This window comes from Callospermophilus lateralis, chromosome 14, assembly GCF_048772815.1.
Source record: "Callospermophilus lateralis isolate mCalLat2 chromosome 14, mCalLat2.hap1, whole genome shotgun sequence".
Lineage (NCBI taxonomy): Eukaryota > Metazoa > Chordata > Mammalia > Rodentia > Sciuridae > Callospermophilus > Callospermophilus lateralis.
In genome coordinates this window covers 11,151,829-11,223,917 of record NC_135318.1, presented here as the reverse complement: position 1 = coordinate 11,223,917, position 72,089 = coordinate 11,151,829, and positions in this window count along the sequence as shown.

Here is a 72,089-nt window from a genome sequence, read left to right as displayed (position 1 = left end):
CATTACTAACAAAGTAAGTTATGCAAATAATTAATCCTTTCGAGGATGGAATTTGTGGGTCATTTTCCTGGTTCTATAGAATGCACCCGTTCATTGAGACCTGACCCATGAGAAAGTGACGGATGGACAAAGAGAATAGGGACTTAAGCTGGAGGGCAGGGACTCCACCACACTGGCTTTCGAGTCCCTCCTGCTGCGCCTAACATGCTTCTTTTCACATAGTAGGTGCCTAAGACTTACGTGCCAATAAAGGTGTCTGAAAACGTGATTTACCCAGGGATTCACTGAAGGTCCAGATCACTTCAAAAAAGTTTGCACTGGTATAATAAAGATGGAAAAGTAATGTAAGAGAAAAGCAGGAGTGGAACGGTAAGTTGAAGCCCAGGTGGGTTGGTTCACAGGAGTTCATGTGGGTGCTTCCTGCCCAGTTACTAGGGATGATCTGCAAGGGTAAGGAGTTTCCTGGCCGCCAGGGTAAGTAGAAAAACCCAGGGCAAAAGTGTATTGTCTGGAGAGTAGCAATTTAAATGCACTTAAAACCAAGAATGCACTATTTTCTTATTAAATTAGTTATTCATTCTGATTTGTTATATATAACGGCAGAATGCAATTCATTTCATATTACACATATATGGCACAATTTTTCAAGTCATTGGTTGAACACAAAGTGTTTTCACACCACTCGTGTCTTCATACATGGACTTAGGTTAATGATGTCTAACTCATTCCACCATCATTCCTACCTCCTTGCCCTCCCTCCCCTTTGCCCTATCTAAAGTTCTTCCATTCCTCCATGATTCCCCACCACCACAAATGGCCATTACGAGTCAGCTTCCTCATATCAAAGAAAACAAGAATGCACTATTAACACATTTAACAGTCTGGGACAAACACACGCTATGAGGGTTCTCTTGAGTGAGCCCCTCTTCTGGGCTTCTGGATGCTCAGGCTGGTAAACGACTTTTCCATCTTATGCAGAGTAGTATCAAGTGAGGGTGTCAAGACCTTGCGATGGGCCCGGGTCCAGGATCACCTGGAAAGAGAGGACTTGGTACTGAGTCATCCGGAAGAGTAGGCCGGCTGGAGGCAGCATGGCTGGAGGGGAGGATGGGTGGGCGCTGAGGCTCGGGAAGCACTCTGATCCTAATCATTATAATTAGGGTGACCATATAATTTATCACCCAAAATAGGACACTTTGGGAGTGAAAGGGGAGCTATTAATAATTACACCAGGGCAACAGGCATAAAATAGGACTATCCCAGGGAAGCCAGAATTTATGGTCACCCTGGTGATCATTAACTAGTAGGAGGGAGACCCCCCTGCCTGAATGTGTGAGAGCATGGCCGGTGGGTGTTGTCCTGCTAGCCTGCACTTAGAGCAGGGCCCTCTTCCGAGGATGACCCTGCAGGGGTCTCCAAGGCCATACCCTGGTGTTGAGGAAGGGATATTCCTAACAGGAGAAGATGGGCGTCCTGGAAGAGGTGGTCTTTACCTGGCACACTGACACGGAACTTTGTTTCCTGCTACCTGCCCTTCCTGGCACAGTGGCTCTCCGGGGCTTTCTGTAGGGTCAAGGATACACAGGGCTTCCATGATGGTGGCCACAGCTCCTTGTCACTAGTGGATGCTGAGACCAGGGCCAGGGACTGGATGCACCCTCTGAGGCACCTTGAGAGCAATGATGAAGGAGTATGGCCCTCCGGGTGCAACAGACAGCCCCCAGGTGCACCCTCCTCAGCATCCTGCTGTCTCATCCCAGACCTTATCCACCCTAAAAGCCGGCTCCAGTCCTCCAGACCCTTCAGAGAGGAGCAGCAGGCATCTTTTCCCCTCACTGACCACTTCTCCGCTAGCAGGGCTACGGGGTTCCCTGCTAAACTCCCTCCCATGAAAGGTGGGAGCACACAGTGAAGGGAAGGCACTCTGGGTCCCCTGCATTTTATTAAGACTGGCAGGCTGTGGTCACGTGGGGCTGCTCACAGAAACGCAGGCACGCACAGCTTGGGGCGATGTGGCTGCTTCTGGGCCTGGTGACATTTTTTTGCTTCTCTGGGTCCCTAAATGCCATTCGGGAAGACTGGGTCAAAGCAGACACTAAACTTTGTGACTCGTCTGCTTCAAAAGCATTAGATGTTCCCAAAGCCATAAAGAAAGATGTCGGTGTAGGAAATGGTTGGCAAGAAGATGGAGTGTGCATTAGATAATCACATGGCTGTCCCTGCCCTTGGGGTCCATGTTTTTCTCCAGTGAGCTCCATCTCCAAAGCAAAATCAGCAGCAGCAGAAAAAGCCAGGAAATTGTGAACCCAACAGGACTTGTGCAGCTCAGATGTGCATCTCCTCTGCCCAACCCCAACCACAGGGTGGCAGGTAGCACAGTCCCAGCCTCACAGCCCTCCTTGAACCCCAGGCCCACCCCTCACTAATTGGGTCAGTTTACTGAACCCTTCTGTGCCTTGGTTTCCCCATTTGGAAAATGGACATCTAAACAGCTCTGAATCTGTTGAGTCTCTGGGAGGAGTGAATGAAATGTGCACCCACACACAAGCAGCTCTTGCACACACAACTTGTGCTCCGAAATTGTGGGGCATTAGCTTTGATCACCCCCACGTTATATCTGAGATCTCGGAGCCTCTCAGTCACCAGACCATGAGTGTGGGAGGTCCGATTAGATCCGTCTCAGCCACCTTCAGCCCTGTCCATGGGCAGTCCAGGTACCACCTCTAGAAGGCATTTGTAGAGCCTTCTTCTCTGGGGAATTTAAACCCAATCCTTTCATCTGTGCAACCACGTATTGGCTATGCGGGTTTGGGCAAGTTCATTAACTTCTCTGAGCCCCTAATTCCTCTCGCTTAAAAAAAAAAAAAAAAGAGGTTAGTGCTGCACATGTCTTACTTTGTCTTGAGAATTAGATGCAAAAATACATGCGGAAAACTTAGAAGATAGAAAATCACAGCTGCCTTTCCCTTTTTTATAATTATTTATTACAAGTTATAACATGGAATAATTATTATTACCCAGGATCTACTAAGTGTCAGGTACTGTTCTAAACACTGGTGAACAAGACGTAGAACCCCTAACCTTATGGCCGTTACCTTCCAGCACAGAAAATGTCATCAATTTTGGAAGGAACTGTTTTTAAATATTTTAAAATAAAATCAGCTAAGAGGGGCTCTCTTAGATGGAGGGTCAAAGAAGTTCTAACTGAGGAGGTCAGAGCTGAGATCTGCGGGAAGCCCACCTGGGAGGATCAGGGAGGGAAGAGTCCCACTCACCCCCACGGCAGCCCAGAGCAGAGCCCAGCCAAAGCCCCGAGGTGACAGTTACACAGTCCCCTTTGCAGGCTTCTGTACAAGGTGCTCAGAGTCTCCTCATGGGCCTTCCCACCCCGATCAGGCCTTCCCAGCCGGACTGCTAAACACCAGTGTGGCCTTGCCCCACACCTGGAGGGACTGCGCTGCACCAATTAACCAATAGACAGACGCACTGAGCTTAATGGTTCAAAGAAGGGCAGTCTGCCAGGAGGCCCGCTCGTTAACGATGTCTGCGTCCAGTGAATCCAAATCACTCTCTTAGAGCCCATCCTCCTCCAGGAGGGCGGGAACTTGCAGAGCCCTGACAGCAGGTCTTCGTCATGTGCTGCGCTGCGGTATCACCTGTCCATCGATGCCATCCCCCGAGGCCAGCTGCAAGCACTGCTGGCTGAGGTCAGTGCGTCTGTCTATGGGTGGTGTGCTATGAGCCATCCTCCCACCCCTGGCCCCTCTTCTCCCTCACTGCCCTCTCCATCTTTTCACCCCTCGGGCAAAATCGGATGGTCAGGGTAGGTTGAGAAATTCCCCCATAATTAACAAAAACGTGAAGAAGAAAAATAGGCCGAGTAGGAGCAGCTGGCCAGCGCCTGCCCGTCCTGCAGCACAGAACCATGCCCATGGCAAAACGCCATTGTTTCTGGTGCCCTTACGATGATCCCCAAGATGCTTCTGCAGTCAGCTCCCTCCAGCACTAGGGTGCTTTCTGAATGGGGACAGCAGACCTGGGCTAGCAGGCTCACTGGGAAGTCCTTGGAGGGAGGGTCATTGCTGCTCCTGGGGACAGAGGAGCCCCTGACCTGCCGGTGCAGAGCCTGGGCTCCAACAGACAGTGTGGCCGCCCCCTCCCCAGCACTCTTCTAAGGGCTTGCTAGGTGGGCACCTCTCCACCGTCCTCCTAGGATCTGATCCCTGACCTTCCATTGCATTCACAGCCTTGGTTGATGACCATCATCAAGCCAGCTGCCACTCATCAGAAAGCACAGGATTGGTTGACAGTAATATGTTCGATGTCATCTAAGGCTTTTGTTTAATGAGCATTTCTTAAGGCACTTCTGATCCTTGTTGGGGACAGCAGTGACTCAGACAGGGGAACAGTGGTGCTCAGACAGGAGAACATGTTTGCTCAGACACAGGGGGCAGTGGTGGCTCGTTCTCGCCTCCACTTGAAGTTGTGTGATTCTGTGGAAATGCAAGATGGACCTAGACGTAGCATAGAGATCATGGAAGGCTTCCTGGAGGAGGTGTCCTTTAAAGAGTCCTCTGAAGGAAAAGGAAAATGTGAATATGAGGAAAATTCTTTGCAGTCAGAAGAAAATGCACAAGGATGTTCCAGAAGGCATGAACAGACATAACAGGCTTCCAGGAAATGGTGCCCAGACCCATCAACTAGAAGATAAGCCGTGCCACAAGCTGACAATTGTGCATGCCTCTCTACAGAGTGCATTCCTTGCAGATGTCAGGTGTGATTTTTAAGGCTGGAAAGACAAAACAGAGGCTCTTCAGGCTGGAATGCCACCTTAAGAATTGTACCCTGGTCAACTAGGAGTCAGCACAGGGCTCACTCAACAGGAGGCTGTTAGGGTCAGACTGGAGCTTAGGAGGGACCTTCCAGGGCCAGGTGATGGGTGGGCTAGGGGAAGGTAAGAGAGGTATGGAAGTGGTGACAGAGAGCAGATGAAGTCCTGACCCAAGGCAAAGAGAGGAATCGGAGACACGAGTCTCCACGTGGTGATGCCGTGACCAGAGACGGTGAGGGACCCGCCGGGACAGCATCACCGCACAATCAGATGGACATGAATGCCTCCTCCCGACTCGCTGGCTCTGGGCAGAGACTGAGCTCCAGTTTCCGGTTAATGAGAAGATGCCAGCACCCTTGCTCCCTGTGATGATGTGGACGGCGAGAAATTTTGTTCCTCCGTCAGAATAGTGCCCATCTCTGCTGCCTCTTTCCCTCTGCTGTCCCCGCGGGAACACTAGGAGGGAGGCATCTTTGCCCAGAGGTCACAGCTTAAGTGGCCATCATCAGCCCGATTCCTACCTTTGTGTTCCCAAGTCCCTTGTTATATACACCAAGTGTGACTCTCTTTAGCAAGTCACGAAAAGAAGGAACCAAACGGTGTAGGAATCTCTCAGCCACACTCACTCAAACATCACTCCCATCAGATCTACCTGCAAAATGAACAGTAAAAAAAAAAAAAAAAAAAAAAACCAAAGAAAAAACACCGATACGCTAGAAATGAATACACCTGGGCAGCTGCTGTGTTGGGTCTGAATGGAGACGTACCACTCCGCGAGGGACAAGACTTGGATGAGTTTTTCTCACACTCACTGGCTGATACCCTTCTCTGCTGAGATGCAGGAAGCTCATGAGATAGACCCAGATAGCCACTGTCCCGACACGGAGTCCAGGATGCCTTTGCAGGTCCTCGAGCTGTCAGGAATCGGCCCTCCTTTGATCAGCCAGGCTCACAGAGGGAAGGGTGACCCCCCAACCCAGGAACGGTGACCACAGTGCAGCTAGAAACCGAGGGAAACCAAGGTCACCGGCTTGGATGGTCCAGGGTGACCTTGAGTGTGAAAGACCAGAAATTGGTCTGTGGGGATTCCAGCTCCACAACCTCCTAGCCGTCAGGTTACATGAAAATTATGGTCAGGTTGCATGAAATTATGGAGCTGCAATCTCCCTGTTCATGCACTGGGGATGGTGGCACTGCTCCATAGGGCTGTTTGCAGGACCAGAGCAGAAAGGAGGTGCGAAAGTGCTTTGGGAGTTAGAACGTGTTCTTCCAAAGCCACGTGAGCACCACTTGATGCAATTGGCTCCCGAGAGCCTGCCTTTTCAAGGAGGCCTCCCAGCGAGGCCGCCCTCAGGCCAGGCATGTCCAGGAAGCAGGGTTAGGTAGGATGAGTGGACACCTTGGAGCACTCCTTCAGGTTCTGTTGCCCTCCTTCCCCTCTGCACCCTGTCAATCTGGGCATCCACCTCTCTCCTTGACCTGCCGTCCTGGGTGATCCCTTTCCCTCCCAGCTCACCTCCCCTTGCCTGTCCAAGGGGCACAGTGTGGGCTCTGTCCACCATGCGAGCCTGAGGCAAAGGTCATTCAGAAGACACAAGTGCGCTTTGAAAGAAGAATCTTACAAACCCCATCCCAGGCTAAAATACCCCTGTCCTTCCTTCCCAATGAGCCAGGTGGGCTCAGGCCAGCTATGTGACACTCTGAGCCTCAAGTTCTTTTTCCATAAATGGATGCGAAAAGTACTTAACCCCAGAGCCATATCAAAAACAATCCAAGAAAAAAAAAAGAGCCCAGTGCCATCCCTGGTCCAAGATGAGGTCTCTTTATCTCCCTGTCCACTACTTTGCCCCCAGGTGTTTTTAATCCTTAAATCACTGGCCTACATCTTTGGTAAACTACCAGTCAACCTGATAGATTTCTGCAATGTCCTCTGTCTGGGATTTAATCCTGCCTTGGTTGGGAAAGGCTGTGGGTCACAACTCTGTCCTTCTGCTTCTATAAGTAAGCAAGACAGAACCGTCGAGCAGAGGGAGGTGGCTGGACAAGGACCTTTCTACTGTCTCCACCACAAACGCTGTTTCAGTCATGAGAGACTGTGCGTGTGATGGTGGTCCCAGAAGATCATATTGTCCAGTGACACAACCGTCCTTATGTGTAAGTACAGACTGATATTCGCACAATGGCAAAAGTGCCTGATGAGGGACTGACCAGAACCTGTCCGCACTGCACCTGTCAAGCCATGCAAATCATCTCTGACCCATAAAAGTAAAAGTGCATCTAAAAGTCGTTGCAGGACGATGGAGACCCTCCTCAGGGAGCAGTCCAGCTTTGCTTTAGGAAGCAGGTTCTGTCCTTCCTCCCGTGGATAGTAGCACAGAAGGCTGCAGGACTCGCCCGAGATGACTGTGTGCTGAGTGCCTCTGGGTGACAAGTGTTGTGCTAAGCACTCAGGTTGAAGAGGTGTGGAAAACAGAGATCACTGTCGTCATTAGACCACAAGAAAGCCATTAGACCACAAGAACCGGAAGAGCAGGTGTCCAGGAAAGGAAGGTTCAGAGCACCAGAAAATAAACCCCCTGTAAGGCCCCAACAGGCATTTGCAGTGGCCTGAAGGACAGGGTTGAGTTGGGCAGCGGCCTGCCGGGAGGAGTGGTCCAGGCTCAGCCCAATATGAGGTGCCCCTAGCAAGGAGCCAGGGGTGCACTGGGACCAACCAGGACTCATGTCACATCTTTGTGTTTATGCAAAGGTGCGGTTTTCTGAGAGCAGCATCCGCAGCTTCCTTGATCCAAAGCCCAGCCTCCACCTCCTCCTTGCCCAGATCAGAAACAACTGCACAGGAACAGTCCCCCGTTTCTGCTGGGGACTGGTTCTTCACTAGCCCCCAGCAGGCAGGTAAAGAGAGCCTCCTGTCCCCATTCCCCCAGGGGTCGCATTCCTTCTGCTCTCCAAACTGCCTTTTGACTGTCCTACCCGCAACTCAGAGAAAACCCAGCTCACCACACCCAGCTCAACCAGGGGCTGTGTGCAGGCGGCAGTGCAGCGAGGAGCAGGCATCTCAGGGGGCAACCCAGGGGGCTACACTGGGGTCACTAATTGGAGGAGAACCAGAACCTTCCCTAAGAGCTCATCCATTATTCATGGCCAGTAAGAGGCTGAGCTTCCTTCTGAGGAAGAAACCCGCTCACCCAGAGGGCAGTGCCCAGGCAAAGGAAGGGAGCGCCCAGGGACAGCCCCGGTGCAGCCGCCTGAAGTTCTGGTCCTGGAGGCCCAGGCCTGGGGCGGCCCCCCCGGGGAGCAGGAAAGGACCCCCTGGGCCAACCCGCTTCTCCCCACTCCAGGCCCTGATGTGGCGCCCAGCGTGCAGGCAGATGTGTCCTTCTGATAAATAATTCACACCCTCCAGGAAATGGACCGCAGAGACGCTGAAGCTATTAGAGGCCCCACGACGGGGGAAGCAGACAGAGGGGGAGGAAAACGCGGGGGGTTGGGGTGGGGTGGGTTGGGCAGCCTCCCTGGCCTGCACCAGCCTCAAGGTGGCCAAGCAGGCTCATGCCCACGTTCTCCTCTGAGTTCAGAGTTCATCAGAGGCCTGCAGGGTCCAGATTATCACCCGTATTTCCAGGGTGAGGAGAACAAGGCTGAGAGAGGTGGCACTTCCTACTGCACCGGCTCTGACCAGTTTCTGTCAAACCAGAAGAGACAGGTTTCCTGATCCTGAATGGCGTTTCTTACCAGAAGGGATTTCACTTGAAAATTGTGACTTCATTCTTACTATTTTTTTCTAAACAAGTACTGGGGAGTCGGTTCCTGCAGGAGAGCAGAACTCGCTGCCATCCAGGTGCACCCCCAAACCTCCAGCCTGGATCCCTGGGGAGACCCAGCTCTGAGACGGCACAAATTGTGACCACTGTTTCCATGGGAAGCTGAGGTCCGAGGAGCCTGAGGAGCGGGGATGACTTGTCCATAATCATGTGCAGAGAAAGACTGTGGATCTGACAGCTCCGACCTCAGAGCCTTGTTCCCCTTGCAGCATGCTCTCTCTGTGTCCCACCTGGGCTTCACCTCTTTTTTAAAACACCCTGTTTGGAAGGACAGCTGATACTGGTTCTGGCCAAAGAGGTAATGGCTGGACCTCTGTGCCTCCTCAGAGCCCAGGACCCTGCCCCAGTGCCTCCCTGCCCCCACAGCGGGGACAATCACAGACTCCCACACGTGCAGCTGGATGATCAAAATAAAGCTCTGGCTGAAAAGCAAGCTCTCTATCTCCCACACAGGGGAAATAAAACGCAACTCCAGGGTAGATGCAGAGACGTGCCTGAGGTTTTATCGATCGTTTCTCAGAAACAAGGCCAGAGCCGCTGGAGGCCAGCGCTGGTGCATGTGTTTCTGCGAGCCTGTGTGTGTGTGTTCGTGTGCATGTGCCCTCCACAGGCGAGTGAGGGATGCCAACCGCATGTGTTCGGCTCTAGGTTGTTGGAACGATGTGCCACAGACTGGGTGGTTTAAAACGTCGGGGATTTTTTCTGTCACAGGTCTGAAGGACAGAAGTTCAAAACCAAGGTGCCAGCGGCCATGGTCCCTCCAAAGCCCTCTGGGGAGGATCCTCCCTGGCCTCCTCCATCTTCTGGGAGCCCCCAGAATTCCTGGGCTTATCTCAACATCTCTCCAGTCCCTGCCCCATCTCACCTGGCTTTCTCTCCTTTGTGGCTCCGCATCCAAATTTCCCTCTTCTAATGAAGACACCAGGCATATTGGAGTAGGGACCCAGCATACCCCAGTATCACCTCCACTTAGCTAACAACATCTGCAGGGGCCCTGTTTCCAAATATGGCCATGTTCTGAGGCACAGGTTAGTGAGCACTCTCTGGAGGACACGATTCAGCTCACAGCAACACAGAGATGGAAACATCTGAGTTCTAAGGTTTGGGCGGGATCCATCGATCCAAGACGTTCCCACTTCTAGGGACCAGGGTAGCTTCCTTGTAGCAGCAGTTTCTGGCTAAGGAATCCAGGCCACGCACAAGAGAGAACAGTGGACAGAGAGTCCCCAGCCACAGCTGGACTGCTCTCATCGTTAGCTGCTTTATTGGCAGATCACCTGTTTGCTCAAGGTTTCACAAGGCTTTTGTCCTTAGAGTCCCAATGATGACACTCCTTTGATTCAGTAGTTATTTACTTAGCAACTACTCTATGCCAGACCCTGCAGGAGCACTGGAGATACATGGATTAGTCAATTGCTGCAAATTCCCAGGGAGGGAGAAGCATTTGAGAAATGGATCCGTATCGCAGAGTAGAAAAATGCCGTGATAAAAGGGTGTCCTGAATGTCACCGGGTACAAGTTGTCTCCATCACTCACATAACCAAGTTCTCCATTTGACCAAAAATAGATTCACTGCCTCTGGTAAAAACAAAAATCCTAGTTTCCTTTTGACGATAACAGGCGGCTCACTGTGGCATCGCCTGGTCCTCCAGATAAGTGATGAGTCTCCAAAGCTCACTAGCAGAGCCTTCAGCACCTCACACCGTGGAACTGGAGATGAAGGGCGCAGATTTGGGCCAGGCGGCCAGCAGTCTCCCTGAATACCACCCAAGCAGCACAGCTTGATGGTGCCCACTGTCCTCTTGGTCACAGCAAGTCCAGTAACTCTGGGAAATGGAAGGCCCTCCAAGTGCTTCTACCCCTTACAGCCAACAACCTCCAGAGCGCATATGCCTCAGTGTTGGGGACCCTGGAGGAGACCATAAAACAGAGCCTCGGGTTTGAGATTCCACGTCACCCTCTGTGTGCAGGAGGACTGTGCACAACAAAGCCCTGGCAGTGCCACCCGGTGACAGCTGCAGCGATGGCCATGAGAGGCTCCATTTTATTGGCATTGTTATAGGAGGTGACAGCTTCCCCCTGCACAGCCCACATCCCGGGGGAGCCAGGAGCAGCCGGCCATCCACAGAGAACTTTGATGTCAATACCAATTCTCTAGACCATGAGCAGTCGGTCCTCAGAAAGGAAAACAAACCAAGAGCCGAGAGACATGGGGAAATCCAAATTAAAGCAACAATGATTTATCAACTTGCATTTATTAAAAAAAAAATATATATATATATTTATGGTGATACTCAGTTCAAGAAAGATGCAATCAAATAAGCAGTTATCATTCATTGATGAGAGAGGAAAGCTTGGAACATTCTTGGAAAGGAATAAATGTGGTCATTTTTAAAATCTTTAAAAATGTATAAACTTTGGCCCACCTCTAGCAAACTGTATTAAGAAAATAATCGAAATTTGTTCCATATAGGAAGGTGGCTTTCATAGAGCTACTTGCAATAGTACAAAATACAGAACAACATAAATGGAAAAGATTACATAAATAATGGTATATCCAGAGGTTGAAATGTTATGATGTCATTAAATCAAACATGTTTAGATAACTTAATAAGTGAGAAAATATTTATGCTGAAATAGAAAGTGGAAAGAACAATATAAAAATCTTATCTACCACTTGATGAAAATTATGTAAATATGTATTTTTAAAAACTAGAAAGAAATCTGCCAAAATGGTATTAGTGACTTCTGTAAGTGGGATTATAGATTAGATAAGGAATGTTTCTTCTCTGTAATTTTCAACATTTCTTCAATAACTCTAGACAACTCTAATTGTTAGAAAAATATTTATGTAATTAACTTGCTTTAAATCATTCATATGTGTATCTATGTGTTTAATGATTCAGCTATAGTCCAATATGTATTTATGTAGGTGAAAAAGAATTCAGTAGTAACTTCTCCAAAACACTTACTTAATACATCATTGCTGGTTACCATACAACAATTTTTCTGAATATTTTTTTACATCTGGGCAACTAGAATTTTTGTTTATTTTTTTTTTTTAAAGGCTACCTCAAGTTCCACCTCTTGATAGAAAACTCCATGAAAATTCAGTCCACAGGAATTTCTTCCTTCTTGGAAACCCTTGAATGTTACATACCATATAACTCAATGACCAGTGAACACACACACTCTTCTGTCATTTTTTTCCATTCTCTATGTGTTATCCTTTCTTTGTAAGATTTTGCATTCTAGGGAGCAAATGTATCAGTTAGCTATTGCTGCATAACAAACCATTCTAAAACTTAGCAGCTTAAAATCACAAGTCTATGACTTTTTCTGATGTGAAAGCATGATTTGGAGAGAATAAATGGAAACATGCAGGGCCTTTACAAACCTAGACTCTAAATTGACATGCCACCCCTTCTGCTACATAGTACTTTATCAACCAAAGAAGTCACAGGGCAAGCCCAGTTCAAGAGACAGGGAAGTGGACCCTGTCTCATAATGAGTCCAGCTGAAATCTTATACTGCATGGATTCAAGAAGGGAGATAATTGGGCTTATTTTTGCTAGAGAGGCTCAACTTTTTTTCAGTTCTATATCCTGCCTTGTAATTCCTGTGCTCTGAGTTGCTGGAGGCTAGAAGCCCCAACCCCAGACTCCTGTCAGCCTGATTCAGACTGTGAGGCACCACCAGGAGTCTGGGAGGCCGCAGGAAGAGAGAAGCCACCTTGTTTACAGAAGTGGGAGGCAGGCTCCTGAGGTGCGTCTCAGGCAGCACAGAGCCATTGGTAATCACAGCGCAACGTGGGATGTGCCGGGAAGTCACGACGATGGGCTCTGGCCCTGAGAGTGACAGCAGAACGTCAGCAATCTCCGTAGCATAGCACTTGAGGGTTTGGGTTCTGGAGGAACAGAACAGACAGTTATGGCTTCTGAGAGCATTCATGGCAGCAGGCTCATGGTTTCCTGAAAAGGAAGGTTATTTGCAAAATTGCAAACCTGAGATCAGTTACCTTGGATATCTACTTAAAAAGGTGCACTAGGAGACCATGGCTAGTGACTGTGGAGGACAAAACAGCTTCCCTAGTTAGTACCTATAGCTGCCATGTTGGTGTGCTCTTTGAAACCCAGTTCAGGGAGGTCGATCTCCTGGCTGGGGATGACTGCAGCCATTTGGAAGGCTGGAGAGGATCAGTCTCTGACTCCTCTAGGTAGTTTACATGAAGATAAGGACAAGACGCGACTTTTAAGACAGGTGCATACCAATTGAAAACAACAGAGCTTTTATGTCAGCCTGACAATAGTCTCCACTTTATTTTGTCCTCAGAGTTGATACAGAAGAAAAATCAGACCCCGATTTAATCCTGCAAGTTTCAGGATTGCATTGTGAATTGAACTCACGATCTTGTCGGGTAATAGTTTAGTATGTGATATTGACAGGATAGTGTAGAATTCTGGAAATGAAAACCTTCAAGCATCTCAGAAAAATGCTGGACTCTATACTATTTAGCACTTTGGAGGCTTTGCTTTGTTCTACAAAAGCCCTATAGTGCAGACACTTTCATTGTCAACACATAAAGCCACCACCTGTGGATAGATTTGGAATTTTCACAATAAAGGACACCTAAAGAAACCATAGAAAGAGCATATTGGATCCTAAAAAAAAAAAAAAAAAAAAAAAAAAAATCAGCTCACCCATCATCCTTGGAAGCCAACTGAGTCTGGAAGAACCCTCATCCTGTCCCATTTTGTCACTCCAGTGAAAGAGGAATGGAAGGTTTGCAGGTTCGAGTGGAAGTCACCATTATTAGGCTGACCCAAGGAAGTCTCTTTCCTGGTCATTTCTCAGGGTCAGCCCTACCAAAAATTCCACAGGAATGTGACATTGGCTTGTCAAATGTCACTACTAACTGCTACGTTTATCGACATGTATTCCAGTTTGGCTTTCTAAAGGCTTATTTGAAGGTTATAAATTCTGACTCTGTACCCTTGGAAGGTGGCTGATCACTTTCTGTGGAGAATCACAGTGTTCAACTTGAACAGAGAAAGTCAGCCCCGGCTGATAGGAGCACGTATCCTCACAGCTCTCTCGGGCTGGCCATGCTGGCCAGGGTGCTGAGGTCTCACTTCCCATTAGATTTTCTCAGGCTTCGTACGTGTTCCATGGCAATAGGAGGCAATTTTGGCCACCCCATACCTGACATCCCTAACAGCACTATCACTGCACCAAGTGGCTGCTGGTGTTACATGCCTTCATCCTGAAAGTGCGGAAGTTGGTACCGCACATGCTGTGCTGTACCATCATTTCCAGATAGGCATGATTCAAGGATAAAGAAGTTATCCGGGATATATAGTTCTAGCCCAAGTCCCAGAATACCAAAGTGATTTTGCCTTACCCATCATAAAGTCAGCATTCACTGGAGACTCATTCATACTAGATCATAACTGACTTCCATGAAATTTTGGGACTGGAAAGAAGCTTAAAAGTCAAGTATGGCAACTGCCATAAAATTTACCTTCTCCCCGTAAACAGGGTAAGGTACGACCCCATGGGCTTCTGCGGAATTTTTGCAACATTGGTTATTGCTATAGTTTGTATCTGGATGTACTTACTTCAAAGGCCCACGCTGATGTTTAGTTCTCAGTTGTCACTATTAGAAAGTGATAGAAACTTTAAAAGTCAGGGCCTGGAGAAAGACTTTAGGACATTAGGGATGTGCCTTTGAAGGGGTCTGTGGGACATGGGTCTTTCGATTCCCAAACATGAGGTTAATGGCACTCCACCACTGCCACGTGCTTCTGCCATGATGTATTGTGCTGCCTCAGGCCCAAAGCAACTGTGCCAGTCAGTTGTGAACTGAAACCTGCAAAACTTGAGCTAAACCTTTCCTCCTTTTAGGTTCATTTATCTCAGTATTAGTTATAGTTACAGAAATCTGACTAGCACAGTCATGGAGGGGGCATTTTCTAGAGAAAAAAAAGTATGAGCTTTATAGTCAGGTGATCTATATTCAGACCCAGCTTAAACCATTTACTGATTTTGTGATCATGGCCTAGTTATAAAACCTCAGTTTCCTTAAATGTAAAATGAAAGTCCATTCAACCACCTTGGACCATTGTTGCAAAGATGAAATAGTGTAAGCCAAGGGTTTGCAGGAAGGCTGGCCCACAACAACTCAGAAACTGGCATTGCTGACTTTATTATTATGAAGACATACAATCTATGTCCATGTGTGTCATGGCTGGTCTCCACAAAGCTTCCTGATACCACATTCAGCAATACTCACACCCTTGTGTTTGTGGATCTCCCACATAAATGTGGACGGTCTCTGTAAATCGCTTTAACCAGCAAAATGTGCCAAAGTGACCCCATAAAAGTCTATATTTACAGTCTTAGCCACCATTTGGGAAGTCTAAATAGTCTGCTGAAGAAAATTCCCTGTCGCAAGGTTCTAGAAGATGAGATGCTACATGGGGAAAGAAGTCCACTGACCACTAAACCATGAGAGAAAAAGCCATCTTGGATGTCCCACCCCAGTCGAGGCCCGCCGTGTGTTCTGCAGCCAGAAATCATGTTACTGCGACACCGTGAGATGTCAACCGAAGAACCACCCACTGGATCCAAGGTTAACACAGAATCCCGAGGCAATACAGTAAGCTCTTATTTTAAAATCCTAAATTTGAGGGCAGTTTTTTACACACCACAGATAACTGAGCAATTTCTGGCTCTTCTATTCCATGGTGAACTCCTTGGAAGTAAGGGTTAAATCATTTTTATCTCTAGATTTCAGCCCACAATATAGTAACTGACCAAAGTGGGTATAAAATAAATGTATGTTGAGTAAATTATTGATAGAATGAAATTGACCCAAACCACCCTTTTCTTTTAAAGAGGGCAATAGCTAAGAAAGAAGAAATACCAAGATAGTAATGATAACTGAATGATGCTTAAAGTAGTAGATCTCCATGTATCTCTCTCTCTCTCTCTCTCTCTCTCTGATAAAGTGTGTTTATTCGAGCTAGGGATATAGCTCAGTGCTAGACCACTTGCCTAGTATGCTTGAGGCCCTGAGTTCAATTCCTAGCAATACACACACACACACACACACACACACACACACACACACTACATTTCTTTATTCGCTTTCCAGTGGTTACTGAAGAATGTTAGTTCCCTGGGGGGAGAGTTATTACTCCCTCTGCTTCCATCAGTGTAAGAAACCGAGGATCTTCCGGGTCCCCTTGCTACCCAAGCTGGATTCCTGAGAAGAACGGTCCTCTGTGCAGACTTCAGGCTGCTTCTGCAAGAGGAACCATCCTTACAATCCGAGTCTCCACACGGTGCTTCAGCCTAGATCCACGCTTGGCTGGACTGGGAGAGTGGGAGCAACACAGGACGTGCCTGAAGCCGGTGCTTTAGAAGCCACAATTAGATTGGCAGGTGTCTTGATACCATCCTGAAGAGTATGAACTTGACTTGCTGAGAACCTCACAGGGGCTGAGGATTAGGAGAGGGGTGCCTTTGGAAAATCTCTTCTTGAACAGATTCTCTATAGAATCCCTCCCCCAACCCCTTTCATACTGAGTAGCTGTCTTTCTGTTCCCTGTCCTGGGGTCTTTATTGGATGAAGAGTGAAATCGCCCATTTCAGAATTCCAGCTCAGAAATCTGGGCATTTCTGGACCCCTCGTCCTCCTTCTGCCCCTATATCCAGTTAGTAACCATCACCATCGTCGTATCTACCAGTTCCTAAGTGACTGCTTTGTGAATAAGTGGTGTTCACTTTTATCATTATGACCAATTCCCAGGTCAGAGCCAGGATGCAAAAAGCAGGTGGATTCAAAACATGACCTCATATGGCCTCCCAGTAATGTATTCCTAAAATATTTCTTACTGGTGTCTTCTCCTCTCTACTTCCCTGGGTGGGTTGTTCCAATAATGATATTCTCCACTCAGTCTCCAAACTGAACTTCCTAAAATGCCAACCCAACCAGCTCCTTCTATATATGGCTCTGGACCTTCTACCCCTCCTAACACACCAGCAAACAACCCAAGTTCCAGCTGTGCAGAATGGCTGGGAGTCCCCAGGTCTCCCGCCTCTGTCTTAGCTCCTTGTATCTTCCTTCCACCACTGCCCCCACCACCATAGCTCCTTCACCTGGTGTTCGCCAACTTCTGCTTCACGTCTTGCCCTGTTCATCATCCTGTTCCTCAGCCGATGTTTCTGGACCCTCTGGTCTTTCAGGTTCACCACTTAGGGCTCAGGTCTCTATGCCAAAGCTCACAATATAATGCATTCATTTATTTATATAACTCTCTCCCCCACTAAGTGTGTGAGCTCCCTGGTACTGTCTCTTCTACCACAATCAGGTACTCTTCTATTTCACAGATGAATGGAAGGATGGATGGAAGGATGGATGGAAGGATGGATGGATGGATGGATGGATGGATGGATGGATGGATGGAAAAATGTCTAACAAATTGCTTTTCTTTTTTTGTTTGTTTGTTTGCATTTTTTGTCTGTGGGTGAGTGGCTGGTGCTAGGAATTGAACCCTGGGGTGCTCTACTACAAACTACATCTCTATCCCTTTTTAGATTTGAGACAGGATCTCACTGAATTGCCAATGCCAACCTCCATGATCCTCCTGCCTCAGCCTCCTGAGTGTTTGGGATGATAGGAGCAAGCCCCTTCACCCAGCTCCATATTTTTTTAGTTACAAGAAAATTACCTCTCACTCACCCCAGCCCCCATCAAACTAGATTTCCCCCCTCTCAATCCTGCAAAGTAGAGGATATTATTGCTTCTATCAGTGATGGTTTCAAAAATGTAAAGATTAATACTCACTAGGAGCAGCAACTGCTTCATCCTTAAGGTGCCACAGGAATAACATTTGCTAATTTGTATTTGCATTTGAAATTGAAACACAAATTGGCACAAGAACTATTACACATCCCGGCTAATTAATGTTCTAAAAATGAATTATGCAAATCAGCCTCAACAGGCCTGAGAAGCTCTTTCCATGTATAATAAACGATTTGGAATGTGAACCTTGTTGAAGGGCTGATTCTGAAAGGGTTGCATCCTGGGAAAAGCATGGACTTTGGAATCCGACTCAGCACAACCTGCCTGGGCCACAGTTTCTTCATCTGTGAATCAGAAACAAGAATGCCTGCCTCCCCAAAAAGGACCATTTCAAAATTTCTGGCCTAAAGTAGCTGCTTCTAAGCATCAGTCTCCTTTGTCCTTCGGCTTCACGCCGTCCTTCCTCCTCGCACAAGCTCCTTCTCCACCTCCCTGCTAACCCGGTCTTGTCTCCAACGTCCGACTGTGCCCTTCTTTTCCATAAAGCGGAGGCCACCGCACTGCATGTGTTTTCATTTCAAGTATCAAGAGTCCACAGAACGAGGAAAACATCCCGCTTGGCCCGAGACCACTCCTTAGGCCTTGAGAAGAGAACCAGACCAGCTGGGAGGAGGTCACGGCAACTGATTAGGGAGCAAAGCAGACAGCAGTGAAATTCTGGGCAGCGCCTGTGTGGTCTGCGGCCATGCTCCGATAACCTATCACTGTGACCGTGACCATCAGCCACCTCCTGGCTCAGCCGCGCCTGGGCCAGCACCACGACGCTGTCTGCATAGTACAGAGTAGCAGTGTGGCCTGAGGACTCCTCGCTCAGAAGGCCTTGGGGCCTGAGCCCACACAGGCAGGTCCCGTGATGCCCAGAATGATGGAATCTCAAGGAGCCCAGGAAGGACGGTGCTACTTCTTGACTTAGGCCCCTTCCTTGCTTCCAATACTGCAGCAGAAAGCTATCCACCCATCGCTTCCTGTTGAGAGTAACTGTTACTATGTGGGAATCATCCTTAGCATCAACTGCAGAGGAAAAGGGAGCACAGGAGGGGTGAGTGAGCTTGCCGGGGGCCACTGGTTGCTAAGGGGCAGGTTCAGAATTAGATCCCAGGTCAGTACTCTAATGTCAGTGCTGGTACCACAGACAAACGAGCCATACTGTCCCTTGAGTGTAACTTTGGTCCTGTTTGTTTGCCATCCCTTGCACCCAGCACAGTGCTGGTCAAAAGTGGGTACTGAGCAGGCGTCTGGAGCCCCTGTCTCTGCTGCTTGGGGAGTCTCTGCAGTTCACTTACAACATCTGCACACAACCCCAGCTCCTGCCTAGCAAACCTTGTCCTGGGCCAAGGTCACCGTGGACCTTCTGAGCTCCCACATCTGCAGGCTGAAGGCCACAGGAGAAAATTCCACAACTGTGCAAACTCGGCTTTTGATCCTGTGGTGGCCAACCTGGGGGCTCCCTGAGAACCTGTCAGTCTGCCTTTGGTCAACTCCGTCCCACTCCTCAGACCAGCATAAGCCTTCACCGGAAGCCCCAGCTCATCTTTGACCACTACTCTCTCAGGAATGCTCTTTTCACATATTTAAACCAGGAGAAGTAAGGCTATCCAAAAGTCCTTCTAGAATCCCAGCCTCTGGGACGGAGTCCCCGGTGTTTCTCCTTTGCTAGGAAAGCAATAAACCTCTTTTTTCTTTTTCTCAAAAAAAAAGAAAGAAAAAGAAAAAAAAAAGATCTTTCTTTTTTTTTTTTTTTTTTTCTTTCTTTCCCCCAACTGTCCCTCTCAGGCCTGGAGGACTCTTCCTCTCAGATCTTTCTGGAGCGTGGCAGGCACACACACACACACACACACACACACACACACGCACACATACATACTATATCGTCACCTGCTTCCTCTGCCAACACTTTTCCTTCAGTATCTGGCATGCTCACATTTCTGAAAAAAAGTTCTCCTTGACCCCCCACATCCCTCTGGAACTATCATCTAATTTTCTTGTTTCATCTCTCAGAGTTGAAAAGAACATGATCTAGCAGCCTGGGGTGGTGGTGCACACCTATAATCCCAGCAACTAGGAAGGCTGAGGCAGGAGAATTCAAAACCAGCCTCAGCAACTTAGTGAGGCTGTGTTTCTAAATGAAATATAAAAAGGGGCCAGGGATGTGGCTCAGTGGTTAAGCACCCCTGGATTCAATCCTGGTACAAAAAAAAAAAAAAAAGGAACATTTTGACTTGGAGTCCATATAAGTCATTCTCAGTTGATGACGGCTCTCAGTATCCCAAGGCCTCCAGGGTCTACTTACTTATCAAACACCATGGAAGCATTTCAGCTCTTCTCTCCTGGGACCCTTCCATGGTGTCTGACCCTACTGACCACTCTCTCCAGGTTGAAATTCTTTCCTCAGAGTTCCATGAAGCCATTCCCTCTGTGCTTCCTTCCTTCTCCATGAGCAAGCCCTCTGTCCACTCCTTAAATAGTAATGTTCTGCTTGATGCTGTCCGCCAACCAACGTATTCTTCTCCAAAAGCTCACCCCTGCTTATCCCCTTCACAGCTGAGATCACTGACGCAGACCCTCCATCTCCAGCCGTGATCTGCTCTAATTCCAACCAAGACATCACTGCCCACGAGACAGCTCCATCTGGATGAGCCGCTGGCCCACCAAGGGCTGAATTAATCATGAACTAATCACGGCTCCTGTTGCCCTGTGTTTTTGAGTGAGGCGGAGACTCCACCCAAAAGAAGACCCTGCAAATTTCCTTTGGACACTTTGTACTCCCCACTCCTATATCTAAACCAGAGCTGAATCCCACGCCATTTTCCTTTCTAAGTATTTCTGAGCCTCAACCACCTCTCCCCTCCTTCGAACACCACCCTAAGGCAAGCCCTCCTCACCTCCTCCCTGACTCACTGCAGTACCTCCAGGCTGGACCAGCAATGGTCCACGCAACAGGCCACCCCTCCCCTGCGGAAAGTCTTCCGGAGGCTCTCCTTCACCTCTGAGACAAAATCCAACCTCCCTAGCACTGAACAGAAGGCCCTGTAACCTGTCTCTGCCTGTGGCTTCAGCGTCACCTCCTGGCCTCCTGCTCTAGACACTTCACACTCGAAGCAGCCTCCGGACACCAAGCCTTGGAACACATTGGTGTCTCAGCAGAAAAGCCCCTCCTGTTTCTGTTTTAGTCCGTTTTTGAAATGTCAAGACCAAAATGCCAGATAAGAGCAGCTTACAGGAGGAAACGTTTATTTGGGGCTCACATGTTCAGAGGTCTCAGTCCCTAGAAGGCTGACTCCATTGCTCTGGGCTTGAGCTGGGGCAGCACATCATGGTGTAGGCAGCGGAGAGGAAAGCTGTTTAGTTCATGGTGGGGTCAGGAAGCAGAGAGAGAAGGAAGGAGGGAGGGGGCACACCCTCAGTGACCCACCTCCTCCAACCATGCCCCACCTGCCCACAGTTACCACCCAGTCCACTCAAACTAGGACCAGACCAATTAGGTTACCACTCCCGTAATCTAATCATTTGCCTCTGAATATTCTTGCACTGAAACAGGAGGTGTGAAGGACCCCTCATATCCTGACCCTAACATATAACAGGACTCTTCTGACCACTCTTTCCACTGGGTCTGGAGAATTTCTCCCCGCCTCAAAAATGAATTCATGTCACACACAGACCCCATGACCTTCACGGAGCTTGAACAATTACGATTGTTGACAATAAGAAAACCTGTTTCCTCGCTATGTAACCAGACATCAAGACACAGCTTCACTGGGAACACCACTGTTGCAGATACTCTGGGCTAGAGGAGAGCTGATTTAGAGATCAGTGAATTTTCCTCCACATTTTATAAATTTATAAATAAATAAATAATATGCTGAGGAGAGAAATGACTGTCTCAAAGGCCACCCTTCTGGCAACAGAATGAAATTAGAACCCCTAGGTCCTGGCTTTAGGGGCAGAGGGCTTTTGGTACCAACTCATTAGCTTTTCCAAAAGATCCATGTTTTAAATGGAAGCAGAAATAAAATAAACAAAGCAGCAACCAGTCCATAAACAAAAGCCAAAATAAATAAGTAAATAACTCCAAAGAAAAGTAGCATAAACAAAACAAAATTAGAGAAACCCATGAACTCAAGGTTTTATTCCAAATTCCTACAAGCTGCCAATTAAAAGTTCTTAAGTAAAGACCTACTTTCCATTTAGTTCAGCTTTAAAGTAAAAGAGAATCTGTCGTTGTCTTCCTTTGGTTTGCTGTTCATTTATTTATTCACTCATCAAGCATATGCTAAGCACTTGCTCTGCACTGGAACCCTGTCTGGCACTGAAGACCCAGAGACAAGGGTACAGAGTCACTACCTGGGGAACTGCATAGTCCAAGAGGAACTTGACCCTTGCCAAGAAAATGGGAATTCAGGGAAGAACTTGACAAATGGAGAAGGGTCTGAATATGTGCTCTGGGACACAGAGGAGGAAAAGCAGAAGACTGACTGAGCCCCAGGCATACACAAATGCGCCCACTGCACGTGTGAGGATGCAGGTCCCCCCTAGGACATGAGAATGAAGGCTGGTCACCTTCATTAGCCCCTGCTGCAGAGTTGAGCTTTCCCACCATCCAATTGTATGATCGGGGGGAAATCAGATGCAGGGGACACAAAGGCAGCTACAGAGGAAAGGTATCTGTCCCCTGGCAAGTCAGTCTCCTGGGGACTCCAGCTTAATAGGTACAAATGAAAGATTCAAGGTGACATTGAGAACTAGAAGCCAGAGTGGATGGTAAGAAGGTGGCCATCAGAACAAGGTAAAGCCTGGCCAGAAAGGCACCCCAGCCAGTCCAGCACTAAGACCTTGGAGCACAAACCACAGGAATGTGGTCCTTTAGCTTCTAAGCCACGCCTGTAAGGGCATCCGAATAGGAGGAGTCGTTCCTGCTGCACGTGGCGACCACCTGACCTGGACCAGCAGAGCACCCCAGGAGAGGGTGCAGACCTGGCAACACCCAGCCTGATGTTTCCAGGCTATAGGTTCTTCCCAACCACCACTGAGGAAGAAGGGCTACGTAAATAAGCATCACCCCTAGGACATGCAGCAAATAGTCAAAGGTTTACAGGCATCACCTAGTCAGAGAGGGGCCAGCACCAGGGACTCAGCGGCCCCTCCCACCAACACTGGCTGCGCATCTCACATGTGCAGAGAAGAGAGATGCCTTCAGGAGTTCCATACTATACAGTAGAGCCACCTGCGGATTCAACCATTTCCAGCAGGGATTATAAAGAAAAATGGAAAGAAACTGTCACTGAAATATGTATGATGATATAATTTCACACTTAATTTTGGATGCAGTGGGGTCACCAGCAAGTTTCATCTTCAAAGTCAGACACCCCAGTTTTGAACCTGGTTCCATCATTTGCTGCTCATTGACTTAGAAGAGCCAAGTTATCACAGCATCCACTTCCTGAACCCCAGTGATCTGTGCATTGATCCAAAAGCACCTAGGGTGGCTACTCAGGGAAAGGAGTTAGCTTTTTGACACTGTGATCACAGCACTTGACAACACCAACTCCAAGGAGGAAAAGTTTGCACTGACTCACAGTTTCAGAAGTGTCAGTCCATGGTTGGCCACTCCATTGCTCTGGGACCGAGTGAGACAGAACATCATGGTAGAAGGCATGGCAGGAAATACTGCTCAGCTCAGGACAGCCGGTAGCAGAGAGGGAGAAGGAGGAGCCAGGGACAAGGGCATGCATTACACACAGTTGTGCAGAAGAATGTGAAGAACAAAGGGTATACTCTGGGAAGAATTTACAAGAATAATCTATGCTCAGATTATTCTCTTTATTTCTGTCTTTATTCCTTTCCCCTGTATTTAAGAATGACCCTACAGAAATGAGGATCTTATCATCTACTTTAAGGGAAGGTCTGCCTCAGGGGAGAAAAGCAGGCAAAGAGAGTCTTCCTGCTAATGCTTTCCTCAAATGCCAAGGTGCCATATTTTGGGTAGCAAGTCCTGAACTCCATCGCTGTTCAAAGTGAAAAACCTAGAGGCAAATTGCCAGGGTTGGAATCCTGATTCCAGTGCTCTCCAGTTGGGGGGCCATAGGCATGTTATTTTGCTGTGCCTCAGTTTCTTCAATACTGAAGTTTCAGTAATGATCTCCCAGGACTAGCAAAAGACTGAGTTAATATATTAATACGGTGCTTGGTACGCTGTAGGTTCTTACATGCAAACTCTCAGCATATAGACTTCAAGACACACACTGCAACAGGACATGATGCTCAAGAGGATTGTGGTCCAGTAAGCAACATGGCGCCCATACATAAGCGCCCAGCGTGATGGCTCCCTGACAGAACTTGATTCAACCTAGAGAATAACAGAAAAGGTGTCACTGGAAGGTTAAAAAATATATATTTTTTTTTTCAAAAAAATAAAATAAAAAAATAGCTAGGCGCAGAAAGTGCACACCTGTAATCCCAGTGGCTCAGGAGGCTGAGACAGAAGAATTGTGAGTTCAAAGCCAGACTCAGCAAAAGCCTGGCACCAAGCAACTCAGTGAGACCCTGTCTCTAAATAAAATACAAAATAGGACTGGGGATGTGGCTTACTGGCTAAGTGTCCCTGAGTTCAATCCTCAGTACCAAAAAAAAAAAAAAAGGAAAAATAAATAAATAAGTACCCCAGAGGGGACAGGGTGCAAGTACATTCCTGAGAGCAGGAAATGATGTCGTGCAAGACACAGAGGTGAGATGAGCAGGGCACTTCTAAGCTGCCAGGGGCCCCAAGTCTGGAGGGGACTGAAAGGAGGAGGGCTGAAGAATGAGCCTGCTCCATCCAGCTCAGGAGGACTGTTTGGACTGTAGTTTTTAAAAAAATTTTTTTTAGTTGTCAATAGATTTTTTTTTTAATTTATTTATATGTGGTGCTGAGAATCGAACCCAGTGCCTCCCCATGCTAGGCAAGCACTCTGCCTCTGAGCCCCAGCCCCAGCCCTGGACCATATTTTAAGTGCCTGCCAATCATGGATCTTTGGTTCGAAACTCTCTGGAGTACCAGTTCTGAGAATTTGGATAAATTTCCCAGTTTGTAAACCTAAGGTTTTCAAGGAGATGATCTTTGGGATCCCTCCCAGCGCTGAAGCAATTTAATTCTCCCCAGACTGCAAACTCTTGGGAGGCAAGTTCCAAGTTGCTTTGCTGGGCTTCCCCCTGGACACCTCAGGGTAGACAGGGCTTAGTGCCTTTTCCTCTTTCTGAATCTCTTCAGTTTCTTGTAGCCCAGCAAAATCTCGTTTCTCAGATCCCTCGAAAACAGGTTCCAGAAAGCAGACATTTGTGAAACGTTATCAGTCCTGAATCTTTATTCATTGTGTTTTCTCATTAAAACAAAGGAAAAAATACCTATGCAGATGATGTCAAGCCTTCTAAAATTTAAAATGAAACCTCAACTATCATCCACAAGGTCTCATGGGTGGGGGGCGGTGTGGATGCTGCGATGTAGGGGCCTCCTTTGACAAAGACAACCTGGGACCCTACAAAGTAGAAAACCTGGGGAACACAGGAGAGCTTCCAGCCCTGGCTCCTGAGCCCGATAAAATTAGCCAAAAGATGATCTCCATGGCAACAGGAAATTTGTTTCTTAAGTAAGGTTAGAAATAATGCCTTTAGAAGAAACTCCTTGACAGATAGAATCTTCTCAGATTACACTTAAATGGTGTCTATGCCAATAAAATGACGGGCCAGGAGGCTCAATTATCTGGATAATTTAGGTCTGAACCGGTGATTTGTAAGAGAATAGGAGGCTTTAAGCCTGAAGAATGCATCGTGGCAGGTAAGGGCCTGGGCTCAGGAACCCTGAAGGAGATCACCTCTGATTCTCTGCACTCTTGGGACCCCAACAAGCCTCCGGGCTGGGGGACCGATGGGGGTGTGGGGTGGTAGGCAGGGCGGGCGAACTCTGCAGCTACTTCCTACAATGTTAGAGGATTATCTGGAGGAGATCGGTAGAGGCAGGGGTACCAGTGCCGGAGGAAGGAACCCGCAGCGAGACCTGGGTTGGGAGGGGGTCCCCAACGGCCTCACCCAAAAGGAAAGGGGCCTTTCCCACACCTCGCCCTCAGTCTTCTCTCCCTCAGTCTTTACCTTCTTTATTCTCTTTGTCCTTGGAAGATTAAAAGCCATTTTAGAAACTGAGCCCCTCTTCTGTGCTCAGCCCCGAGAGGCGACAGCACACCACCGCACCAAAGCCTGGGGATAGGTCCATTCAGACCCACCTGCACCCGCCAGCTGCGTGGTCTTCCAGTCCCCTGCCTAGATTCCACCTCTGGAAGGGAAATGGCCTGGCCACCGGGAGGTGAGGGGTGAGCTTTCAGAACCGCGCCTGGCCTGCAGGAAGAGCTCCGTAAACACGGGTGAACCCTAAATCACTTTAAAGACTCCCTGAAAAGCCAGAGTGGAATCCCAGCCGCAGGAACCGTGTAACTCCCAACTCAGATTCCTTTCACCTGGAGTCACTAAAGAATTCTAGATCATGGGAAGTGCCACTTGTCATCTTCACTCCCTGTGAACTGATGATGGGATGGAAGGCAGCGGAGTCCCCACTACAACCCAACTCTGAGGACTCTGCCGGTGGATGTTTTAGCAGTGAGTCCAGGAGGCCAAGAACTCAGAAGGGGCAGCGGCTCCCTGCAGTGGCTAGGGCTTAGGCCAGGCCCTGGCCTCCTTTTTGCTTGTGTTTGTTTATTTACCTGTTTGTTTGTTATTTAATGAATGAAGGTATCCAGCAGGCAAAGATAAGGATCTCAATGACCCAATTAACCCCTCTCTGGAGCTCAGCATAACAATTCTATCTCCAAAGAGGTAATTTTAGTAGTAGTGCCTAGTTTGGTTTTGTTTTGTTTTTGTTTTTCCTGGCACTGGGAAGGGAACCCAGGCCCTCTGGAATGCTAGGCAATGGCTCTATCTCTGATCTATGTCCTCAACCCATTTGTATTTATATTTTAAGATGGGCCTGGGGGATGGGGTTGTGGCTCAGTGGTAGAGCACTAGCCTAGCATGTGTGAGGCACTGGATTCCATTCTCAGTACCACATATAAGTAAATAAAGGTCCATCAACAACTGATAAAGTGTTAAAAAAAAAAAAAAAAAAAAAACAGGGCCTAGCTAAATTGCTAAGGTTGGCCTCAATTTAGGATCCTCCTTCTTCAGCCTCCCCAGTAACTAGAATCACAGGCTTGAGTACTCTTGAAGCTCCCACAGCGTTGGGGGTTCTGTGCACCTCCCCCCTTGAGCTGCCCCAGTAGCTCTAGAACCTGCAGGAACAAAGCACGAAGCATGAGCTCCAGCAGCCCACAGGGAATCCAGGCAATGCCGCTTCTCAGCTTCAGTCGAGTTACTCAGCCTCAGTTTCTCCTTGAGGCAAAATAACATCTAGCGTTCATTGAGCACTTGGTATTTGCCAGTAACTGTGGTAACAGCTTTGCACATATTATCTCACTTAATCCTGCTCATTTTCAAAAAAAAAAAAAAAAAAAAAACAGGGACACAGAAAAGTTATCTGCCCACAAAGCAAACAACTTTGCCAAGATGCAAATTTACTTATTGGTTAATAGGTGAATGTCACCTCAGGGGCAGTCATCCTCAGGGTCCTCCTGGAAGTTGTGAGAACAGTTTTATAAGGTATGGACTCCCAGCAGGTATGGGCCACTCTTCTTTCCTCCTCTTTCCCGGACCTCGGCACCAAGTGACCTGATGTCCTGCGGTCTCCTTCCCTCCACCCTCCCTTCTGAGCCTCCTCCCTCTTTCTGACCTTAGGGGCTTCCTCTGTCCCTCCCATTTCTCCGAACATCTCTGTTCCTTCTCTTTCTTCTTCCCCGTGTTGCTGATCCATCAGACACGTCTTGAAAACATTCTCAGAATTCTACACGGCTTCCTTATTAACGCTAAGCCCACGGAACGGACCCAGGCAGGAGTCTTGTCTTTTGTTTAGCAATCTTAGCTGATTTCATGGGAACAAACAGAGAGCCACGATCCTACTTTTCCATTTTTTTTTTTTGTTGTCCATAGAAGAAGTTGAGCCAATGCCCTTCCTTCATCTCATCTGCTCCTGACAGCCCCCCCTTGCTATTATTAGGTCCATTTTTAATGTAAAAATATCTGAGGGAGGCCTGAGCAGCTCCAAGTCTGGTCCCAGATGCACGTCGAATAACAAGCCCAGGAGCACTTGAGACCCTCCGCAGTCTGCCGAACCCCACCTTCTGTGCTGGCGCCCAGGACTTCTCAAGGTCCTCTTTTCTGGACTCACCTTGCAAAGGGTGAGTCTGGGCATTCCCCTCTCTTTGTGTTTTTGTTTTCTCTCTCTCTCTCTCTCTCTCTCTCTCTCTCTCTCTCTCTCTCTCTCTCTCTTTTAATTTTTTTGTAGTAATACAGTTAGCCACTGACATTTCCACTAACAGCCCCCTTCCTGGTCCCACCGCGGGCTGGGAGGTGGGAGGTGGCCCGGGCCGCCCCTGCTGGAGGAACGCCTGCTGTTTGCCCGGCCTTGGAGCTGCAGCAGATTTAGGGCCGTGCACAGCTGTTTGCAGCCAAGGTGAGGGCTTCCTCTTTAATGGTGTCCTTTACAAGTCAATAAAGCCAGGATGGAGTGCCATTTCCGCCGCGGGTCCCACCTCGCAGGCTCAGTAGTCTCACTCTGAAGTCTGGGTGTGCGCAGGGCGGCCCGGGCTCTTTGCTCCCTTAAGGGCCCCGCTCTCCATCAGCCCCAGAGCCGGCCATAAAGCTCAGGCCCTCCGAGGGCAGAGTTCAAAGCTCTGGCTCCCCAGGACCCTAAGCTGTCAACCCCTCCCTGCTTTATGGCTCCTGAGCCAGGGTCTTATCTCCTGCTCAGAGATAAAGGCTCCACTCCAGGCTCTGGCCAGAAATGCTGTGGCCCCCTGTGGGCTACCCCAGCCTGGGTCTGTTTAATGAGCTTGAGGAAAGATGGCCTTTTCCAAGCCCACCAAGAGGACATTTGCCCCCGTGCTGGGTTTCCCTGGACCTGAGCTGGGGGGCGGGGGTGCCTCCACCTCTCCTGGCCCAGGAGGGAGAAGCCCTCCTCCCCCAGGAGGGCCATCCCAAGGCTCCCAAGGTGATAATGAGGTGAGAGAAGATGTGGCTTAATGGGCCCGGGCCTGTGGGAAGTGGAAGCAACCCAAGGTCACACGGCCTAGCAGTGGCCCGGCAAGGTCAGGACCCCTCTGACCTCACTCACCCATTTGTTCCAGAAACATTCCAGAGCACCTACTGTGAGCCTCCCATGGCTGTGCTGTGCTGGGGAGGGGGCAGGAGATGAGAGAAAGCAGAGTGCAGGGGTATTCCCTGAGGGGTGACCAGGGGCAGTGGGAGGGCAGGGAGCTCTCCTGTCAGGTGCATTTAGGGACCCAGGGCCACTGGCTGCCCACTCCCTCCCTCCTGGTTTGAGCCCAAACCAGAGGCACACAGCTTTCTCCCCCTTTTGGTCACAGAAAACCTAATGGAAGGATGTTGCCAGTCCTTTAGCCTCAGTCCAGGCAGGGCCAGCCTGTATGGGCCAAAACCCAGCCCAGGCACTGAAGAGACCAGGAAGAAAAGGAAGTCCCATGAGCCCAGACAGACGTGGAAGCAGGGGTGCTTGCCTTTCGCACATACCACCGTCTACAGACATCTACAACCCTGTGTGTCAGGCAGCTGACCACTCACAGAGGAATCTGTAGGTAATAAGGTTACAGTAAAAGCCACACTTGGAAGAAAACACTAAGGCCCAGAGAAGTTCAGACGGCAATAACTAATAGAAAGCCACCACCACCCTATGTTGGTGCCCTCATGTGAACTAGGAAAAAGATGACCCTGCGGTGGGTGCAGTCCCAGAAGGGCTGGTGGGCAGCAGCACTGTATATAGGAAGGACAGCCCTCCCTGAACAGATGCGGAAACATGCCCCCCACACTCCTTCTCAAGGAAGGCTAGGGTCAGGCAGTCCCCCCGGCCTGGCCACCCTGAGCTGATACGAAAGCAAAGGAAAGTGCCCACTCCACCCAGCACCCCCTGAGGTAAAGAAGGAGCTCCCACTTCCAGCAGAGGTGCAGCTCGGGCCAGATCCTTAACACCCCTGCTAGCACCACAGCCCCAGTAATCCCCACCCCTGCATCAGCAAACTAAGGTCAAAGTGCCTACTTCACAGGTTTGGTAAAGATTTAAGAGTAGAGAGCTGTTCTTATTATCCCAAGGCCTCAAGAACAGCAGCCAAAGATCCCCAGAGTTTTGGATGTTTTCCTTCCTTCCTCACTTAGAGAAACGTCTTAGTTATTTGTTTCCTGCCGGAGTCTAATTACAGTGCAAGGGCCCCATTCCCCAGACCCGGTTCAGTGACTAGGAAGGAAGTCAGGCCTGTTCACTGCAAAAGGCTCAGAGAGACCAGCTGGGAATTTGACTGATCTGCGATTGCAGCCACTGACCACTGTGTGGTCCCGACCCAGGTACTGCACAGGCTGTTCAGGACTGCCATAGTCCATTCATCAGCCACTGATCTCCAGCCCAACCCGACAAAGACCCGTCTTCTTCCTAGGTCCTGCAAGTTCACAGGTGGAGAAGGAAAGGATGTCTGTCCACACACTATAAAGCATATCAGGGCCAGCTCAAGAGACAATTGCTCTAATTATGGAAAATCTAATCCAGGAAAATAGTTATTGTGCATGATCTCTCGAAAGGGCCACTGAGAATATTGTACCCAGAAATCCCCTGCAGACATCTCAGGAGAGCCAGGTGCTTAACTTGCTCGCCTGTTTCTGAGCCCAGCTTGGCAGCCTGCAGCATCTAGAAAGGACCACTGACTTGGTCCCAAGAAGTCTCCAGAAGGAGTCCCAATGCCAAGAGCAGCTCTACTCTGACCTGGAGCAAGTTCTTGCTCGTTCTGTAGCAAACTCTTTCATGAGAGTTAAGAATAGTAACCCCCATAGGCCCTCCCAGGGCTGATTGCAACCTAGTGACTCTGGGAGATCCTTGCCCAAATCAAGGTGCGCGTTGAAAGGGAATATTTATTAGTGAAAACACAGCTTCTGTGGGAGAAAATTCCTTCTCAAAGAGATGGCCACAAGAGTCAGCAGCTCTTTCAGGAAGAGTCATGAAGTTTCTTTTGTAAAGTTGATCCTAATAAAGCATCTTCTGCATGTCTGAAGAGTCCAGGTCAGTGCAGTGAGTTTGGAACTTCATCTAAGGTACCCGCAGGGCAGGGAGAGCCTGCTAACATGGTGCTCCAGCTGAGACCTGAGAGCTGGAGGGCCTGGTCATCTTGCACTCGAGTGTCCGTCTACCCCGTGCTAAATCCTGTGCTGAGAACAGACATAAGACACCTTTCCACCCTCCCACTGGGTCTTCTGTGGAGAGAGTCATAACGAGCATTCTCACTTATCAATTAACTGAGGACCTTTGGGAATATCACAGCCTGGGTGGGAGTTTGAGCAAGAATGTTTGCCTCCATCTTACCAAATATTTAACTAAGACTCAGAGAGGGGTAGTGATTTATCTTCAGGTCACACGGGCAAGACTGAGAATTTCCATCTCCTGACTTGAAGGCCCGTACTCTGCACTCCACCTCTGTGTCGATCTGTAACCAGTGGCCCAAGACCAAGAGGTTATCCTCCTGCACAAAGTAGGTCCTCAGTGAACATCTGTGAACTAAAGCAATGGGGATTCTTGGCTCCAGTACATAAGACAAAAGCCCGATTGCCTGTTTCTATAGCCCTTCATTTACTTCTCTCCAGTTCTTTCATCTTGAGTGTTTGTTATAGGATTGTGGCTTTTGCAAACGGAAAATTCTGAAAGGTATTGCTTCTATAATTCCCTTAATCCTGTTGGTATTCCAAGCTCACACTTCACAATATGCTGCTCATTTCCTCCAAAAATGGTAAGCACTCCTGTCAGCTTCTTCTGGCAGGAGAGGAAGACAAAGCAAAGCCTTGGGAATTTAGGGAGACCTGGGTTCCTGTCCCTGCACTATCTGGGGCAGATACCAACTTTTCTGAGCCTCGGTGGTCTTTTCTGTAAGATGTGGTGAATACTCACTTTGAAAAGATGTTAAGGGCCAAATGAAATTCGTAAGAGCCTGGTATGCACTGGGTGCGGTTCTTAGCAGTGTGGGCTTCCTTCTCCCCCTCGCTCCCTTCTGTGATAGGATGCCGGTAAGCCCCTTGGTGGCTCCTTTCTTTCTTCCGTGGGGTTCTTGTTTCCACTGGTGTTCCGGAGCCTCCAGAAGGCCATCCCTAGCCAGCTTGTTCCATCAACCAGGTGACCTCGGTGGAAAGAGGAGTGAGTTCTTCTTGCAGCTTCTGCTTGGGAAACACAGCTCTAGGGACTTCAGAGGCCCCTTCATCAAGCAAGCAGGAACCCCATTTCAAACAGATCTTCCTGCTTGTTGGTTAGACCCATAGCCACAGGGGTCTTATGAGTTTTATTGAGTTCTACAAACATATCTGAGATGTGAGAGCAAACAACAACAACAAAAAAAATTATCTACAATACAAAATGAATCCTGCAAAATCAAAGTGGATAAATGTCAATTCAGTGTCTGACATATGTGATGCCATGCCATACACCACATCCTTAATTGTCAAAGTATCATTTTGTGAACATTTTATTACATTAGAAAAAAGTTTATTGGTTATATTTTTCACTTTATGTGAGTTTCCAAATAGGATGGGGTTGTGGGGGGGGGTGAATGTTGATAGGTAATTAAATTACCCATAACTAAGTAAGTTCAAAGGCAAATAATAGAAGTGCATTTGAACTCTTTTAGGAAAAAAAAAGGAAAAAAAGAAATGAATTGTGCATAATGGAGAATGAAAGTATATTATAAGATGTTGGATAAGACATTGAGCAGGATCTCTAAAAATAACAGTGCCAGGGAACTACAGAGGTCTTCCAAGTCTGATCTGTCCTGAGATGCTTGCTACCACAGGCTTCGCGCGCTGTCTCTGAGTGCTGAATCAGCCCACCCCTTCCCCCAGCCCCTCTCTTGAGCTCTCCTCCAGCCAATGAAACACTAGCCATTTACCCTGGGTTAATATTTTCTTCTTACAAACCAATCTACAGGTAAAGGCTGAAGGCCATCCCAAAGTTAAAGCATTAAAAAGGGAGCCTTACCTCCTGGGTCACTCACCATTTTCCTGGGTGAGCAACACGGCTCCCAGGTGGGTATTGCCCATGCTAAGCAATGGCCCCTAGATCCCAGGAGCGAGAACTCAGATCAAAGCAGGTCGGCAAGCCCTGTTTCCAGTTGCTGATGCTGGACGGAGCTTGCTTTCATCCCTTTCTAGATTTCAGTTTCCATAGCTATAAAATGGGACTGATGGTTCCTACCATGAAATTGTGAGCACTAAATGAAATGGGTTCTGCTAAGACTTTGCACACCTGAGAGGTGGCACACAGGTTGAGCACCCTAATTTGAAAGTCTTGATCCCAAAATGCTGACATAACACCACAGGTGGAAAATTCTGCAACGTAAAATTTTGCCTCACGAACAGAATTATGAAAATACTATATAAAATTACCTTCTGTCTATGTACATAAGGTATATATGAAATATAAATAGACTTCATGATTAGACTTGGATCTCATCCCCAAGATACTTCATTATCTCTATGCAAATATTAAAAAATCAAAAATCCAAAGTATGTCCAGTCTCTTCCCATAAGGAATAGTCAATCCATACAACATAAAGTGATTTTGCATCATTCGGCCAAAAATAGTATTTTCACTTTGATGTAACAATAAAGGGCTCCCAATTAAAATGACTTTGATCAGCATTATAACAGCAGATGCTGAGATTTAATTCCAAAACGTCCTCTTTTCCAATGGCAGCCCCCTCAGTGTATCCCCCATCCCTTCACCGTGTGTCTATCACATTCCTCCCTTGGGGGCGGGGGCAGGCTCCCTCTCTGTGAACTGGGAAGAGCTCTCAGCTTTGGGCCATGGAACCTGGCTGGACTGAGACCCATGACCTCAGTTTCCACCTGGACATTTAGGTTTGGGTGACCCTGAAGCCAGTGCCAGATTGACCATGTGGAAAGACCACATGGAGACCAATAAAAAAAAAAAGAAAGAAAGAAAGAAAAGATGCACTATTGGCCCCAGCTATAATGCTCTGGCTCTGGGTGGTCCAGAGTCCATTTACTATTTACTTTGTACTATTTTTTTTCTTACCTGCATTTCAGAAATTTCTATAGCAAACATGCCTTACTTTTTTCCAAACTTGGTGTTTTTCATTTCTCCGTGTTCCCACCGGCTCACAGCATCACCAGGCTTTAGCTAAGATTCAAGTGGAATTCCAACAACCTCACTCTTTGCATAATTCCACCAAATAGCTACTTGCCCCGGAATCCTGACAAGCTTATACAGGCAGACAGACGCCAAAGGCTACCACAGCCAAAGACCTACATCAGGGTGAACTCAGATTCTCGTGCTCCCCACGGAGGGTGTGTGACCCCCGCTTCCTGGGCCCAGCCAGCAAGGGTGGGCAGGTGACCTCCAGGGGCTCAGAGTGCTCAGGCACGTTAGCTGTCAACCTCATAGTACCTGTGACAGAGGGAGAAATCGTCCCCAGGCTGCAGATGAGGACACATGCTCATGTCCCTTTTACCTGATCAGCTGTGGAAGTCTCAGAGCTCCATGGGGCAGAGGTGGTATCTCTGCTGCGTCCTGAGGGAGGAGCCCCAGGTCCCTGAGAGAGGGTAACTTAGGCACATCTGGGCTGGTTCCGGGATCTGAGGCCTGAATGACTGGAGAAGGAGGAGGATATTGAATCCTATTGGATCATCCAGTGCTAGGAAGCTGTCCTGTGAAAACTACCAGGCACCGTCTGTGAGTTTAGAACTTTCTGGAAACCTGAGGAACACCTGGGCCATGGTGTTCCCTACCTGAAACTGCCTACTGTCCTCCCTGCACATCACCTTCGTACCTGAGCTCGCACCTGCTGTTATCTGGAAAGCCTTCCTGACCCCTCTCCACGCCAGGCCCCGCCTCTCTGAATGCCAGCTGCCTCAGGACGTCCCCACCCGAAGCACTGAAGGCTCCATCTGTTTTCCACGTGTGAGGACATGGTGTCCGCCCTCAGGTGCATCCCAGCACCCAGCCCTGTGCCTGGCACCTTGGGTCACCGCTTGATGGAGGAGGAAGAATGGCAGGAGGAGTGAATGACGGTGATGGGAAGCTTCCCATTCCTGAGGCGAGGAAACAGACCCTCGGGCTCGGGAAAGCTTGCTCACGGAGGGGTTGGGCCGGGGCGGTGCAGCCAGGTGGGTACAGCCTGGGTTAACTCAGCACAGGACCATCCAGCTCCCTGAGTAGAAAGAGCCCTGAGCTTGGAATTGAACTTCAGGTAAATCCTTAGGCCTCTCTGAAACTCTGCAGAGTGTCATCTGTAACATGGGTCAGGTAACCCCAGTGTCCCAGTCCCTGTGAAGTCAGATGAGCTAAGGTGCAAGGACACCTGAGCATCCCAGGAATTGACAGGGGGATCGCCTGCCCACCCTTGCTGGCTGCGCCCATAAAGCAGTCGGGGTGATGCCCACCGTGTGAGCCCAGAAACCTCAGAGCTGCCCCGGATGCAGGTCTTTGGCTGCCGTCCTGTCTCTTGTCCTCCTGTTTGCAGTCTACCAAGCAGGCACTGCTGAGAGCTGATCTTGCTCTGAGGCCAATGGCCAAGGTCCAGGATGCTCTTGGTGACACATTCCCTGCAGCCTGGCCAACGATGCTGCCAGCCAGGTGCCTCAGGTGAAACAAGTGCCCTTAATTTTTTCTGACATCCAGCCAAGGAGCAGCACCAGACCTCCAGGGAGCAGAAGAGCCTGTCACGCCACCCATTTCTCCCCTGGAGCGCTGACCTTTATCCCTGGGTGGCTCCTTAGCATGCAAGATCACAGCCCCAGCCCTCTGGCCAGTGTGTGTCCATCCACACCAGCTCTCGCTAAGGGGAAAGTCATGCCATCCCCCTGGACTCTCCATGCCGGCCCACGGGACCCTGGACAAGAAAGCCCAAATTGGGTAGCCAGGAGGGCCAGGCCTGCTCCTCACCAGCCACCTCAGCCCTGCCATTTGGTCCACCATAGCCAATTCTGACCATTTGTTCCATTCCTGCCCCAAATGGGGTGCCACACCTCCTCTTTCATAGAACTGCCGATCCTTTAAATCTGTGCTAACGTGTCACTTCCTCCACGAAGCCTCCCTGAAGCCGTGGGCCTTTTGTCCTCCTGAGATACCTGCCTTTATCATGCTGTATTGTAATTGTCCCATGCCCGTGTGGCAGGAGCCACCTTCTTCCTCCCACCCCAGCCCCTGTGCACTGGAGTCTTCAGTCAAACAGAAAGGGCCGAATGTTGCCCCAGATGGTGTCCAGTGAGCCAGAACCCACATCAGCACCAGGTGGTCCATTTGTCTCGGGTGCTCAGCATGGAGGCTGGGCAAAGGCCCCCAGGCCTTGTGCTGTCTCTCCAGGGCACAGACCCGGGCTTGGGTCAGAGCCCGCCAGCCTGTCAGTGTTCTGGCTGAAGGGAGCCCAGACCCTGGGGGTGACTGTGGCAGAGCAGGTCAAGAGAGTCTCAGGCACACAGCGTTCATCCCAAGAGACAGACCCCAGGTTAGCCTCCCGGGAAAACCCGCTCTGCCACATGAACTTAGGAACACCCCCCACCACCACCACCACCAAGTGTCGGTTGTATTCAACAGGGTTCTGGAAATGACTGAGGAAAGTGAACCAGGACTCTACTCCACAGGGTCCTCAGTGCCCCCAGGAGGGTGTGTCGCAGGTCTCAGAGCAGAATGACCCCCTCACTGGCCATCTGGCCACAGCGTGTTTCTGAGGAGCACCTGTCCATGTCTCACAGAACCGCGTTTCACAGCACACAATCAGAGAAGTGGTGCACCGGAGGGACTTACGGATTTGGGAGTTCCCCAGGGGCCATTATCTCCTAATACCCTAACCTATGGGGGGCTTTATTGATTATATTTTTTGATACATCACACAGTGCCTTCTCTGAGGTGGTTTTGTGTTTTGATGATTCTGTGAATTGTGTTTTCCTCATTTCTGTGGCTACTAAGAAGCTCAGAACTCAGTTCTGACCCACATCCAGCCACTGCCCAGAACCTCAGAAGGGAAATTTTTGGAGTGTATTTTCATTTTTAATTGATGCATATTAATTGCACATATTTATGGGGTACAGTGCCACATTTCAATACATGTATACCGTGTGTAATATCAGATCAGATGTTTATAATTTTTTGTGTTGGGAACATTGGGAAAAAAAAAATTCTCTCTGTTAGCTATTTTAAAAGTCAATTGAAGCTGGGCACGGTGGCACACGCCTCTAATCCCAGCAGCCCAGGAGGCTGAGGCAGGAAGATCATGAGTTCAAAGCCAACCTCAGCAAAAAAAAAAAAAAAAACAGGTTGTGGGTTAACTCAGGTGCCAAGCAGCTCAGTGAGACCCTGTCTTGAAATAAAATACAAAATAGGGCTGGGGATGTGACTCAGTGGTTGAGTGCCCCTGAGTTCAATCCTCAGTACCAAAAAAAAAGAGTCAATTGATTGTTGTCAACCATTGCTATACTCTTGTGCCACAGAATATTAGAAGTTATTCCTTCTACCCAACTGCAGTCCTGTGCTTGCTCATCATCCCTCTCCATCCCCAGAGGGGAAATTTTATCTTCTCTTTGTCCGTTATCAGCATAGCTCTGTTGTTTTCTCTTGGCCATGATTCTTGAATTAATTCCTTGTAAATCTGCTCTCGATAAAATCTTTTTGAAAAATAGGTAAGATGTACATAAATGTAAACAAGTGCAATAATGTTATTATTAACAATACTAAAAACAAACACACTTTCCTTCAAAGGAACAGGTGCGCATCACACAGAATCGGCGGCCACAGAACACAGCTGGGGGGTGCAGCACTAGGTGTGAGCACCAGCTCTTTTGGCTCTTTTCTGACGGGGAAAGAAGATGCAGCTCCTTCCTGGACTGAATTTTCATGCTTAACCCTTCTCTACCCTTCAAAGTCAGAAGAAATGCCTCTCAAGGGGCAAAACCACCCTCCAGATCCCATAGATCAGGCCTACGACGAAGGAAGAGAAGATGGTCCATGTCCACTCCTGCGGCGTAGCCAGACCAGTGGCTTTGGGGCTTGGGAGAGCCAAGGAGGCCTAGGCACTTGGTAAGTTTCTTGCAGGACCTGGGGGCTGGTGCTTCAACCCTGGGTCTGGGTGGAGAGCTGGCAGCCCCTGCTGCGCACCCTGCCATGGTCAGGACCAACTGAAGACCCTGCCTGCCGAGCACCCTCCGCCTCTCCCGGGACCTTTGGAAGGCCAGGTTGGGGGCGGGGTGGAGTGTGCAGCCAGCGCCGCCTGCGTGACTCTTCCTTCTGTACACCATTCAGATTCTCCACCCCTCTGATGACTCCACTCCCCTGCACACAAGGGTCACCCTAGTCCCTCTGTCAGGATAGTGGGCAGGGGCTCTGGGTGCATGAGGACAGAGGCTGCATCCTATTTCTCCCCAGAGACCATGAGCCCTGGGTGGGTCAGAGGACGATGTCTCCCTCTTCTTGATGGGTTCAGCCCTTTCGTCCCCCAAATACCCCCAAATCATTTTTGGATGGTGAGACATTTCATTCCTGACCCCCCGCCACCGCCCGCCCAAGTCTTCACAAACAGTTTAAATGTCATCGCTGATCCCACGACATTGGGCCTGTGAGAGGGGGGGTTGCCTTGGCCGGCTCACAGTAAGCAACCATGTTCTAGGCACCTCCCAGGCCCCGGATCTTGGGGGGCTCACTGGGCTCTCCCCACCCGAGGTCAGCCCGGGAGTTCCAACTTCACCCAGGGGCAGCAGACCCTGGAATCTTTTCAATAACAAAGTGAATTGTGCTGCTATGAACATTGATGTGGCTGTGTCCCTAGAGTATGCTGTTTTTAAGTCCCAGATGCCTTTCAGTAGAGGAGTGGATATAAACAATGTGGCATATATACACAGTGGAATATTACTCAGCAATAAAAGAGAATAAAATCATGGCATTTGCAGATAAATAGACGGAGTTGGAGAAGATGATGCTAAGTGAAGTCAGCTAATCCCCAAGGGATAAATGCCGAATGTTTTCTCTGATATAAGATGTCTGACTCGTAGTGGGGTAAGGAGGGGGAGCATGGGAGGAACAGATGAACTCTAGATAGGGCCGAGGGGTGGGAGGGGAAGGGAGCAGGCATGGGGTTAGCAATGATGGTGGAATGTGATGGACATCATGATTCAAAGCACATGTATGAAGACTTGAATTAGTGTGAACCTACTTTATATACATCCAGAGATATGAAAAATTGTGCTCTATATGTATAATAAGAATTGAAATGCATTCCACTGTCAAGTATTTAAAAAATAAAGATCAAGTAAAAAAAATCAAAGGTCACAACCTTAGATGCTCAAAAAAGTAAATAAGTAAATAACAAAGTGAGTTGAGTTGGCCAAAGCCGTGTTGGAATTAGAACAGGGATGTTCCCCGTGGAGTTCTCAGCTTTAGGCTGCAGTCCGAGCTGTATGAAGACCTGCTCTTGAAGACATGGTGCATGTTGGGGGCTTCTACCAGGAAAATCACAGGGGTCCTGGAAACAGAGATCCTTCTCTGTGGACTGTGCTTAGCTGAGTGTCCTTTCAGAAAAGTCCCCACTCCTTCTGAGTTCTCAACTCTCTCGGGGAAGAAAGGAAAGGAAGTCTACACTCATCGCCCAAGTTAGCTCACTTCACTGTAAGGGATGAGAGCTCCTGAGGCGACCGCGGGCTGCCCACAGCCATGGAGCATCAGGGAAACCCCGGGCACAACCCCATCCCAGGCCCACTGAGCAGGGCCGTCCAGACAGGAAGCTGGCAGCAGGAGTAGAGTGTTCAGAGGTTTCCCACGCACAGGGAGGGGTGTATGTGAGACCTAGGAACGTCTGGCAGACCCTTGGAGGTAAAAACGGTGAAGAAGCTTATTTGTGGCGACCCCTCCATAGGCGTCTGCTCCAGGGAAGAAAGGAAATCTTTGTAAGGAAACTATGGGTTCCTGTGTCCAACTTGCTCTGCTGAAACGCATTTAAAAAAAAAAAAAAGCCATTTAAATGATTCAATTGGTCTAATTTGTGTTCTTAAAAAAATGAAAATGAAAAAAAAACATAAGATTTTATGGCTGGTGTAACATTTTTAATGGGCAAGTATCCCAGCCCCGTACTTTTCGCTGGAAATGTCAAACAGCTGGTTGTTCCGGACTTAGAAGAGCGCCTACCCATCGCGGGAGGGCCGTGATTCACAAAGCACTTCCTAGAGAGACCTGCCTGCTGCTCAGCACGCTCCCAGGCCAGCGCCTGGGGTGTGTGTGCATTTGCCATCCTTTTTCAAAAAGTAACGGGAGGTGGCTAGTAGCTGTTTATCAGAAGACGTGAGCGCAGGATTCTCAGAAACTCAGTTCTAGTATAGATGAGACTCTCAGGAATGTGCAGTACTTTAGTGCCTGAATGCAGTACTGCTGGGTGCCCATGGTGACTGGTTCCAGGAAGCCCCTCGGATACCAAAATCTGAGGATGCTCAAGCTCATTGAGTTAAATGGTGTTGTATTTGCATAGAACCTGCAAATCTGGGGGTCTCCCATATTCTTTCAACCATCTGTAGATGGCTTATTACCTAATGGCATGTAAATAGTTGTCATACTCTATTGTTTGTTCAGGGAATAACAACAAGAAAAAAAGTCTGTACATGTTCAGTACAGATGCAATGTTTTTCCCCTCTCTGAATACAATATCTTCAGTCCTAGGTTGGTTGAATGTATGGAGTTACGGGGCCAGCTACATACTCATAGTGCAATTATCTTAAACAAAGTCTGGAAATTCAGCCCTACCTAGAGCTCTGGGGTCACTAGTGCAGGACCGTGGCCTTCAGCTAGTCTGCCCTCCAGGGTGTTAGAGCCAGCTGAACTGGGTGGGGGCTTGGATTTTCTAGAGTCATCTCTCTTACCATCTCTGCTCTCTGCCTTTGGACAAGACTTTGTCCTCTCTGCCTAGTTTCCTCGGGTGGCAGAACTGCCTATCGTGTCTGATTCTCAACATGACTTGGTGGACATGGTGTGCTGGGGAGCGTGGAAGTCTCAGGCATCACTGATGTTTTGTTATCATTACACACCTGGGTATCAGGAGGCACTGCACCAACCAAGAATTGTGCTCTTCCTCTATGAATATATGACAGCAAATCCCACTATCATGAATAAGTCTAATGTACTGGTAAAGTTTTCTTTTGTACTGGGGATTTAACCCAGGGGCACTTTACCACCCAGCCACATCCTCAGCCCTTTATTAAATTTTTTATATTGAGACATGGTCTCACTAAGTTGCTGAGGGCCTTGCTCAGTTGCTGAGGTTGCTCTCGAATTTGGGATCCTCCTATCTTAGCCTCTCGAGTTACTGGGATTATAGACATGCACCACAGCACCCAGCAACAGCTGAATTTTTTTTAATAACAAAAATAATGAATCAACAGCTCTTTATAAATGTTCTACAGCAGCTCAGCTCAGGGGTCCCCTCTCAGAAGTCTACAAACCAAATAGGAAGGTAAGACATGAGCAAGAGACATCAGGCTGTGGCCAGGCCTAAAGCTGAGGAACAGGTACCAGGCAGACCCACACAGGGTAGCTCTATAGAAAAGCCCATGAAGGAAAATATCACTGAGATAGAGAAAGCTCAGCAAGCTTCTTAGAGGAGGTGACATTTGCACCAGGGTTTATAGAGTCAAACCTGCATTAAGAGAAATGAGAGGTCCAGGAACACCAGGTCTTACATTATCTTGTTCTCATTTTCAGTAACCTAGAAATGGGTTCTGAAGGTCATTGGTGGTTTACTGTCTCAAGCAGACAATCTGGGCTTCTTACACAGAGTTAAACTCCTGTCCACACCTTGCTACATTTGCATTATTTAGAATGACAGAATCCAAGTCACAAATAGCATCTATGCAGAGACCTCCTGCCCCTTTGGCCTTCCAGGAAGACCAAGAGCTTTTTGCAAGTGGTACCTTCTGCCTCAGTCAGCCCCTTCTTCAGCTGGGACTCAGACCTACTCTGGAGATGCAAACCCGTTCCAACGTGTCATGCATAGTATTCTCTCTGCACTCGATTTCCTTTGACAACCAGGAAGTTAAGCAGATGGACAACCGGGCCTTTTGTTCATTTTCCAAACTTCACCACGAAGAACCAGAGATGATTATTGAAAAGACACAGGTATTGCTGGAAATTCCTTTCTTCCCTCAAGTTCAGGGTCTTGCCCTGGGGGACCTTTGTGATATTTTAAATCAGCTGATGATAACTGGCCCCAGCCGCATCTGCCCATGTTGGACCTTGGCTTCCTCCCGGTTTCAGGTACGGACTTTGCTTCTTTCTGAATGTCTGTCTTTTTACCTCTCGGCCGGCCTTCCGGTAGGCTTGCTTTCTTTATCTCTTTCTCTTTCTCTCTAAGCAATCCTTTGGCCAAGTTATTGTTCAACTCTAACTTTCAATTTTCGACTTATTGTGCGTGTGTGTTTTCCTTGTCTAGAAAGGAGATATTTCCCATGGGAAAAGATAAGTGGGAACAAGGGTGGCCGGGGTCCTATCTTTGAGGTGTCCCAGCTTATACAAAGAACTTTTTAATGAATTGTTTTTCCTCCCAAAAGGGAGACGATTGTTGTCTCTCCCGCTAAAGGGTTCTCAATTCTGGGCTAAGGAGGATAGAAAGAGAATCTTCCCAATCCCTCCCCTTTCAAATCCTAAGTCTTTGAAAGCTACCCTAGGATAAAGCAACATTGCTTGTAAACGTTGTAATAAGAATTCTAGACTTGTTGAGGATGAAGCACGTCTGTCTCAGCCTCCTGAGGGAGTGAATCGCCTCGGGTTTTCATAGGCCATTCTGGAGTCCTTGGGAAGGGCTCCCTTTATTCCCGGACTGCCTTTGATGACACACAACCTTTGACCCTGATCAATGCATCCTCCTCCCAAGCAGCAGAGACGAGAGCCGCTCTCTCAGCGCCCAGAGGAAGAGCGGGCATTCGGCCCTGACCTCTCCCCCTGCCCCTCACCTCACTGATAATTGAGTTTTCCATCGGCGCTCACCAGCAGGCTCTCTACACAAAGAAACCAGCCCCTCCTCACTCTGTCTTTCCTGAGATGAAACCGTGAGCCGAATCTGTTCGGCTAACACCAGCATCCGGTAGGGACACACACGAGAGGGTGGGGTCTGGGGCTGGCTCCCCGTTCCCTCCTGGGCCTCCCAGCACCTCCCACGCCCTCATGCAGGCTATGTGACCCAACAGCATTTGTCCCTCCCAACCCAGACTTTGGAGAGAAGGCAGAGTCGCCTTGGAAGTTGTTCACATTGCAGAGCAATTTGGAAAACGCTCTCTAGCCGCAGTGTCCCTTTGTCAAAGTGGGTTTCCCAGGCATTCCTTGAATACGGAAAACCGAATTAGAAAGACTTCTAAATCAACTTCTCCACATCCCTTTCAATCTTTGTAAAATGCCTTATTTTAAAATCAAGTAAGTGATAAATGAGCCCCCGGGAATCCTTTGTACCTGAGGTTTGCCCTCCAGGTGGAAGGTCGGTGGATGGCTAGACTCTCCCCCATTGCCAGGTTCTCAAGAAGCACAAGGCACTGGTTTTGGAGGCAAGTTCATGGTCAGTCCTAAAGCTGAAGATCACAGGGAACTGCCTTCAGCAGGATGGGCAATGTTATTATGAATAATAATGTCCTCCAAGGGGAAGGGAGGGGGCAAGAGGGTAGGAATGATGGTGGAGTGCATTAGACATTATTACTCTGGGTACATGTATGAAGACACGAGTGGTGTGAAAATACAATCAGTGACTTGAAAAGTTGTGCTTTATATGTGTAACATGAAATGAATTGCATTCTGCCATCTTGTATAACAAATTAGAATAAATAAATAATTTGATAAAAAAATACATTGTCCTCACACGCACCATGTTTTCCTCCTTGCAATTTACACCATCTCTGGCCACCACACCCCACTGAGGTAACCACATCTTATCCAAGAATCAAAGGGCAAAGAATTTGTCCAAGGTCACTCAAGCTCAAAAGAGGTAGAGTTTAGCACCAGGTTTTCAGACTCAGCAGCCAGAACCTTCTGGAGCATCTCCTGGTTTTAAGTAGAACTCTTCTGGGATGTGGAAGGAAGAGGGGGGGTCCACTGGGACACCAAAACCCCCAAGGACACCAAAACCCCAAAGCAGAAACAGAGCTGCCAGAAGGAGAGGGAGAAGCCTGGTTTCAGAGGATGACCGATGTGGGGTTCCTGGGGTGGGGGGGGGCCCTCTGAGCCTGGAGGACAGTGACAGGTGGAGAGAAAAGGATAGGGGCTCAGGAACCTGGGAAGAGACTCCAGAGAGAGAAGTCCTGCTTGGGGACAGTGATAAGGCTGATCAGTGGCTCACTGTGTGTCGTGAGCCTCTTTAAGAAAGAGGTGGTGTCTTATTCTAGATTCTCCCACACCTAGAACATACTCTGGCACCTCAGAATGAACGAATGAGGGGAGGGAGGGAGGACGGACAGGAAGCACAGCCAGAATGCAAGATAAGCACAGGTTGGCTTCACTTCACATAGTTCTCAGGCTGCTGCCCACCGGGAGCTCCAGAGAAGTAACCCAGCATCACCAGCTCCACGTCTTCACCTGTAGAGATCAGCTAACAGGGTTCCATGTCACGTTGTTAAGAAAGTTAAAAAAAAAAAATTTATAAAGTGCATGGTTTACAGAAATAGATACTCCATACATTTAAGAAAAATCACAGGGCTCAGGTGACAGAATTCCTTTCACCTGCCGCATCCCCCAAACCACGTCATGGCACCATTTGCTCTACAAGGCCCTACAGCCAAGCTCTGTGCAGCTCTTGGTTGTGATTCTTGCATTGTGATTAAGCTTATTTGTCTGATGAGAGATTAATAATGATCAAGGCTTAAAGATTGGTCCCCAAATCAACTGGATGGTTCGCCCATTCGAAGGTCAGATGCAGGAAAGAAACAATGTGGGTCTTTGTTTTAAGGCCCATTGATTCAACCTGAATTTCAGGTCTGTTGCCTAACATTCCTATGCCCAAGGGTGGTAACACTCTACTGTGAGCGGCCCCAAGATATTGTCATAGATGGAGTGTCCCAAGGTCCCTTGAATACTGTGAGAAAGAGCTCACCCTGGAGTAGATTTATCCTGACCATCCCTGCATTAGTCAGGGCTCTCCAGAGAAGCACAGGATGGATCGATGGATGGATGGATGGACAGATATGAACTTGGATTAAATTATAGATAGATATAGATAAATTATAGGTAGGTAGGTAGGTAGATAGATAGATAGATAGATAGGGCTGGGGATGTGGCTCAAGCGGTAGCACCCTTGCCTGGCATGCATGCAGCCCGGGTTCGATCCTCAGCACCACATACAAACAAAGATGTTGTGTCCGCCAAGAACAGAAAAATAAATATTAAAAAATCCTCTCTCTCTCTCTCTCTCTCTCTCTCTCTCTCTCTCTCTTTAAAAAAAAATCTAGATAGATAGATAGGATTTCATCTAAAGATGCTTATGGATATTGCTAAATCCTAATTTTGCAGGACAGGATGGCAGCTTAGAGCCACAGGCAAGAGTGGATATTGTAGTCTTAAGTCCAAAGGTGGTTTTGAGGCAGAATTCCTTCTCTTTCAAGGAACCTCAGTCTTTTCTCTTAATGCTTTACTCAAAGTCAACTGATTTTATATATATATATATATATATATATATATATATAAAATCATATATATAGATATATAGATATATAGATATTAGATAGATAGATAGATATTGGAGATTGAGCTCAGGGGCACTCAACCTGAGCCACATCCCAGTCGTATTTTGTATTTTATTTAGTTAGGGTCTCACTTAATTGCTTAGCTCCTCACTTTTGCTAAGGCTGGCTTTGAACTCGCAATCCTCCTACCTTAGTCTCCCAAGCCACTGGGATTACAGGTGTGTGCCACTGCACCTGGCAACTGACTTCTTCAATATTAATTTCACCTAAAAAAAAAATACTTTCACAATGACATCTAAACTTGTTTTTGACCAAACAATTGGGTATCATACCTAGTCAATTTAACATATAGAATTAACATGAGTTTGTGAAACAAAAAGGAATCAGCCCTTCTGAAAGTCATCAACTTACAAATAAGAGGCAGTAATGGAAAATAATTTTCCAGGAAAGGAGGGTGCTCATGGAACAGAGGTGCTGCTGGGGTGGGGGCTGTTTGGGGACAACCAGGATCTACCAAGTGCACCACTAGACTGTATGAAAGACGAGAAGGCTTGCAGAGCCCTTCCCAGGGAGATGGATTCATTCACCAAACAGACATGGCAGCCCTGCTCGAGACCCGGCACACTACATTAGGATCTGCAGAGAAGACAAATCTGATAACCAGCTTCAGGGTAGAGACAGACATCCTATTGGCCATGGGTCCAGGGAACAAGGGCTTCAATATGCTAAGCAGGAAAGATAAGTGAGAAACACGAGGATGCCACACTCAGTGACCATCTCCAGGATAAGGAAATGGACAAGGGAAATTCAGTGACCTGTGATGGGACCGTTCTTGCAGCACTTAGAAGCAACAAACTCGGTGAGCACATAGCTCAGTTTTGTTTTGTTTTGTTTTGTTTTTAAAGAGTAAAATGGTGGAACAAAGTAAAAAATGGAGGAGTCAAGAACACAGTTTTGTTTTTGCTTGTGGTTCTGGGGCTTGACCCTGTGCCTGGTGCATGCCACTGAGCCTCCTCCCCACCCATTGACACAGTATCATTTGCATCACTGTAATAAGCATCACACCAAACAACACACCTTGGAGAGATGAATGCCACTTCATAAAGACAGACATGCACAGGGGAAGACAGGGAGAAGGTGGCTGTCTGAGATCAGGACAGAGGCCTTGAAGCCCTGCCCTCCTGATGCCTGGACTTCTGATTCCTGCTCCCATAACTGAGAGGACTTCAGCTGCTGTTGTGCTATGTGGAAGTCAACAAGCTACTGTGCCACCTCTTGGCAATTTCAGATCTCAGCTGGGACCTGAAGCACTTCACTGGCATTTGCAGTCCAGGACCTACCCTCAGCGGTGTCACTTGGCATGAGAATGCCCCTTGGAAACCCTCCCCCTTTGGGCCTGAGACTGGGAGGGCTGGAGGAGGTGGGTGTGGTTTCAATCTGGAGACAGGGCTCGGCCCACCCCATCATCTACTGGGCACCCCACAGGCAAGGGAAGGCTGTTTGGGTTACCACAGACCTTAGGCCCAGAGGTCCACAGAGAATAGACCCCAAAGACTCCATCTGCCGCTTCTGTCTTCCAGGATCAAGAGTAACTGGACATGCTGTGTCCAGGTTAGGGCCCCATGGACTCAGCTCTGGGTCCTCAACACAAGTAGAATATGGAATATGGGCATGCTCGAGTCTGCCCAACATGGACAGAGGCCCAAAACAGTCAGTGTGGGGACAAAATTGGCAATGGAACCACATGGCCTGCAGAAGGGGCTTGGGTTGGCCTGGACCTGGCTCCTTCATCCCAAGTCAAGACTCATGCAGTAGACAGTCTCTGAGCACAAAGTCAGTCCTGAGCACACATCCTTGGAAGAATGCTCCGGCTTCTCCTGGCATTCCAGGCCTTTGGCATCTTCCTCCAATATTCTCTACTCTTACTATTTCCCTTTCCATACACGTCCATTTCTCCATACATCGTGTTTTGCTTTCAATCCCTCCATCAAAACTTTTGGTTTACTTATTTGCAAATTAATTGATTTATTTAAAAAATTTTTGAACATCTACTATGTGCCTGAGGCTGTGCAACAGGACCTGGGAAACCAGAATCGAGTTGGATTCGGTCCATGCCCTTATGAAGGCTTTGTTCCAGCAAAGAAGCCAGCCATTGACTCATTCCCGAGTGTATGTGTGGTACCAGAAAGTTCTGGGTGCTATGAAAGAATATAAAAGCTTCTCAATCCAGAGACAGAGACCAGAGAAGACCTCCCAGAGGAGGCAGTGGGGAGTCGCCTACCAACAGAGGCAGGAAAGGGGATGCTCCCTTCAGGTGAGGAGCATGCGCCCAGGCTGGCCACAGGGAGGGCAGCACTGTTTTCCTCTGAGGACACCTGGAAGACCTCCTGAGGAGAAGCACCCGCCAGTTCCTTAACTGGGTCAAACACCTGCAGGCGCCTCGGTCTCAGTGGCCCATGAAAGGAGGCCTGGGGCCTCTTCACCTGCGCACGGGACCCCTTCACCAGGCTTCCTGTCCCCAGGCCTGGCTCTCACTCCCACCACAGGTCAGAGTCTACACGGGGTGTCTGCACGGCAGCTCTGCCCACGTTCAAGGTCCTTGGTCTCCCTGGCCCTCTCTGAACCCAGCCTACTGGATGGACCTTGAGCGCCAGGGAAGAACTCGCTGGGTCTTTGGTCTGTCTCTTCTGGCACCTGCCCTGACCATCCCTCCTCACTGGCCCAGGCAACGGGGGGATTGGAAAGGACGGGACTGAAGGTGAGGGCCTTCCGGACACTTCCTGAAGATCCTTTCTCCCTTCTCCCAGAAGTTGGTGACCCGCTGGCCGTCCTCAGATCCTTGTCATTCCCCCTGGAGGCTATTTTCCAGAAGGAATCTTTAGGGATCATGTTCCGCGGGAGCTGATGACTTCGGGGTGATTTTCCCTTGAGAAAATCTTCTCCTCTTCCTGACACAGGAGCTGTCTGCGTGCGGTGCCCAGAGAGGAGAGCGATGTGCTGATAAAGAGTAGAACGGGTTCCATTGACACAGAAAATGAACTCCTGGCCTGTGCAGGAAAATGAGAAAAGACCGGGAAATGGAAACCGTCCTCCCAAGTGTCCCAGGACCCCCAAGTATCCGCTGGCAGCAGAGCAGCCGGGGGCTGGGATTGAGCTCCAGGAGACCTTCGGGGCTGGAGCAGGGGGGAAGGGTCCAGCCAGACTGCCAGCTGATAACCTGTGGGACCCCATTTCCTTCCCTTCTGCCAGCACAAGGACCTTGGTCCCTGTCACCCCTGGCCCTCTGATTTACCTTACGCCAGAGGGTGTTAAGGCTCACTCACATTTAGACACCCCCTTCTGGGTGTTGTCCCAGATCCCCTGGCACTGCCTGCTTCGGCCTGCTGTCTCCAGGCTCAAAGCTTTGTGAACTCTGGCCTCCGGCCAATGTCTGAAGGCTCCCAGCAACTGCCCCACCACTCCTGGGTCCATTTGCTCTTTCATTTCTCTACTGGACCAGCCTCTGTCCATCCTCCAGGACAGCGCAGTCTGGCTTTTTGAGTCCTGGCGGTGCCATAGCTCACCAGAGGCGGCACACGCCTTCTGATGACACAGCCAGCCCTGCCTCTGACCAGAGGAGGACTCCAGCCTCGAGGGTCCAGCTGTGACCAGCTGACCACAGCCAAGGCCACTGTGACACACAGCAGCCAAGGCAGCTGTTCTGCTCCAAAGGTGCCTAGCCCGACAGACTCCGTTCTGTACCCTGTCTCTCTGGTTGGGTTCCAGGGTCTTCTACAGGTGAATGGTCAACTGTCCTACTGGAAATGGTCATCCAGTCAATTGGGCAATTTGCTTGTCTCTAAATAGGATAAGGAAAGAGCCAGAGAGGACAAGTGTCCTGGGGAGTAGACTGGAGACCCAGCAATGAGCAGGGCATGGAGCAGCCCCTGACCCTGGCAGGCCCCGAACAGCCCTGTCGGGCAGCTCGGCCGCGCTCTGTACGCCCACAGCACTCGGGTAAAACCTCTACCACAACACCCACCCATGTCAACGTCCCGCCAATTTTCACACGCTCTTCTCTTCTCACATTTTAATTTTTCAAAGGCAGAAGATGTGTCTTTACTCATCCTTATTCTAATTCAGATACCCGCCATGTGTCCACGAGTCAGTCACCAACACTAACTCAACGTCCACCTTAGGTCAAGCTTCTGCCCAAGGCTCCGGGATGCAAAGATACATAAAATAGAGTCTCTGTCCTCAAAGCTCCCAGTCCTGTGACTCGTAAACAGATCTCCATACCTCAATACAACTCATGCGAAAATAGTTAGAAGCAGAGAGCTATAGAGTTCAGAGGCACAGCCATTTTATCTAAGAACACTTCAAATTTTAGTTTTTCAAGAGGAGCATGTGTCATCGTTCATTCTTGTATTCATTCAAGAATTCTCTCAGGAGAGTCTGAGAATGTTTTATAGAGAAAGAAGCTTTTACACAAAGGTTTGTAAGATAAATAGGAGTCCTGTGGGTCATTGAGACATTGCAACCAAAGGACCGTGGGACAACCAAGGAACGTGGACCATTATCATTATAAGACCTTAACAACTGACTCATTGGTGATGCTCAGGAACAGTTACTCAGCTGAACTAAGTGAAGATGTTCTGACAGATGGACACACAGCCCAAGAACTGCAGAAAGAGGGCACACACCCAGTTCTCAGCCTCAGACCTAGAGATACATTGCAATCCCTTGGGGAATTTTTCATAAACTCTGTTCTGACCCCACCCCAGAGATCCTGGGCAATAATAATGGCCTGAGATGCCACCTGCTCTGTGGAATTTTCAGAAGCTCTCTGAGTCCAATGTGCAATTGTGTTTGAGAAACACTGATTTGAGCCAGTGCTCCATAAACTTAAGTGTGTCAATCGATTCCAGGTAACCTTGTTAAAAGTGAAGATTTGGGCAGAGCAGATGGGGCCTGGGATTCTGCATTTTTAACAAATCCATGGTCTGGGACCACCCTTGGGTGACAGGGGTCTCTAAGGCATGATCCCTGAAACCAATTTAAGAGGCTTCAGAACCTCACCTGCATCCCGGGTGGTGTTAGGAATTTTGATGGATACATGCTGTGGTCAGGCCCAAACTGGAAGTTTCTACTGTCCCAGGTATCAGTGAATCTTGGGTTCTGAGCTAGGGGTCTGAAAAGTGGAGGAGCAGGAGCAAGCCAGGGCCCCAGGTCACATGGAGGGAAGGACTGGGGACCAGCCTGGCCATTCACCCCCACAGAGGCACACTTCCACATTTGAGAGCTGGCACTCACACCTGTGCCTGCCAGCTGCCTGCCCGCCCAGCCTGCCCAAGGCCAGGGAGAACCCAGAGGGCCTGGGCGAGCCTGCCAGGTCCATCCCAGTGCAGGGGATGCGAGGAGGCTGCCTTGGCAGGAGCTGCCTGCTGGGTAAACATTGTTCTGGCTTTTTCTTTTTTTCTCTTCAAACAAGCCCTTCTCAGCACAGACCACATAACCCTCAACAAGGCCTCTCAGTGCTGTTGACACAAAGGCACAAATGGTGTCATTCCAGCCCAGAGATAAAACTCAGACCCTCCCTTAATGGCGGGCACTTCCTCTGGGGAAGAACACCCCAATCAGGAAATTCGACAGCACTCCCCTCGGGCGGGGCTGGGGTTTTTGTTATTTCGAGTGGATTTCTTCCTCCCCAAAGCTCTGCTTGTTCCGTGCAGCTCGGTCAGCAGATATGTCAGCCCCAGACAATGGCCTCTTTCTGCAGACAATGGTCAGCAGGAGGAATGTCGCAGGAGGGCAGGGCTCAGGGAGGGACAATCCCGCTTTCAGGATCCAGTGGCCAAGTGGGTGCTGCAGGGAGGGCCCTGCTGTCACCAGGGCAGCCTCCTCAAAGGCACCATTTATAGGACCCGCAGCCCCAGAAAACTAGAGGCCTTGGGCGGCCGTGGAACCGGGGGTGCTCAGCCACCCGCCACTGCAGGCTGACTCACCGCTGGACCTGCTTTATCGGGCTCCGGGGGCTCCTGAGACCATAAGCCCTGCCAGGCAGACTTTGTTTAATGAAAAAACAAATAGCTACCCCCAAATTAGACCGAGGCCTGCTGTTCCCTTCGCCGCCCCTCCTGCAGCACCCAGCCTGGGCCTCCACTGGCTAGCTCTCCAGAAAAGAAAGGGCTTATTCATCTCCAAAGGTGGAAATTCGCCTCCTCCCGGGGAAATTGTGTAACCGTTTTGTAGTGGAATTGACTACAGTCCTCAAGGCCTTTTGGAAAAAGAAAAACAGATAAGGGGGCGGTGGCTGGAGCCAGTGCAGCAGTCCTTGTGTGAGATTTGCTCACCGCTGAGTGACTTTTCTGGCAGAGGCCACAGGCCCAATCATCACATCAGCTCATCCCTGGATCTCAGGGATGCTCTCAGCGTGATTGAAAAATCAAACCATCAATGCACATTCCTTCCTTCGTTCCTGTAACACAATGCCTGGCACACAACAGATGCTCAGTAAACACTTGTTGAATGAATGGAGTCGTTGATAATATCTGATTCTCTCTTCCTGCTCAAAAAAATATCCCTAGCTCCCTGTTCCCTATATTATACATTTCATCTCTCTTCACTTTGACCTGGGGTTCATTAACTGGCCCCACAAATACCTCTGCAAACATGTCCCCAGAACCCCCACCCCACACACACGCCACCTGCTCTTTCTTGAACCAGACCATGCTTGTGTGAGCCTCGAGCCCTTGTCCCAGCTCTCTCTTAACCCAAGTCCCTGCCCAAGCTTCCTCTGGAAACTGGTGAGTTCTTCTCCCAGGAGACTCGCTTCCAGTGTCTGTCTGTGCCCTGGAAGGCCGTCACACAAGCTTCTGTCTCCACAGCCTGCTCCTGACTGCAGCCACAGTGTCTGCCATTTATCTGTCCCAGACAACAGTGGACCCTGGAGAGCAGGACCTGAGTCTAAGTTTCCTCTTCATTCCCAGGGGAGCGCAGGGCCTGCTCCACTACAGACCCCGACACCTCGGGGAACCCGCAAGTCCTAGGGTACCCAGTCTGTGTCTCACGTCAGCCAGTTCACCCAGGAGACGCCACTGTCCCCACCAGCAGCACAGTGGGCCCAACATTCCCTGAGGAGGGAAGGACAAGCACAGATCTCTACCATGAGCTCAGTCATTTCACATATGCGCAGTAAACACCTGTGCGCCAGGTCCCCTGTTCACCAAGCAGGGGGCGTTTACGCGGCCCACGTGTCTTCCAAGCACCCCGCTGCCCAGCCTTGCAGAGGGATGAGTCTCTGCATTCATCCAGGAGGCCCCTTCCCTGGCGCTGTTTATCTGCCCCGCTATCTCTTCCGGCAATGATGCCATGTTGTTTAGAGTGCATCTGTTGACATCTGCCTTATCTCCTAGGATTTGCTCTGGGTCTCCCTGGGTCTGGGGCTCTCAGAAAGGATGAGCCCTCTAGCCTCACAGCTGAATTCCTACCAAAGGGCCTGTAAGTCCAAAGGTGCCCGCTGGAGCTCTGTTCCCAGAGCAGCCCTGGGCCCTAGGCCCTCACAGCAGGACGACCCGTGTGTGTGCTCAGCCTCCCTCCGAGCCTGGGGCAGTGCGGCCCCATCTGTTTCCCAGTTCTAGGTCAAATCAAGCTGAGAAAGCATCGGGCTTCATCTGACCCAGGATGGCTGCAGCATCTGGCCGCTCCCGCCACCTCCCCCACTCTCAGAAATGAGCCCAAGCCCCCGCCCCACCGGGGGGCTTCCAGGGATGCCATGTCTCCTCATGATGATTCCAGGATTCCTGGGAAGTGGGATCCAATAGAAGCCACAGAGACAGGCACATCTGGCTTTAATCCCAGCTCAGTCATTTACCTGAGTGACTTTGGGTAAATTACTCAATCTCTCTGGGCTACCTCAGTTAAACAGAGGGATTGTTAATGCTCACTTTGCAACATCATCCTAAAGAGCAGATTTGCAAGGCATTCAGTTCCATACCTAGTACATAGGAGACGCTCCAAAAACTACTTCTTTCACCTTCAAGCAAAGGGGATAAGGAACCATTTGGAGCAAATCTGTTCACATTGTACAGTCAGGACCATACTTCTTAGGATCTTACTCGGTGAATTAAAGAAGGGACAGCGTCACTAGGGAGGGGCAGCCCAGTTTCTCCTTCTCTAAGGTGTCTCTCTCTCTCTCTGAGAGAAGGACCTGAGTCGCAGAAGCTGCCTCTGGATAGAAGTTGCTCCTTTAAATTGGGAAGTTCCTAAGAATCTTTGGTTAACAAAAGACAAGGAAAACAAATATTAACAGATGGATTTTTAAAAATCCTTGTCCTAAAAATTCACAATAGAAATGTTAAATATTGCTAAAAGTTGCCCAGGCACAGTGGTACACTCCTGGGCAACTTAGCAAGACCCTGCCTCAAATTTAAAAAATAAAATAGGGAAATTAAAAATTAAAAAGAGCTGGGGCTACAGCTCAGTGGCAGAGGACTCCAGTTCAAGGCCCAGTACTGCAAAAATTGCACAAAATAAAAGCTGTCAAAAGTCCTTTTTTTCTCCCCCTTAAAAGGATAATTTATTTATTTATTTGTTTGTTTGTTTAAATATTTATTTTTACTTGCAAAGTCGATTTTAATGCTTGGCATGAGGCCTCTTGATGTGTGACCATACAGAGGTCACACTTTGAAGTTATAGTCTCATTTTGTTTTTTTGTTTCTGTTTTGAGATAGGTTCTGCTTCTGTTGCCCAAGCTGGCCTCCAACTTGGGATCCTCCTGCCTCAGCCTCCTGAGTACCTAGGTATGCACCACTACAAAGAGTACGATTTCCAATTTTCATGTGGAAAATTAAAAGAAGCAACCACCTGGCTCTCCGGGAAGTGAAGGTTGTGAACTGTGTGCACAGGACAACTTGCCCTTTCAAAACCCGGGTCCATTTAACTAACTTGCTCCCTCCACGTGCCCCACACTGTTTTAACCTGTCATTCAGAATGTCCATGGCTGACCTCGTTCCTGTTTACTCGCCTGTTCTTATGAACACTTTGGCTTTTCATTGAATTAAAAAATAATAGATTTGCACCCAAAAGCATAGAGACGGGGCTGCAGAACTCTGTCTGGGGGGAGTTTTTCGTAATGTGCTTTTCCCCCAGCAGTAGTCCTAAACTGCTTGCTTGAGGGAAATCCTTTCGTCATGACTCTGCGTGTCTGCATATCTCACATATGTTTACGAACACGCTGTGGGTGAGCACACACGAGCACACGAGGACGGACGCCCTAACAGCCCCGCCACGCAGCCCCGAACATCAGCGGCAGGTGTTTCCATTCGTATTCTGTTATTAAAAGTCAGGTTGGAGGGCTGGGACTGTGGCTCAGTGGCAGAGCCCTTGCCTCTCAAGTATGAGGCACTGGGTTCAATTCACAGCACCACATCAAAATAAATCAATTAATAAATAAAGGTATTGGGTCCATCCACAACTTTAAAAATATTAAAAAAAAAAAAAAAGTTGGAGAAAAACTGGAAATTCACCAAGACAGCCCCTAAAAACAACATTTGAAACATCATCGTGCACACTATACTCATTATTTTTTCCCAATTAGTCTTTTGAAACGCGCTTGTTCCTCACTAATTGCAGGGTAATTGTCCACTTTGGAACTCTTACCAAGCGGGTAGGTATTTGAGAACCACGATGACCCATGATCTTTGACCCAAGGTGATCTTTACTGGGAGAACCCGTGAAAGATTGATTTGAGCAGAGCTGAGCTGGACAAACAAGCCATTCACATAACTTCAGATCTGGAGGCAAATCAGGTAAAAATGTGAGCAACCTTTGTGGCCTGGAATTTCCTGTCCCCGACGTCAGGATCAGGACCAGGTTTCTAGCAAGTATTGATGAAAAGGTTTCTGATCTTCCCTTTCAAATAGCCCCATCGAACAGCGCAGTGGCGCATCTAGGATCCATCCATGAAAGGGCTGCTTTCTTGCCAAATACCCTCAAAAAGGAGTCGAAAGTGGGCCTTTTGGAGAGTGTGCTCTCTCTGTGGCAATTGCTCTCTTAAAATCACCAGCAATCCTTTCTTTTGTTTGTTAAAAATCTTTTTCCTCCAAAGAACCTGGGTTTGGGGACGATTTTTTTATATTAAGCAAATTGCATTGCTTTGTTTAAGTTATTTCCATCGTCAAAACTCAAGAACATGCACGTCAGAGCCTCGGAAGGGGCTCCGGGAGCTGTCGCAGGGAGGCCATGACTGCGACCCGCCAGGAAGCGGTCAGCCCTGGGGGCCTGCTGAGGCTCAGCAAGAGCCTGGTGGCCCAGCTCAGTGGCAGCATTTCTAACCATTCAAGGCTCCTGCTCCTCCAATTCCAGAATCTGGGGCAGGGAGGAGCCCAGGCTGGGAACCCCTGATCCTCGAGCTGTGTCCCCACCATTTCTGAGCCCACTGTCCAAGTTGTAGCAACAAGAAAAAGAGGTAGAAAAAGAGGGTTTAAAGACCGCATGTGACTTTGTTTCTTTCCCTGGAGTGTATTTAATGTTAAAATAAAGATAAAGAAGGGCGGGGGGGGGGGGGGGAACTGACATTACTCATGACAATTTTAAACCAGAAAATCATCAGTAGCAATCCTATAATCCCTGCTTAAATGTTCACCTATATTGTTTCCGGTCTCTATCCACATGTGGGCCCTCGTTGCCTGTGGATTCTGAGTCTGCCAATTCGCCCACTGGCTGAAATAGATTGGTAACCCCGAAGTCAATACACACTGACGGGGCTGTCAACGTGGCTCACAGACACGCAGGAAGCAGCGAACAATCGGAGCTGCCCCTTGCCCGGGGTCCCTCCCGTGCCTTCTTGTCCAGCTCTCATACCATGAACACGCATCCTCCTCACAATCTACTTAGCACCTCAGCCCTGTGTTTCTCCCATTTTTGTGCTTCCAGTTGGCGACTCAGGCTGTTGGAAATGGCCACGAAGCAGGGTGCGGCACCTGGTGTTCCTCAGCGCAGGAGGCTGCGAGGAGCTAACCCAGGAAATGTGTGTGTCAGGCAGGATCCAAGCCGGCAGGGGTCACGGCCCTCGTGACCATGAATTCTATGTGAATGGATCAAAAAGACATATTAAATAAAGCGTCTTTAAACAGAAGCACACATAAAACAAGATACTGAATTGATCGATTGATGAACATGCTATAAGCAAAGGCCCCTAAGATTCTAACCTTATATTTCTTAGGAGCAATGGATGACTCAGTATTCAGTAATTCAGTGTCCCTGACAAGTTTATAGAACATGATTACCACGAACAGTGAGGATCGCCTGTACTTAAAATTTCATTATATCACATCGTGAGAGGCTGTCAGTATCGGTACCCAATAATGCTCCTTTGTGTGAGCCAACCTTCAGCTACTTCACCTATCCCTTATTGCCGGGCCTTCAGATTATTTCCAGTATTTCAATCTTGAGATGAAGCTGGAGAAGTATCTCCATGCATATTGATTGAGAGCTCTGCAAAGACAATGGCCCATCTTATTCTGGTCTGTATTCCAGAACATTCTTGATGCTTGACATACATTTCATCTCAGTAAATGTTTTTTGGGGGAATGGATTATTTAAGATAGGACAACAGTGACCAGGGACAATCATCTTAACATGGAAGATTCCAGTAGGTGTTCAGTCAACGCCTGGTGCTTGACACGTTAGTTTCGACAATCCCTGTTATGTGCCACGTAGGTGCCCGGATCTTGCCTTTCATAATATTCTTCCATCCTCGCGACTTTCTGAGGTACACTTTATTAGCACCATCTTACCATAAGTAAACTGAGACTTCTAAGACATTGCAAAGTCACATAGCTGACTAGAGCCACCTCCAGGATTCTAGTCCAAGTGTCCATATTCCAAATCTGCTGCTCTTTCCACTGTGCCAAGCCAAAGTCATCCGTGGTCCTGAGCCAGGGCTGGCACAGCTCCTGTGGTCACCAGATCAGGTTGAGCAGGATCCACCAGCTTCCCGCCAACTCCACAGGACACGTAATCCCTAGGGCTCTGCTTTCTAATGCTGCTGGCTCCTCCTTCCTCCCGTAGTCACACACACCTTGGTGGCTGCTGTCCTCTGATCCTAGGTCCTGCCTTTGTTCAGGTAATTGGCAGGCACTTGGTCTCCAGAACCTGATCCCAGGTTCTCTGAAACTCACACCTGACTCAACTGTGATGTGGAGTCGGACGCAATGGTACAAGGAGGGCAGAGGCTAGTGGACTCCCGGAGCAATTCAAGGCTGGGATTTGGGTCTCATCTTTTCATTTGAATGGATCTGAGTTGTGGTGAGGGTGGGGAAAGATTGAGTCTTCTCTTCACATTCATAAAAGATGAGATGAATATGGAAATAAAGATGGTTCCATTTGATCTGCATTTCAGAAACACAGGGATTACCTCAACTGGAACCTCCTGGGCCAGGAAGACTGCCCTCTGAAAAGCGCAGCTATGGCAGCGAGTTCCAAAGCAGGAATCAGAGACTTCTTGCAAATTTGGAAGCAAACTGGTAGATCTGTTGAAGACACTTCTTGTTTGCTTTTTTACAAAGCACTCTACCACCCTTGGGATCCCAGGGTCACGATGCCTTAGTCCAGGAGGAAAGGATAGTGTCCCCTCCTTGGGGAACACCCTTCTCGTCCTATCCATCTGGGGCACTTCTGCTCAGCTTTTAAGACCCAGGAGAAGTGTCATTCCTTCTTTAAAGAATTATTGGGCAAACGCCAATAAAAGTAACCATAGCATCCTGCAGCCTCTCCTGTCCAGGACACATGGGCTTGGATATCTGTTGAGCAATGTCCACATCATCCATCTCTGGTCCTGTGCAGCATCTTGACATATAAAATGTACTCTGGAAGCACTGAATGAATAAGTGGGCAAAGGAAAAGATCAGCTTCTTCAAAAGGATGTACAATGACTTCTTACACACTTATTTAAGTATCCCCCAAATTCCAATGTTGTTGGAAACATGGAATCTCTCAAGGGGCCATTAGCTCCAATTTCTCCTTCCACACTGAAATCCTCTTTCATCTCACAAAATAAAGTTGTTCAACACCTCTATGGACATACCCAGTAATGGTTAGCTGAGGAAACTTCTCATTAAGACTGGTTTTCTGTGGATACTTTGCTTTCTTCAACACTTAGGGCCTCTGAGATTTGGGGAAATGGAATGACAATTACAACAATAACAATAGCATTCATGGTTTTCCAATAGCAAAGTTTATTAAAGCAGCTAACATTCATGGTGATTGACTCATTTAATTCTCATTAGACCCTCACATCAACCCTGTGAAGTGGTAGGATTATTACTCTCATTTTACAGATAAAATATTTGCGGCCCAGGCGGGTAAAAATAATCCACTCATGGTCACACCACTAGTAAGTGGTAGAGATAGGCTCAGAACCCAGGTAATCTACCTCTAATACCTGTGTCCTAACTATGGCGTTCTGCTGTCCTTTGGAAATGCATGACACCAGGGAGCACATTAACCCTTCGTCATACACGAGCTGACCACCACAGATGGTCCTATGACACAGAGAAGTGAATGTCCCTGGAGCAATGATGTCACATGCCACACCCTCTGCGTGGTACATTCCATAATGACCACTAGTGTAGGGGAAGCCAGCCACTGTGACGACGCTGCCTCACCATGGGAAGCCAAGTCTCAGAAAATTCTTATTTCTGTCTCTGTCAAACTGCAATTTATACAAACCCATTTTACACCTGCCAATGGAGACCCAGAATATCCAAGAGGCCTCTTTTCCCCTAGATGAGGCCTCGGTGTCCTCATCTATAAAACTCAAGAGACAGGCCTGGCAATATAGGGTCCTCTTATTGACACAGGGGCCCATTTTTCACTTGAGGTCTATGGAAAAGGGGGAGGAAGAGGAAGGAGGGGGGAGGGAAGGAAGGAGGAGAGACGGAAGGAAGGAGAAGGTCACAGTTCTAAGGAAGACACTTGGCAGCAGAGCCCCCCTATTTAGAAATAGGTGGAGGGAGGAGAACCTAGAAGGATCAGTAAAAGAAAACCAGGAAAAAGTGGGCAGAATCTTGGGTAATAGCCAGATTCTGCATTCCTCCTCACCAAGTGCAAAGTCCTAGGACCGCCCTCCCCGTTACCCTGGAGTGAGCCTGTCCCGCCATGATTCCAGGCCCTGGAGGAGCTGGCAGCAGACACCTGTCCCTTTAGCCTCTCAGTTGAGCCATCCCAAAGCCTGGCTCCCCCCCCACACACACACACACCAATCGCCTGCTCCACACTGTCCTGTGGCCAACCGCCCTCGGAGGAGTTGGAGAAGTCGTCCAGATACCAGTGGGGACAAGTGGGAATGTCCCTAGGACTAGGCATCCTGAGCCATCGCTGAGGCTTTAAACACAACCTGGAGAGCAGGTGGGGCCAGCCACTCTCAGAACAGGCCACCTCACCTGCCCTGAGGGCTCACCGCTTCAGCCACCCTAAATAACGCTGAGGAACCTGTTCTTGGTGAGTGGAGTGTGGTTTGGGTCCCTGCCACAGTGGTTGGTGCCACGGTCATTCAATCTGTGTGCAGTGCCGTCCCAGGACTGGGGATCCTCAGTTTAGGTGCAATGGAAGGCAGTCCCCACCTCATGGCATTAAGGGCATATTTGTCCCCTCCCTTGATAGGGGACAATAACCATATGCCCTCTCACCCTTTACTAGCAACTCCTAAGAAACAGGTCCCCTGTGACCATAAGGTAGTGGCTCAGCCCTCCTGGGCCTGCTTCACCCATGATAGGACCTGTGCCACCTTTGAAGGTCAAAGGTCAGGACCTGGCCTTCCTGCTGCACACAGAAGAGGAGCTTCATCTCTGCATCCCTCACAGTTGGGCTTGGTGGGATGGGGCAGTAAACACCTCCATCAGTGGGCCCGACCCTCCCTCGGGCAGGATGCCTGGACGTATAAACTTGGGGTGGGGGTGGGGAAGCCAGACCACACTCACGTGCCAACCTCAGCAGAGGTAAGGCTAAGACCTGAATCTCCTGTCTGGAGACTCCCTCTGCTGCTCAGTTGGGCCTGGCCCAGGGAACTGAAGGGCTGTGAACATAGCCATTGCTCATATTTGCATGTCGGGACCAACAGGTGGGCCTAAACATCCCCTCCCAAGCTACAGCACTCCCAGCCAGACAACCCAGGCTCAGACTGCACACCCTTCTCCTACAGCCTCAGGAGAGGACCCAGGACAAGGATGAGTTACCTGAAACTTGCTCTCCTATAGGACCCCCCTCAAACCGTAATACGAAGATTGTTGCCCACCATCAGAGGAAATCAGGCCTGCCAGTTCTGGGCCTGGCCTGGCCCTCCTCAGCCCTCTGCACTGGAAGCCCCGTGGGCTTGCTAGCACTTATCACCAGGCATTAGACCCGGGAATCAACTGATCACCAGGCACACAGTGGGTGCTTACTCTCTGTTTGTGAGGAGGAACATGGGGAAGACTTGGTTCCATTTGCAAACCAGTAGGTCTCAGTCTGGGGCTTCTAACATGGTCCACCTCTACCCATAGGATGGCCAAGCCTGTGTTCAGGGCAAAGGCACAAACATGCGGCTGGGACTGTCTTTCCCCTCCTGGAAGGGAGTAGAGGCCAGCCACAGCCCTCACACCCTCCACTGCTCCCAGGGGGAGTGCTTCCAGAAGGCGGAGCAGGTACATCCAGGGCCCAGGTGAGCTCACCTGGGTGATGCTTATGTGGCTCTGCTGGACAGGAAATAGAACCAGGGGTTGGGGTGAAGAGGTAGGGGCTTCCACTCTCAGACTCTGTGGCTGTCGGTTGCCCCCTCCCTCACACATGTGGCAGAGATAAATTAACAGCAATCAACAATGAAACTTCAACTTTCTAATGAACTTGGGAAAGTACACCTTCTATTTTTAACTGGCCCAATTTCTGGGTCACATCACATGACTCCCATTGTCTTGGCTGAGAATTATGAGAGAGAGGGAGAGAGAAACTGGGCCATACTTTCTAGTTCGGTAAGGCGACGGACTCCCCATCAAATGCATATTTCCTCTTTCATTTGAAATTTGCTAAGTAACTTGGAGAAAAAGAGTGCTCTCTTACTACCTCATGACCCTATTTAAAGAAACCAAGTGCTATAAGATAACCTCATTGAGGTCACACATAAAGTTCTCAGTTAAACAAGAAGTTGCTTTGGAAAGCATCAATGTTTTATGTTCATTTAACTTCAGGAGTTTTATAACTGTTTTGGCTTGGAGGTAGGGTGGGTTGATCTTCATTTTTTATAGTTCATACCCATTTTTACCCTATACTGAGTAATGCTTTGCAAGGAGAAAAAGATGATTGACTTCAACCTGGAATGAAACTATTCTATGCTCTTCTCTATCCGTGTGGTCTGGCTTGAACAAATCTCTCAGCATATATGTAGCTCAAGTCACCCCTTACATGACATCATTCCTCAGTCTCTATGCATGAAATTTTCCAGGGCAGCCTGTCAACGTCTTGAAGGTATTAGGTAACCCACAGCTCCCCATTCCTGAAAACAAGAAAGCCAAGTGGTTCCCTAAAATTCATCAGTTGGGCAAGTCATTTTAAACACTCAGGACTCAGAACTATCCAAGTTTGGTCTGTCCTAAAATTTGGGAGCTCTGACTAACCTTATTAGGAAGTTGGGGATCTGTTAGGAGGTAAATGCTTATTAAGTTTTTTGATAGAACAACTTAATAAATAAAACCTATTGATTATTCCTTTTGGCCTATGGACATTGTGAACCAGAAAGGTTTGGGAGGCCTCTGATTTAAGTCCACCTCTCTATTAGATGGTCTTTCAGCTTCCCACTGTGTCAGAATACAATGTATTTTTGCAGGTTGATTTTGGCTTTTTGGAGTTTTGCAATGCTGGGGATTGAACCCAGGACCTTACACATGCTAGGCAGGTACTCTATCACTCAGCTATATTTCCAATATCTAGTAGGTTGTGTTTTTCCAAAAAAGGTCACAGCAAAATTTATGATCCCATATTTTCTAGAACTTTGCCTCTCCTCTCATCAAAAGGTTGAGTCTATCTTCTCTTGCCTTTGACCATGAGCCATGAATACCACCCCCCCTCTAAAAAAAAAAGCTATCTAATTCAATGTACAAAAATGATGCTACATGACTTTCAAGTCTACGTAGAGAAAGAAGGTGATTCAATGTCAATCCATTTCTCTCCTGGGACACTCACCCTGGGAACCCAGCCACCATGTTGTTAGGGAACCCAAGCCACCTGCGTGGAGTTCACATGGAAAAGTCCAGGTGGAAGGAAACTGAGACCCGCAGCCAACAGCCAACCTCAACTCCAGTTGGGTGAACAAGCCTGCCTTTGGATGACTGCAGCCCCAGCCTTTGAGTCTTGCAGCTAAATTCCTGACATCTATAAGCAGAAACAAGCCATCCCCTAAGTGCCCTGAGCTAGAGCTAGGGGAGAGTTGAAACAAGGGAAAAAGCATGAGCAAGAACGATCCAGGTTCAAGTCCTATCTCTGCCTCGTATTTGCTTTAGTACCTAAAACAAACAAACAAACAAAAACACACTTAAAATCTCCAAACCTCTATGTCCCACTCTACACTCTTCAACTGAGATGTCACAGAGCTCAGACAAAAGTGCTCTGACGGGGAAGGCCTGAGACACAGGAGATGCTTATACAGTATAGCATCTAGATGGTCCCCTATGGACAGTCCAGCCCATCTCTAGACAGTTTTAAGGGTTAGAAATTATTTTGTGTGTGTGGATGAGCTGGACTCTGCCTGCCTAGACTGCCCAGATGACCATCTTTCCTGGGAAAAGAGGGACAGGAGGAAGACAGCCCCGCCTCCGCTGCAGCCTCTGGACAACTCCTGCCTGCCCCCACCCTCTCCTGGGCTGCCTTCCTGCTCCCCTCGCAGGATGAAGAGGGCCCGTGCGCTGGTGAGTCCTGGCATATGAAGGCCTGGGAGCTGACTCCTCTTGGAGGCGGTGGGGCTGCTTCTGTAACTCAGAACGTTTGGCTGGAGAGCAGAAGGCTCCAGATGAACCGCACACCCACATTCAAGTCCACCCCCTTCTCTCCCAGGCCCGGCCTCACCACTGCACAAACAGAAGCCGAAGGGAAAGGTCCAATTATTCCACGGAGATTTAGCTACTGTATTGACAAAACTCAGCGTTAATTCCCAGAAAGCATTCAAGCCCTGCGGTGGGGGCGGGGGCTGGAGGGAGCACGGGCAGCAGGAGGGAGGGCAGCTGTATAACTGGGTGAGAGTCGTAGCCGCTTTTCAGCTGAGTCTGACCTACTTTAATGAAATCAGGTCATCTGTGAGCTCTTCATTACCCTCAGACTAAACAGGACCCAATGGAGCAGCAGTGTCCCTGGACTTTCCCAATGCTGCTCATTCGCATCATGACATTTGGATGTTGGGTCTTAATGCGTGTTGACTTAGTGGCCTGGCCCCTCCAAAGGTAGTAAACAGCCTGGGTGAAGGCAGGAAAGCAAACAAGAGGACGCACACACGGGCAGGACACCTACCCAGGTCCCCAGCCTGCGTCCTCAGGGACACCAGCAGACAAAGGCGATCCAGTGTCTGTGACCATTATCGCTGATGGATGGACGGAACTCACCTATTATCCTGCCGCCTTCTCAGAGGGAACTCGCGGTTTCAGCAGATCTTGGGGACAGGGGGCGGGGCGGGAGGGAAATGAAATTGTCGGTTTGGGGATGGTAGGGAGGATTCAAGGGCAAACTGTTCTCCAGCAACAATTGCAGAGAACAAGGACAGTTACCCCTCTTGAGGCTGTCCTTTGGGCTGGTGATGGCTTTATTTGATCTGATGCCCAAAGTGCATTGTCCTGAAACCAAGCCCGTGGCCTGGGAGGTGGAAAGGATCCTCCTCCTCTCAGTGGATGCTCATCAACTGAATTAATATTTACGGAAGTGGATGATACGTGTGAGTGCCCTACTCCTATCAGAAGTGCCACAAACTGTCAGCCTCAGCAAGGGCAGGGCGCTCTGTCAGTGAGGAACACAATAGAAGCGCTGCGGTACAGATGGCCACGGGCTGCGTGTCTGGGGTGTGCCGCGACTGCTGCTGCTGGTAGCTTTTTATTCAAAGTTAAACTTGCCAATAAGCCCAGGCTGCTGAGAATCAGGAGCGGCAGAGGGAATTCCTACAAGCACCAGTCATGATCTGAAGCCCCTAGTCTGGCTGGGGTCCAGAGCCTCACAATGTGAAGAGTTTGGTCACAGGGTGGCTGTAGCAGAGCACTGGCTTATGCAGTGGCTTCAGGTAGAAATATTCCCTCCCCTTCCCTCCTCAAAGCCGCTGGTCACATATATCTAAGGAGTACACAAATATAGACGGGGAGGAAGAACATACTGACTTTTGGGTGACTGTAAGCAAGGGGTGCCCTTCCTTATTAGATCCTTTTCTGTTGCTCATAACACAATGCCACAGCCTGGGTAAGTTATAAAGAAAAGAGGTTGATTTTATCTCGCAGTTCTAGAGGTGTGAAGTCGAGAAGTTGCATCAGGTGATGACCTTCTTACCAGCAGACCCAAGGCAGCACAGGGCATCACATGTCAAGTGACAGGGAGCATTCATGTAGGAGAATGTGTCTACTCTCCCTCCTTCTCTTGCTAGAGGCAGGGTGTTGCCAAGTTGCCCGGCTGGCCTAGAACCTTCCATCCTCCTGCTTAGCTTCCATATGGACAGCCATGCTACTCTAGTCTCTGTTTTTCTTTCATTTTGATTTATTAATTTATTTTTCTGGTACCAGGGATTGAACCCAGGAGTACTCTACTACTGAGCTGTATCTCCAGTCCTTTTCATTTATTTATTTTTAAAATTATTCTTATTTTGAGACAAGTTCTCGCTAAATTGCTAAAGCTGGCCTCAAACTTATCATCTTCCTGTCTCAGGCTGCAGAGTAGCTGGGATTATGGGCGAGCACCACCATGCTCAGCTGGATTCTCTTTTTATAAAGCCACCAGGGGTCTGTAGTGGGAGCTCCTACCTGCTGGGTTGACCTAACCCTAATCGTTTCCCAAGTTCTCACCTCTACAGGGCTACACTCCACCCTCTGAGAACTTCCCAATGGAGACTAAACTCTAACCCATGAAGCCTTGGTGGGGCCGTCAAATCCTATCTAACACATCACCTTTCTGAGTTTTAGTGTTTCCTATTTACAATGAGGAGCTTCCATCCCATAATACCTAAGGGCTTTCTAAGAAGGTGATTCTGATCTTAAGAAATCCTAAAGATATTCTCTGCCTTGGCCCTAGGTCACTAGGCTCTTTTTCAGAGGAGATGTTCCCCAAACAAGCCATATCTTAGGGCCTTTTAGGGATCCTCCAAGGACCTTGGCCTTCATCTCAGGCTCTGACACCCATCAGCTCACTCTCAGTCCCCTGGGTGTTTGGCCAAACCTATTGTTTCCTTTAATGATTAGTAAACGTAGTTGAACAAAGCAGAAAGCCACTCTTCTTCCTGAAGGCAAGCGAATATAATAAGCCTGTTAGTCCAATTCCTCTCCAAGGCCAAGAGAATTATTGGCCTGACGTCTTGGTCCATGCCTGGCCCCAAATCCAGACTCTGACTCTGTAGAAGAAGCAGATTGGCTCAGATTTTGACTTTTTAATCTCTCTGTACTTTCTAATCAGGAAAATGGCAGGATCAAGTTCCCTGTTTTATTGGCACTTGGTAATATATATTGAGTGACCGTGTCTACAGAGAGACAATTGGTGTACAAGGGGGTTACAGGGATTGATTCATATTCAAGTGCTTAGAATTACAGAATGCTGATTATCTTGATGTGCATCCTAATTTATAGGAACTCAAGAGAACTCAATAGCATATAAATTTAAGCCTAAGTGAGTGTGGAAAGAATACTCTAATCAGAGTACAGAAAAAGCACAGTGTGAAAGAAAACCTGTAGAAGTTTGGTCTAGTCGTTCTTAAACACTCAAGTCACAGAATTATTATTTTTTTTTTTGCAACAAAAGCTTTATAAAAACCAAATGCATAAAACTGAGCCAAGTGGGATTGGTCAGAGAGAAGTAGAGGAAGGACCCTGACCCCTGTCTCCCTTTCTCAATTTCAACACTGTCCTCCAAACCATCATCCCCATGGAACCTCAAATGCTCTTAGTTTGAAACCATTTGCCTATTTCATTGTTCTGTGGGTATAGATGAGAAAACCAAGGTCTAGACACATGAAATGATTTATCAAAATCGCAATGTAAGTCAAAGGCAGAAATGGCACTTGACGTTTATGTCTTGGCTCTGGGTGATGCTCACCTACCAGAACATTCCATACTTGCTTTTTATTGATGTCCCAATCAATCTTCATTGTTTGCTTTCATTCAGAAGCTAATTTTTTAAATGTCCTTTATTATAATTGAAACTATGTTTTCAGCTTAGATGAGAAGGCATAGCACCTTGATGGAAAGAAGCTGACCTGGAATTAGGATGACATTCTGTACAACAGTTACTATTATGGTATTATGTAAAAATGTGGATGTGTAACCGATGTGATTCTGCAATCTTTGTAATGTTTTGAATAAACAATTAAAAAAATTTAAAATAAATAAATAAATAAAATTAAAAAAAAAAAAGGATGACATTCTGTATTACTTTAGAAAAGTTCTTTTCCCTTCTGGAAAGCATCCTCTTCATCTGTCACGTTGGGGGGTGATACTGTAAGCTGGGAGATGACAAAGTTAGGAATTTCAAGATTCTTAGAAATTTTAAAGTTAAATATCATAAATTTAGATCCCCCTAGTCAACTCATATTCTGTAAATTACTCCTTTAAAAAACCAGCATAGCTAAAATGTGAAATCCAATAGAAATATCATGAAATAAAGGAATCTTCGAAATATTTTTAAATAGCAAAGTGTTAGAAAATGGGGCAGAAAAGATAAAATGTCAAGATCAACCTAGAATATCCAGCATTTGACTAACAGTAGTCACACAAAGAGAAAGTAGGAGGGAGAAAAGTATCCAAGATATAATAATGACTTTTCAAAACATTTCTTAGGAAAGAAGGACATGAGTTCCAAGATTGAAAGAAAGTATACCAAAATAAAAGAAAGAAAGGAAGGAAGGAAGGAAGGAAGGAAGGAAGGAAGGGAAAAGGTCCACACATATCAGGTAAAATTTCAATACAATGGGGTATGAGAAGATCTTAAAATCTTCTGAGAAAGAAAATTAAAATATTTCTCCAAAGAATTGGGGGTCAGAATGGCATCAGACTTCTCCATGGCAACATAAAAAAATGAGAGAACAAAGAAGCAGCATGTTCAAAACCCTCAAAGTAATTTCAACATAGATTTCTATACCCTGGCAAAGTAGCTAAGAAATATAAAGAATGTTTCAGTTATGCAAGATCTAAAAGGTTTCATCTACTAGGCATCGTTTCTCAGGAAGTCAGCAAGAGAGAGTCATGTTCCATCCAAAATAAATAAACAAATAAATAAGCATCAACAAAACTAGAACTCTAGATCAACCATCCTAGTACAACAGAGCTGCTGTAACAAAATACCTGAGATGGGGTAATTTACAATTTATAAATGTATAGAAGTTTATTGCTCACAGTTCTCAGGGCTGGGAATTCCAAAGTCAAACCACCATCAGGTTGTCTGGTGAGGGGCCATTCCCTGGAGAGGGTTCCTTCCATGGGTCCTCCCAAGGGGCTAACACTCTCCCTCAGGCCTCTTTTATTAGGACACTTAATCCCAACTGTGAGGGCTCTGCCTGTATGATCTATTCACCTCCTAAAGACTCTACTTAAGCAGTTGGGAATATAGCTCAGTTGGCAAAGTGTTTGCCTCATATGCACAAGGCCCTGGGTTCAGTTCTCAGCACTGCAACAAAGAAAAAAAAAAAGGGGGTTCTACCTTGGTACTATTGCATTGGAGATTAGGTTTTATGTGAACATGGGGTCAGGGGGCACAACATTCAGGCCACAGTGATAAGCTCCATATCCTGGACAAGACAGCTACCAAGGTTTACTTCTTGTAACATTCCTGTCGTGGGTTGGATGTGGATCTGCTCCAAGAGGTCTTTAATTCTGACTTAATTTCACATTTTCTACCTGAAATGTTGACAGTCACCCTGGCAGAGAATAGACGAGATCATAGCAGGCCTCACTCTGACCCTAAAATTTCTCGCAGATATGATTCTCACACACACACCACTTCTATTCACATTTCATTGGCCAAAGTAAATTACAGTAGGAAGCCAGAAATCAGTGGGACACAGAAATACAATCCTCATCCAAGAAGAGACAATTCACTCTTTTAACATGCAGTCTGTCACACCCAGGGTGACATCAAGAATAAGTAAGTGACAAACTTACAAGTCAGGCCAAACTGGAGCGGAAGTCGGAGAGCTGTGGAGGGGGTTTCACAGGAAAAATGCAACTGATAGTTTATCGGCTTCATAGAAGCACTTGCAAAAATACTATTAACCAATCTTAAAGATTAAGAAAAATTGGAATATTTACATAAAATATGCAAACAAAAGGGGAAATGAGGGAAAATAGTCAATCCAGAAGAAACATAAACATTGTTTAAAACAAGAAAAATATTATTTTTGTTTGTTCTTCCTGCTATGCAGGAGATAGAATCAAGGGCCTGCTCATGTTAGACATGTGCTCTACTGTGCTACATCCCCAGCCCTGAAAGGATTCTGAATAAAGAACGTGGTTTTTCAGTGAACAATATTTTCATAATAAAAATGCAAACACCGACTATCAATTAACTTCAAATTGTGATGTAATCTTATTAGGCAGCTACAAAGAGAGGAAGAGAGCACAGTTATGGAATATAGGTTTACTAAAGTCTCTGTAAGGTTACACTCTCTTTTCTAAACTGTGATTCTATAAGATCCCACTTCCGGTGAGTACCATGTGCCAATCAATCAGAGGAGCACCAACAGTCAATTTATGGATTATACCCAGCATTAATAAAAATAATAATATAAATATAAAAACTGGAAATAAATTATATGACAAATAGCTTAAAGTGCTGATATTTGTTTCTTTTAAAGAGTAAAATTAGGAGACGGAGAGGGATAGAGGGATAGAGATTTTGTTGTTGATGTTAAACCATGTACAGTTTAACAAAATCGACAAGTAAGATGTTATATATGTATACACAAACACATGTATGGCATGCTATCTCTGGTTCATTTTTGAAGTCAGCAAAGTGCAGAGCATAAATAAATAATAAAATATTTATCCTCAAATGATTAATTTTCAAGACACCCAGACATCTGTGTTATAACCATCCCAGCGGTAATTCAATCTTTCTTTGATGACTCAGAAGGCACTTTGAGGGCATGGCTATCACCCAAGGTCATCTTTCTGAACATGCTTTCTTCCTCTTTCCCAATTTGTTAGTCTCATAAACATTGGTTTTATGCTGGCAATTCTAAAGTCCCCCAAAATCTATTTTCCCTTTGGTCAATGCAAAACCCTTTGGAGGCTCTGCACTGATGCTGGTGCCTTTAGAAACACAGCTGTGTGGAGACATTGTCCTCAGACTCTTCAGAGGCAAAAAGTATCCAAGTCATGGAAGCCACTCTGGAGAATTCAGAAACTACAGGTCACCATCAAACGTAAACACTTCACATGGGAAGTACTGCCAAGCTCTCAGAACCAGACAATTTCTCTGAGTTTGTGTTCCCTCAAAAGTCCGAGCCGAGGTGCATGGCTTTAATAGATCTTACCTGGAAAAAGAAAATACAGCCGGTCTTCTAGGTAAGACTGTTATGTTTTTACCCAATATCTGATTTCTTAAAAAGGACATTCACAGAAAAATCCCTAATGACGTGGGAACTGGTTTTGATATTTGATCTATAAACTGTGCAACTCTGTTTGTGCTGTGGAACTTTGACAGTACCTGTCATAGCTTGGATCTGGAATGCTTACCTAAGGTCTCCATGTGAAGGTTTGGTTCCCAGGGTGCACTCTTGGGATGGGATGGAGCCTGTAGAAGGTGGATCTTGTGGGAGAAGCTTAGGTCTTTAAAGGAACACCCTGAAAGGAGATTAGTGCACCCCAATCTCCTGCCCCATCTCTTTGTTCTCTGGCTTGTGTTGTGAACAGGTCTGCTCGGCCACATACTCCTGCCAGGATGTGCTGCTACACCTCAGGCCCAAACGTGAGGCCAATCCATGGTGCACTAGAACTTCCAGAACAGCAAGACAAGATAAGCCTTTTCTCTCTATACGTTAATTATCGCAAGCCAACTAACACAGTATCCGTCTCTGAACAGTGAGATCGGACCATTTTTATTGAGTTTAGTGAAAATCAATGCCACTTAAAAAATCATCTATTATTATAAATGAAAGGCTACAGACAGAAAAACAGGCAAAAGATCCAGAATTTAGTCTTGTTGACCAACCCATCGACTGAATGATAGTGAGCAAATTTACTGACCTCCTTGGCCTCCTTTCTGCCATTTGTGAAATGAAGTGGTTGAATAAGAAAAGTGACTTTCACTCTTCTGTACAGTCCTAGTCCCGTGTGGGAGAGAGAGTGGACTATATGTGTATCCCCATACAGTTGCACAATCGCTAAAGTCACTGCTGATTGTGTTGTTTGATGTGTTGTTTGATTGTGTTGTTTGATTGTGTTGCTGATTGTATTGTTTGATGTGGACATTTATGCGACCCAGCCTGTCTCCTTCTTGCCTTGAGATCAAGTCCCTACCTGAAGGGGCCACCAGTAGTTTATGGTGGTTGATAGCATGTTGGGAAACCAGGTAGTTCAGCACCAGTTACCTGTTACGTTTATTCTTTCTCCCCTACCTAGGAGATTCTCATCTCTCTTTGGTTTTTCTTCTTTCGTGGCTCTGATTTATTGGCATGAATACTGCACACCATCTCCAATCCTTTTTGGAAAGGTGGGAGGGGGAGCAGAGGTTTAATGACAAGGCTTCAAGCTCCATTTGGTCACTCAGGACTGGCTCCCCAACCATCACCACCACCACCCTTCCCCCTTCCCACCATGGAAACTACAGGAAACTATTAAATAAGTGAAAATCTGGAAACAATCTGTGGGAAACACACGTCCTTTATCTACCTGGTTCCTAAATGTCTTATTACGTAAACAAGCAGAAATCCTCAGAACATAAGCCCATCCTCAGGTCTATTTGGAGTCTATGTCATTTATGTTCCCATTCAACAAATAAATGTGAGCAACTCATCCAAGACAAGGTTTGGAGAACCTATAAAGAGGGTTTGCCAATTGCTCTCCTAAAGAAAAGACATAAAAATATACAAGTTAGACTTCCCATGGGGGGAGGCCATGTCGGAGAGCTCACAGCCTCTGCTGTACCTTACCTTTGAATTCTGATTCTGCAATATCTCATTCTGGTTGATCTCCACCTAAAGTAGCAGCAAGCATTATGCACCAGATGTTTATAAATGCTCAAAGCAGGAAGCAGGAAAGGGCCTCTTCCCTCCCTAAAGGAATAGTCTTGTCCCTGGAGGGGTTGGAATTTATTCTCTGAATGAATCCATCAAGCTGGGATTGCAGGGCTGGTGTCCTTTGCTCATCCCAAAGCCAGCGAGAGTCCTCATTGGATGTGGAAGTCTGTTGTCCAAAGGGTCCTGCTCTACTGAGAAACCAGCCTCTACCTCAGAGCAAGGCCTGTCCAAGGAAGGGGGCATGACCCTTGTCCTTGGAAAGACCCACAGAGCACTCCTAGGCTCATACCCACCCTGCTGAGTTGTTTATCTACAAATAACAGGAGAGATCTGCTGCGCCAGGTGTCCCTG